The sequence below is a fragment of the Anopheles gambiae genome, chromosome 2 (genome assembly GCF_943734735.2).
Source record: "Anopheles gambiae chromosome 2, idAnoGambNW_F1_1, whole genome shotgun sequence".
NCBI classification, from domain to species: Eukaryota; Metazoa; Arthropoda; class Insecta; order Diptera; family Culicidae; genus Anopheles; species Anopheles gambiae.
Window position 1 is genome coordinate 50,702,981 of NC_064601.1, and position 64,644 is coordinate 50,767,624.

A 64,644-nucleotide genomic window follows, 5' to 3' on the forward strand; every position below is an offset into this window, starting at 1 on the left:
TGGCAAAAAATTGTTTTGCTCCCGCTCATGCAGCTCGCGGGAAAATGAGTGAGTGTGAGCAGCGACAGCGGCATGAGCGCCGGCACAGTTCCATCTCACTATACCGTAGCTCGCCCCGCTTAAGATGCGTTGGTGAGTGTCTGGGTGAGTGGTTTTTTTTTCTACACCCTCCGGAGGGGAAGCGAACTCATCGCTGATTGCGGAAACAAGCTTCCGTGTGTTTCGGATTCGGTCTCGGTGAAACGAGTTTTCCCATTGCGTTTTCATCTCAGTTATCGTTTGCTCTCGTTGGTAGACGAAAGTCACAGCCCATTCGCAGCAGACAGGCGACATGCGTGCGTGACCTGCGTTGCTGTCGGAAAAAAGGGAGAGGAAGCAAAAAAGCGTGCAGGTGGTAATAAGAAGGGGTGCTCAGTAGCAGGGTGACACACGCTTCTAGGTGGAGACGTTCTTCAACGTAAGTGCAACACGCGTAAATAGGCGCCTGGTGATTTCAAATCAACAACCACATCCACACATACATATACACTCACAAACACACACACACACACACACACACACACACACACACACGCGTATTTATATGCATCTTAATCATACCCGAGGCCAACGCAAAGGTGTGAGAATGCGAGTGTGTGGAGCAATTTAGTAGAAAGTGCAAACCCATCAAAGGATGCCATATGTGAACAGATCGAGCAGCCGAGAGAGCGTGATATGAGTGAATGATGAATGGATTTTCTGTGTGTGCATGTGTGTGTGTGTGTACATGTTTGTGTGTAAAAATGGGCGATAGGCCAAGGTAGTGAGTAAAGCATAGTGTGAAATTGTGTACAGCATACAGGACGAGATGGCAAAGAATTCAACCAAACGATAGATAAGATTAAAGGGCGGCTGGAAACGCGTAAAGATTTTTTTCCCCCAGTTTCTCTTTTCTGTTGCTCATCTCGTTACGTCCGGAAGCAAAAAAAAAAAAAAAAAATGAAAGAAATATGCGTACAGGGGATGCTTTGAGTGAAAGAATTTAAGAAAACCTCAGCACCATCTCACCGCAGCAGCATTTAGTGGTATGGTGGTGATTTCCTTAAACACTTTTCCTTCCGCTCTACCGGAATGTGTTTTTTGCTGGTTCTTTCTTTACAATTCTGTGTGAAAAGTGAAATTGTGGAAAGTGTATAAAGCTACGAGGAAATAGAATGGAGTGTATTGATTGAAAAAAAGGGAAGTGAAGCCAGGATTCCAGACCAAGGGGTCGAACAGGCCGTGCTGTAGTTGGTTTGAGATTTTTTAAATTGTTTCGTACGTGAAATCTCGCCCTGGAGGAACGTTCCATTCGTTCGCTTATGCCTGGCGTGGTTTGTGGCTCACTGGCTGTGTATTGATTTGTGTATTGAATTGATTTTTACTTTTGTTTCTTTCTGCTCAAAGGCTTTAGCAACTGCAACTGTTGTGCAAAATGTGTATGAATTCATAAGTGTATCTTTGTTGAATCAATGTAGAAATTGGCATGGTGAAATCTGCCTAGTGACTTTTTGCGTGGAAATTGTGTAAAACCTTTGCGGGGCTTCAGTGAAAATGGCTTTGAAAAAACAGTGTGGAAGTGTGTCACGTTTAATGAAGCACATCGATCGAGGGATGATTATGGAATCCAGTTTTTAAAAGTTATCATTATAAAGGAACTCCTAAAGGAATCCACAATACAAAAGCCAGGTAAGTGTGAAAGCGAAAGATTGTCTTAAAAGGGGGTTACAGTATGAGGTGCCGTATTTTCGGCATGTGAAATCAAGGGGTTTGTAAATGTCAGAACGACCTTTCTGGCTACCGTTCTGTTTTAACGTACGGGATCGCTAACCCTACGGCATTCACTAATGATACTGTTATGGATTGGTGTAGTAGCTCGTGATTTTACTCCACTGTAGTATGTAGTGTTTTCCGGGTTTTCCGAACCAGCAGCTGCTCGCCAGTCAGTTGGTTCAGCTGCCAGCGTTCCCAAACTTCGTACTGGTAGCGAGATAATAGTTTGTGTCACGATCATGCCGCTTATAAATTGCATCCATTTTGGAACCATGTTCCGTACGACCGCGTACTACCGATACGTGCAGACATTATTCAGCATGTTTGTATGGTGGATGCAAGCCGCTGATTTGACCGTAGACGAAGGCCATGCGGAGGGAGGGAAAATAACTAGGACAAAAAATAATACATCATTCTAAATGACACTGCACGCTACCTCGTGGAAGAGAAGAAGGCCAGAGGGAGGACGGAGGGTTACAAATAATGCAAGGCGTTATGGTGCCAGACGTGTGTAGTGTTCAGTGGTTATTTATGCCGCTTGGAACAGTTAAAACATGCTGCGAGATCTTGCAAGCGTACGTGAGGTAAAACTCATAATTCATCTAAATTACTCCAGATTGTTTACATTGCTTTATTGCACTATATGATTGGTATATAGTTTATGTGTGGGAAATGTTGATTACGTTGAAAGTAGGAATAAAAATCAATCGTTTGAAACTGCCGTGAGGTCAACCATTCTGAAGAACCCATTAGCTTATATAGCTTTGGATGTATTTAAGGGTTAATTTTTTTAATTAGTTCATGCGTATTGCTTCGCACGCATACTGTTAAAAAAATTTAAATGTCAAATGAACAATCATCCCTCGCCAATCATCATCTTTGCACAGTTCCTTCCGGTAGATGATTCTTGAAGCATGTCATGCGAGGCAAAACTTGGAAATGTTCTCTGGTAGAAGTTTTAGCCAGTTTTACACAACAACTAACTGGTTGGTGCATCACGAACCGTCAAGCTGTCAGCTCACTACAGTATAAACGCAGTGCCATTGAAAAAGTTGCACCGAGTGCCGAACGTTGATTGCTGAGTTGTCTGACTGGCTCTTGAGCGTTCACAGGAACTTAAGGGGCAGAAAAGTTTTCAATGCTTTTAGTGCCAGTTTATTTCATTTAGTGAGAGAAAAAGCTAATGGGATTTTAGTTTTTCCTTTCCCGAGCGCATTCTACACGGGGCTAGAAGGGCTAAAAACTTTAATGCTCTTTGTTTGAACAGTTTTTGTACGTTTTGAAGGTTTAATAAATACTGTAAGATTTCATTCGACTACTGAAATAATTAATCAAAAACTGTACTTTGGGCCAACTGTGCACCCTGTGTAATCATGGGCAGGCTTTTAACCAACGCGTTCAGGAAGGAAATATCATGATTACATGGTAATATTTAAGCTGCGACAATTTTATCCTCTCTCACCATGCCACCAAACGCTAATTAGATGCGGGCCGGCATTTGAGAACAAAGGGAGCAAAGCACAAGCATGGCACGAGCGTGTGTTATCCTTTCATTTTGAATTGTAGTGACAACAGCATATATAACAGCGCACACCGGCCGGTCACACTTCCGCCGGGAAATGATTTTCGTGCTCAGCCCAGCACCGGAAGCATTCCCGGATTTGGGACACCAGGCAGCATACCTGAAACCGGGCGTTTCGGGCAATCGATTTCTCAACAAGTGCGCATGTGTTCTGCCAGTGTCTGTCGTTCTGTTGGTTGGTGGTAGTTTTGAGATCATCCCGGGGACCAGGCCAGTTGAATAGTTGATAAATAAATGATCGAATTTCATTATAATTAATATTCACCGGAGCACATATTACTGGTACTAGGTCAGCGACCGGCGCGGGAAGCATCGTTGATTAAGTGTGGCGTTGAGTCGGGATGCAAGTGCCGCATTTCGGCTGCGACATACTTTCCCAAGTGAGTTGACCAGCCTGCAATGCAAATGATCGATTTTCCAACGCAAATGCACCATTCCGGTGAGAGGGTGACGAAATGGAAATTGTTTGATCATATTGAGCTGGTGATGATTGTTCAGGCGAGTCTGTAATTATGTTGTCGCTCCGCCAGTTGCAGCCGAACCGGGGCGGCACTTTGCTGATGAATGTCACGGTGTTGTTTAATAATGAAGTTGTTAATATGTGTGTTTGTGTACGTTCGGTATGAAGAGAACGGTGCAAGAGGATGGTATGTGGTACCATTTTCGATTCGGGAACTGTATGCCTGCATAATCGGAGGTAAATATGCAGTGAGCTGTGATTTTACAATGATAAATTATTAAATGCTCAGTGTTTGAGGCCCTGCTTGAGGTCAATCTCAAAGGTTCTGTAAGCTAGATACATGAATGAATGATTGATGGCTAGGACAAAAAGTCATACAGCACTAAAGTATATCTCTTTATATTTAATTGTGTTGTTTGGGTTGTACCTTTGTGGAGAGAAAGATAGAGAGAGAGAGAGTAATTCTTTTGAGGTTAATGAACAAGGAATAAAGTATGAGTTTTAAAAACGAATTTTATTGTTATGAATTTTAGAACAAATGTTTCTAAATAAATACCAGCTTTAAGCATTTTTTGTTATTGCAGTTGATCAACGTGACTCCCAATATGGTTCAATACGTGTTGCTTCCAACTAAAAATGGTTTTACTCGACTATTCGGATCAATTGAAAAATAATTTCGTGACACTCAATTTTACGTCAGGATTAAAACAACAAAAATCCTAATGTCACCAGTTCATGCTCTCCGGACCTAGGCAGGAGTAGAGACATATAGCCAAGGGCACCGACAAACGATAGGAACGAGCGTGGTAAAGGATGAGTTTTCAGCACATAGATAATGATGATGAAAGCATGGATTATGATAAGCGAAGCATGGCAAGGCATGAGAAGAAATGAGGCAGAGGGGTGTTGGTAATGGTGATTGCGCTAACCTCCACCGCCGGCACTGTCGTGGTGCTGTCATGATGTGGGTTTTTGGCAGCCTCAGCGGTTCATCATCAGCCATCAGAATATTCGGACAGGACGCCATCGTTGACAGCTTTCGGGGTTGGTTTGATCGTGGTACCGGCGTGAATAATCACTTGGCCGCCCCAAAACGGAAGGATCATATTTTTCTACCCATCTCCCTTTCCTGCCTCGCATTACACACACACACACACCACCACCATTCCGGGGGCTGATGAATGTTGAAGTTTCCCGAAAGGCTCAGCCCAACACGGTAGGGGCCATTGGGGTAAATGCAAAATGGAGCAACACTTTACAAAGCTCGACCCACTCGGAGCTCATTTTATCACCGGACGTGATTTGTCACGTCTGGGAGCGCGGGGGAATGAGTGCGGAAGAGTTAGGATTGGTCAAAAGATTGGCCGTAGTTGATAAATGGCAAAAAGGGGCTGGCCGTTTTGGCCGGCTGTAGGCCGGCTTTCTTTGTGGTAGTTTTCTGAACGGGGTGTATGGCAAAGTGTTCATTCAAAGCATTCGTGGGAAAAAGGCTTTCGCTAATGGGAGTAATTATCGTCGCGTTACTGTCCATTAACTGGTTGGCCCCGTGATGGTTGGGCATTCTAATGCTAGCAAGGCTATCTTGCAGTGAACTTGAAATTGCGTCACACAGAAAACCGGGTGCCAAATGCAGTGCTAATGGTTTGCAGGATTTGCTGTTGAGGGGGGGGGGGGGGGGGGGGTGCATGAGTCATGGGTAAGTGTTTCTGTAAAGGGCTGAAAAAATAATGATATGAATAAGTAAAATAAATGTGCCTTTTGATTCTGGTGAGCAGGACTAATTTGCTTTTGATGGTATCTAATGGTATCTTTTGCCGTTGCGTTAGGCTTTCATAGTGGATTTCTTAACGTTACTCAAGTCGCAAATTGTTCCAAATGGTTGCCATTATATATCGCATTACCTTGTGGTTTTCTTTGTAATCTGTCATGCACAATGGTGTTGCGGTTCGGCAATAAATGATGATTTTGTGGTTTTGCGGATCGGTTTGCGGTACGGTATACTTACAATGAGATGTATCAGAGATAGTTATTTCTACGAAAAATATGATAGCTTCTGTGGCTTGGTTAAAAGCCACATACGATACTCAGAAGATGAAAGTTAAAAGTTGATTATTACCTAACGAAGATTTCGTGAAGGAAATGTCATTCACATGGTTTGTTTTTCACCAACGCAAGTATTTTTATGAACGCTTTGCTGCAAGTTCAAGTACGCTACGGATTGTTCATTTTTTACGCCATCCTGTACACCGGGCTCAGGGTTCGGTACCATTCGCCAGTCTATATTTAGATATGGCTTCATTATTATTTAATATTCCAGTTTCCAGGGGTTTCATGGGCTGAGCCGTTCCGCATCGGTCGTCGGTGATAATCGATTTAACCTCATCAACATTCAGCACTTTCTCGTTTTTCGGTGGAATGGATGTGATTTAAATAATTAATCTTGCTCTTGATGGAATTATCAAAATTTCCATCGCAGATGTAGCTGCTGTGTTTCTGGTTGGCTGTATTATTTGTATTTTCTTTAGAAAATGAAGCGCCATGCTATTGCGACGGATTCGGTAAACGGCATGATTGTGTCACAACGGATATCGGTGTTGGTGGCAGCAAGCTGAATTGGAGTATTGAAAACTGCCAGAAAATAAAAACGAATAAAAAATATTAACAACAATTTCAAATACACTACTAAGCCAGCTTTGCAATATGATATTTCTAATATTTGTATTAATCCGAATTAAATGAATAGAATTCTAATTCACAGATTCAAAATGACCGGACCCAGTTCAATAAAGATGTTCTTTATCAAATTTTGATGAATGCTACCTTAGCAAGTAAAAAAAAGGTGTCAATTTCAAACCTTGTAAATGACAGTTAGTTTTCGATAGACATTAAATCCGAACCGTCTAGGTTGAGACAAGATTATTATAAGTACATTGCGTTAATTCTTATATATCGCGTTAAAAATGAGTACCTTCTCACCCCAATGGCTAAAAAGCTTTCGCGAGAAGTAAGAAACAATCAAACTAGCGGCCAAACAACCAATCTACTCGGCAGCCAAAAATCGGTCTGACGCAGCCGCAGATCCTTAAATTGAATTAACGATGAATTGAATGTTTCCACGAATCGATGAAATTGGAATTGGGTAGGCGAGACCGATTTCATATCGCTCCGTTATGCACAGCTTGAGTGGCAAGGTTACCTTTGTCGTGTCGTTTTATTTCTTTTTTTTTGTCCCTCGAAATACCCACCCACCTGACATTCGCTTACGCGCCAGCTTATGTCTTTGACGGTTCGCCCCTACACACCCACACACATCCTCCTGTCACAACCTGCCTTATGATTTCGCGTTCACGACCACTTAACGAGGGCTTAGCGATTGCTGGCCGGGGTAGGGGGTGATGGGAATAATTTGCCTTTTGTCAGGCAGGTGTCACTTTCACTGGTGAGGACTTAGCGGCACTGACGCTTTCCATTGCGGGTTGGTGGCCACATCCTTAGCAGGGAGCCTTCGGTTGATTGGAAATTGATTTGCGGTTCCTCTCGCCTTCTCCCTCCCTTCCCTCCACCTGATACGGGGAGAAGTTGGTGAAGTGGTGCGTGAGGTGAGCTTTACGTGCGACACTTTATTGATTAGCGGAAATGGGGATCTACATTTACTGTACTGGAGATAAATTATTTTGTTGCGAATGAGATGGAAGTTTAACATGGACTTATCTGGAATTGAAGCGCTTGAAGAGAAATTAATTTTTATTTATGACTTTTTCTGTATATGGCATATCATCCATATGCCGAACCGAAAACGGATGAGAAAATATCATTAACGATATGCGTCACTGGAACTATTTCATGCGGAGGTAGACGAATGATAATGGATAAAATGATTGAAAGCTTTATTCATAATGCATCAGCCGCTCGCTGTCGTCATGATATGTTCTCTTGTTTTATATGCTGATACAGCATAAAATCGTTTTATACGCGCTACTATTCGCTACTCATTCGCTGTTGATGGGAAAACACAATGTGTTTCGCGAAAATTCAAATTGCATCGAGATACGCAGCTCTGAATGTTATATTGATCTTTTTCTGGTTAATCTGAAAATATGGGTTGATATCAAAGGTAGCAAATATTTTTTGCACTTCACCTAATGGAATATGTTATATTTACACTGCAAGTATGGTGTTGCACTGGTACTCATTTAATTGATGCACCATACGTGTCATTTTGATCGGAAATTTCATTGCATCCATTGGAATCGTACACACATGAAACCACTGATAGAAGGTTGCAAAATGTTGTCACGATGCCTGCGGGATGAGTGGATTATTTTTTTGTTTATGTTGGCCAGTAACCTGTTTTTCGATTCTTTCATTTATGTTCCACTGTGTAGGGTTTCAATTGAAGTATTGTTTGTGTCATTTGTCATCATAAATTTGAAGTTTATTGAAATGTTAATTTTTATTTGTTTAAAGCGATGAAAAAGAGCAATAATGAAAATACCATCTATGATGATATTATTTATAAAATACGAAGAAAAAGTAAATGTGCATGTACAAGTAATAGTCGTGTTTTGTTAGCCATGACAAAAAAAACTATTTATTTGTGACTTGCAAAAGTAGCATTTTTATTTATACATGTTTTGATTGAATATACATATAAATAATGAACAATGCTTAAAAAAAATTTATGTAAGAAAAAAAGCAAAAGCTGTGTTGAACTTTGAACTGTGTTGGTACAATGTTTATAACCTAAGCTCATACGTAAAAAAAATAATGAGATTATTATAGTATTTCGTGCGTTCCTTCGTATGGACCGTCCCCTCGTAATAATTTCATAATTGTTATATATAAATGTTATGTGTTTTGAAAAATGTAATAAAAGTTCATCCAAAATAATTCGAATGATTGTCTTACTCTCCGGATTAAATGTCTGACAAATATGCAAGAGTTTTGATCAAACTATGCACGTATTTGTTGGTGGCATATGTTTGTTATGGTTGGAATGCTCATTTTCGAATAATGCATATATTTATTCTTCCTGGTATCTTTACAAACGTTCTGGTTGGCTTGCTGGAATTTAGAATATAAATTTCAGAGCCAAGTAGAAAGCACAATGCACATGTGACGGGTGGTTTGCGTATGCAAAATTCAATCCCTAACCTTAATCGGACAGATAATAATTGCATTGAATTGTGGAGCGTTTGGCGCTACCTCCAAATGATGCAGCTTATGGAGAAGTAAAAATAGAGAAAAAAAGAAGAATGGAATGGCACTTCAAGAGCATCAACCGGAATGCGGCTGTTCGTTTGCAAGGTGAAATGGTGTTTTCATGGTCACTGGAACTGTGGGAGATTTGTACGTTTCATACGATTAGAGGGAGCACACCCAGAACCAACAGAATAGCGACCGCACCGTCTGTCTTTCAGCAGTACCCAATTGCATTCGCGTTGAGTGGTGGGGATAGGCGGGGATGATTTTGCTTTGGCAAACAACTGCATTCGAATGGATTGCTCTTATTCCATAGAATTAATGTACTATTGTGTGTGAGTGTCAAGGTTTTCAACTAGGAATGGAACTAGGTTGGAGAGAAGAGAGGTGTGGATGGAAGTGGTTCAATCACAGTAGTGACACGGTTCGCTGATCAGTAAAATGGAGCATTTTCCTATCTTCTTTTCGGGTCGGGTGATCTGTATAGGAATGGTTTAGCTTGGATGTGTTTCTTAATGCGTAAATTCCATCCACCTTCTAACTCTGTCTTGGTGCCGGATATTATCACCATATTATCATCAGACCATTTGGAGTATTCGATATTGGTACTGGTGCAGTTGGTCTATAATAATTTGTGCGCGAATAAGTATTTCGCGAATAAGTATAATAATTTGTGCGCGAATAAGTAGTCAAGTATTTTATAAGTTAGAAGCAAACTTCTTCTTGTAATGTATTTTCTTAAAAATGAATGCTTGAAAGTGTGTTAAATTCGTGCAGCCATTGAGAAGCTATGCGCTTCAGTCCTATACTGAGTGGTAGTCAACATATAACAACAGATAATTGAGAAATAATAGCCAACAAGGGATGTACACCACGTCGTACATCAGCACAGCAATAAAGTTGAACTGTTTCGCTCAAACCGGGCTGTATGATTAACCGATTACGATCTAAACCTCCCGAAGTCAACAATTATCCGATCATGCATTTTAATATACCACACTGCGCAGCATGGAACGTATCGATCACGTGAACGAAAGCGATGAAATTGCAGGAAAGCGGTCGTTGCATTGCAGCAGATCAAAAGCAATCAACGTTAGCGATTTGCTGTAACCGGAATCACTCTACTGATGCGTTTTTGATAAGAACACAGGTAAAAGAGCAAGGCTTGTTCCATTCTTTAAACTAGCTATTTGCGTATCTGTAGGGGAGCCGATCCGCTGAGTAAACATATTCGTATGGTGAAAACATTGCGGTACAGGGAGGGCCATGTAATTGCATAGTAATTGATGGTCATGACACCTGCACGCCAATCATTGCTGTAGCGTGTTCGTGGGGTAAGATGGTACATGATTTCAATGTGTAGTAACCAGTAACTGTTTAAAGTTTGTTGTATACTTTTCACACTCAAAGTATTCGAAGCAGTTTTCAAAATGAACTCGCAATGGTTTATTACAAATCGGATAAATCTTTATTTACCCAAGTCACGTGATTACGATTGAGGTTTAGTCTGCTGAATACGGCTAAGTCAAACAAAAAACAAAGAAAATGTTGAAAAAGGTGGATTTTATGGAACAAGTAAGCACGATGGAATACATAAAATAAAGCCAACACACAGCGTTTTTAACGTTTTTAATTTAATATAAGCGTAAATATAGCCGGTCTCGTAGTATAGTCGTCAACTCGTACGACTTAACAACATGCCCGTCATGGGTTCAATCCCCAAATAGACCGTGCCGCCATACGTAGGACTGACTATCCTGCTATGGGGGGGAATCAATTAGCCACTGAAAGCCAAAGCCCACAAGTGGGTACAGGCAGGCCTTGACCGACATCGGTTGTTGAGCCAAAGAAAAAAAAAGCGTAAATATACTACCGTAAGCTTATATTAAAAATTAAATAAAAAAATTGTCATCCCATGCTGTAACTCACAATGAGGAACGTAAAATGCCCTTAAGTGTGAAGGTTTTACATTGCTACCGCATGTATTTTACCTTCGATTTCAATCGTCATTCTTTACGTTTACTATGCTCCCGTTTTCAGTAAATTCGGTTCATACCTGCATACTGCAGTCAATTGAGGATTGTGTACTGGTGGCTTAATGCCAGTTGGGTTAATTTCTGCAAACCAGCGAACTACGCCTCCGCTACGTGTTATTGAATTTTCGCACGCAAAAAATGGATGTGTAATTTTCGTCTGGAACTCGTACTGGTCGATGTTTCTCCATTGCAACATGGGGCACTATAGCCGCATGAATGGTATTGTTTGGTTGATGCCAATGGTGTACCGTGCGGCTGTCAAACCATAATTGTTAGCTTTCTATCGTCTATCGCACTGCCGGCGATGATAAAACGTTACTTCATGCTCTTTTCTATCGTTGCTTGAACACCTAACTGTTTCGTGTATGTGTCAAGTGGCAGCTCACCTACGTTGGGTATGGTTCGTTGTTTTCTAACAGCCGTTCTGGAAGCCGTTCCATCAGACGGGAGCACATTTCCGTACAATCTTCCGTAGGTACATCCTTTCCGGTGTAAAGATCGGAAATCATACTTGCATCTCTGTCGAAAGTTCAACGACCAACTGGACCGGTGTGCAGTGTTTGGTGTACGGTTGAAAAACTAACAGCAACTCCACATATTCGGTAATTTCCAGAAACCGCAAACTTCCCACCGAATTGGGTCACCGTTTCTGCTGCTGGTAGAGGATGGGTACTTGTAGTGTACGGTGTGGAGTGTACATACGGATATTGACATCGTACTTGCTCTGCAATAGGTGTGCTTGGAAGAGTGCATTTTAGTGCACGCGGTGCAATTAAGGATACATTAAAGTGCTCCCGCATGCACTCGAAACAGGGGAAAGTTTTATCTTTCCGTTAGATTCAGCCTCATCGTTACCTGGAAAACTGAGCGGGAAAACGTTTGCACCCTGTTGGTAGAGCCCCATTGTTGTAACGTACATGAGGTGAAGCATGCACAATAATGGATTTGCTAGGCATAGTTATGGTAGTGCTTAGAATAGAAAACTAACAGACGTAGCTGTACTGAAGGTAAGGACGTATCTGATTATGATCGAGTGTTTAGAATGTGGCAATTAGTAGCTGGAAAGTAGTTACCAACGGGAAGGCAGATTTGCTAGTAAGAAAAAGTTTTCAATAACGTGCTGTTGTGTTTTCGTCCAATTGATTTAAGGAGGAATGAAGTTAATGATAAATAGCAGAAGTTTTTGAAGCACTTTAAGATCCAACATGTTGTGTCATAACGCATGTTGTTGTTGAGTATCTGATTAACATGTTGACATGTTGTTGAGTATCTGATTAAACCTAGAAAAGTAAAATGCGGGTATTGTGCGCTATAATTGTAGCTAAAATGTTAAAAGGACCTGTTAAGGATTTTGGTCTATTTTGGTTATTGGTTAAAACACTTTACATTGTTACTTTAACGGCAATCGATACTAAAATACGCATTTACGCATTGATAACAAATATATACGTTTAAAATGAATTTCAAAAATCAACGTCAAAAGTCATGAAAATGTATTTTGGGGTGTAAAATGGCCTTGTTATGGGGCAAAGTGGTCTTATACGAAATGTCAAAACACATCAAAACAAAGGGGCAAAATGGACCACAACATTGAACTTTAGGCTAAGGTTTAAGCTCTTGCATCTTGATAGAATTGTGAGAGTAAAGATTTAAGCTTAGCATTAAAGTGTTTTGTAGAATGATTTAGTAAAATTCTGCAATATTTCAATATTTCATGTGTTGTCAGTAATTGGTCTTGTCGACAGAGTCTACATACAGCACAGTTTTTTTCTGTAGAGCTATTGTTGATTATTGATATTGTTGCGACCATTTTGCCCCAAGTGAAGCATTTCATATGTTTCTTCTTCTTCTTCTTCTTTGGCACAACAACTGTTGTCTGTCAAGGCCTGCCTGTACCCACTAGTGAAGTGAGCTTGGCTTTCAGTGACTTATTGTTACCATAGAAGGATAGTCAGTCCTACGTATGGGGGCACGGTCTATTCGGGACTTGAACCCATGGCGGGCATGTTGTTACGTCGTACGACTTGATGACTGTACCATCAGACCGGCCCATGTGAAATTCTTACAAAAGCTTAATTTCATGACGGTGAAAATTACATCGTTTTGAGCAAACATTTTATTTGCTAATTTATTTACTTATTTTGAAATCTGAGGTTATGAAACATTCAAGGTGGGCTTTAAACATTGAATTTGATAAGTTTAAATCATTTCAAGTCATAATAAACGTGTTAATTTGCCAATAATGCAGATGTCCATTCCGCCCCACCTAACCATTTTGCCCCAGGTTCCCCTATAACTTTTACCATTAACGTCTACGATAGTTAGTTACTGAGCTAGATATGCGCTCCTTTGTACTGCATTTGGAGATTAATCACGATACACCAGAGGTTTCTTTCCACGTATAGCTTTTAATGGTGTCGTATCGAACATAGCAAACATTCGAAAATATGTTCCGGTAATGTCTGTAGTGTGTGCTTCTTATAAGCAATTAGCTATGAGTGGAAACTTTAGTGGAAACTTTTAAAAAGAAATACAAAATATTCAAGTAGAACGGATAAATGAATTTTCGCGCCTAACATGGGCAGTCGCCTCGTAGCAAGGACTGACTATCCGGCTGCGTGGTACTGAATAAAGTCTCGAAAGCCTGTACAGGGCGGCTTGTCCGTGTAGAACATTTACGCCAAATATACGAAGAGATTAGCTTTCGTTTGTTTTTTGTTGCATCAACCCATCCAAAAAGGTGCAAAAGTATGATAAAGGGTACATTGCCCTTACTTATCACAAATGTCACTTTGTTTATGCTCCGTCTTCCAAGTGAAGCTTAAAATAACGAAAAAAAGTTTAATCCAAGGTGATATATGATATCATTGGTAAAAAAGCTAGTTTGAAATACTTCCTAAAAAACCTCTTGTGAATTGAATTAGACAGGATAGGTGGAGGGTGGGCTATGAGTGGCACGAATTTCTGCGAGTAAAACTCGAAAGTCCGTTTCGAAGGTTTTTTTTTACGCTTGTCATTTGCTGTAAGGATGGTGGGAATGTAACGAAAGAAAGAGTGAAGAAAGACACCGCCCCCAAGCGTTGGCAAAAGTGTTCATTTTTCCAACTTTCTATCTCCCCGAACGCATCGAGAGATTCGTTGACAGGAATCGAAGGTATTTGCGCATTTGTTAGAGAAAATATTAAAAGTGGATGTCCTACCGACACCACCATCGAGTTGCGCATCTATTCTCGAAAGTTGGAACTCTTTCGGTTCCGGCAAACGATAGCCAATTGAAGCCGTTTGCCTATTGCCGGCCAAAAAGCGAAAAGGAAAAGATCGATACGAATGAAAAAGGTACTTTTGCTTTCTTTCGGTTGGGCTTTACTGTTTTGTTCGTCCTCCTAGAAAGGTAGGTAGGTAAAATGGCACAACGGTTGGACGCAGCAAGAGGTAGAGGATTGCTGTGAAATTTCCGTACAGCTTATGGGTGAGTATTTGCAAATGATTGCTTCGAAGGCGGTATGCTTCGGTGTCCGTAATGACTGTTGGAAGGATCAGTGATGGAATGAATTTCGAACAAGTAGTTTTTTTTTTATTTTTCGAATCAGAAAAAGAACCCAAGGAAGACAGCTCTTTGTGAGGATGTGCTTTCCTTTTTTAGTTGTTGGGTTGAGATAAGAAATTGGAACACAATTTGTCAATAGGAGCAGAAAATGCCATTCAATAAACCTGTCGTTGGTTGCAAGAATCCCATTGGAGATTATTTTTGTACGCTATCACGTAACCGTTCGGGAGACCCAGCACCATAAAAGGACAGTAAAAATCAGTCTGCTAGGTTTTTTTTTAAACCCAAATCGATGGCTAGCACAGGACTAATGCAAGTCGTTTGGATATCGGTTCTAGTTAAAGAATGTACGGTGTAAAAAAGGGCTTTAAATAGACATTGACGCAATGGAATTTCTTGTTCCAGGAAGGGCTTTGGAAATCGTTTGTCAGCAAAACATTTAAAATTTTCAGCGTTCGTAAGTTGTTAATGTTTTTTGTTGTACACTCTGACACAATATGATTAAATGGAACATAAAATTATGGCGCGCCTCCAAGAATATATCATTGCCAGTAATTAATTATGAACGTGTCGCTTTTATTCACTTCATTTTTACTCCCAAATGTTGGTGCTTTATCATTCCTTCCACCTGTTTTATGAATTGTTCTAAAGAAATTAAACCCTGGCCAGAACCGCACGAAGGACAGTGCAATAGAGCTTTTTGCTCTGTTTGCTTGTCTTTATACACAATACGAAAGACATTCAGAAAACAAACGGAGCAAAAAGGGGAAATTAATAGCTTTTACGATTAATTCGAGTAAAGTCCGTCCCAGTGCCCACTGAACGGTTCGGTGACTGTTTTCGTACTCTGTACGCATTCAGCGTAATACGCGTGGCTGTCATTAATTTTCGGGTTATGGAAAAATCCAGTATTCTTTCATTTGGTTTGGGATTGGTATTCTCATTCAAAATAAATGGTTCGCCATTTCGAACCATGAAACAAAGACTCAATTGCTATGTGAATAAAATTACTTTTTTCTTCTTTATTTTTTACAATTTTTTTGTTTTGCTTTAAAAAGGGTACTTCACATATTTCTTGACAGTTGTCGATTGCATGTTTCGTGTTGTTTTTTTATTATTATTATTTAATTCGTTCAAATAAGATCAAATCATTTATTTGGAGAAGAAGGAAACATGACGAAGTATTGGAATTATCGATTATTTTCTCACACGACGTTGCCAATTTATGATGTCTTCTCTTCCGGCGCTTTTCAGTTTCAGCTTATTCTCTCGGACTTAAAAAAGGGCCAGCTCTGCCCAATGCAATGGAACGACGGAAAAATTGAATGGTGAATACAGCTGGCACCGTTTCCTTGCCATAGTAATTTGCACATTTTTATAGCGTGGTAGAAGTCGCTCGGCCAGACTATACGATTTGTATTGTCAGTGACAATGGAAGTGCTTTATTGCCAAGTGGGGAGAGAGTAAAATTTAATATCATTATTTATATCGTGCTGTTTTGCTTCAAAGTTGATTGTTGATTTGAATGAGCGATGATTATTAATTTTACTAATGACATGCGCAATCAGCAATACATAAAATATAACAATAACAATGCATTTATAGTGAAGCTGAAGCCCAGTAGTTTTAGAGAAAGATTAATAAACCTATATCGTTGAATGCATGAATATCAAAAGAAAGCTTACACAATTTTTTAAAAGCATTTACATGCCTTAGATGGAAACTAAAGATTTCCTTAACGATGCTCTGGTTACATTACTGCTTTTAAATAAACGTGACCCATATCGATTCTAGGTTATTATTATAATTAAGTCAAACATATCTGGTGTATATGCAGACTTTTCTATTATTATTTTAATATATTCTACTATAGTGTGAGGTACGAGAGAAACGCAGTAAAGACACAATACAGATATGAGAATTTACTTGTTTTGTCTTCAATTTACATTTCATTTACAGTTGATGAACTTTGAATATCACTCATCTATTTTCAAAATAAATTTGTGTCTGTGCCTTTGTAAGACTTTGTACAAAAGAACACACATAACAAACTCTTGATGCATTGTTTTTGTGTGGTGACACACTAAGTGCAAAAACTTGTGGCATTTGGCGTGTGTAGCATTTTTAAAATGCTGTATAAATTTTACTACGCGCTTAAGGATTATTAATCTTTCTTGACGGTTTTTAGTCTACTCTGTAACTCTTTGAAATAATCCTTAATTATAGGAGAAAATCATCGCTTTCCACGGCATATACCACATTTAGAAAACCAAAACAGCTCAAAAAGGAAAATTATATAAAGAACGCAAAAATAGAAAATAGTATAGCTCATACTTAACCCTCCACCATACTCTGCAGACGATATTCATAAATATTCATCGTCTACATCGCGTATTTATGAAGACGCTCGTTCAACTGTCAATCCCTTTATGCGAAGGGCCCAGCGAATGGCATGCGATATACCCCTTTTTTACAAGACGTGAAAGAATAAGAAGACCAACAGAAGTGGACACTCTCTGCTGTGAACAAGGATGCTGTGTTTGTGTGCAAAATCCTTCCGGTATGTTCGTTTTGGCCTTGGCTTTGGGCAGGTGTACACGGCCATTCCAGCGTACAGGCCGCGTAGGCACAATGCAATGGTGCTGGTCGATGTCAGCAAGAGAGAAAAAGAAAGCGATTAGCTTTCGCTGCACGTACTTGCTCTTACCGCAGGAAGTTGGTCCGTTGGGGGACAAAGTTTTTCAATTTATTACCGGAAGGCATTCCTTGAGTTGCCTTTTGTCTCTGTGTAAGCTTCGTCCGTCTTTTACCAGTGCCACCATCCAAGGTACACGAGCTTTTTTTCTTGATATTCTGCTCTGCTCATCCCGCATCATCGTTAACTCGTGTCTATTTCATATTTTTACGACGCTCCCCTTCTTATGTCACTGGATCGAGTTCCTAACGAAGCTTTCTGGCTTACATTTTTTGCTCGTTTGGTTTGGGTACGTTTGCGAGTTTACTCCGATTATTAATTTTTATAATCGTGCTCAACATCAACACCGGTTGCTGGTGGTATAGTCATCGGGAAGGGAAAAGATTTTTTTACCTTGTTTTATATTTTTACCATAGCCGGAAGGTGCTGTATCGTGTGTCATTCCTTTTTGGTAGCTATTTGCAGTATGCTTCAGGATTGGGATGAAATTGCTCAAGTAGCGTGCGGATGCCGATGAGATGGTGATGAATTCACTGTTGACACATCCTAGTCATAATGCAGTTCGGCTCGGTGGAATGCAAAGAAGAACTAGGTTGGTGGTAATACCTAGCATAACTTTGTGCGCGAAGCAATAGGCCACTTTTTGTGGATATTTAAAATAGAACTTTTTTTAATAAAGCTGTAACTTTGCGCTATTAACTCACGACGGTATTAAGAATCGCTGACCATACCAGAGACTCGTGATTGATGTTATAATGCCATGCCTTGGTAAAGATAGGATGCATATTTGTTTTTTACTCCCTATTACGTTGGTTATTAATCCGGCTTGAACGGATTGGGTTTGATTTAATTTTAATGAGACCGATTGAAAGCGAACGATGCTGTAAATTTGTTGTGGAAAGTTGTTTTTTTGCCGTATGTCTTGCCGTGGTGGGTTGGTTTGCGGGTGGACGAGATATTATGGATCATAAAAAACCGGACAATGTTGCCGTAAAGTTTAAAGCGCTTATGGTGACCGCCGTAACGAGGTGCTAAACCGAAGTGCGAACTAAACTTGATGAAAATGTGGGGTGGGATTTCCTACTAACTATCACTCGTTTATGAGCTATGAATGAAATGGTAAAAGCGGTTATGCTATTTATTGTTATTAATGAGTAGAAAACGATCATTTATGAACGATTTTTAAATATGAGATAGACCGAAATATTTGATTCTTTGTTATACTTTTATTTATTCATATTAAGCATATGTAGAAATGGGTGCAAACTTTAAATAGAGATTTGCAGCTTTGAACAAACAGATTGAAAATTTAAAACAATTTGAAAAATATACTTAGTATGATCTGTGTTTCTACTATTTAAATTGAGAGACAAACAATAAGTTGATGTAATTGATTAAAAATGAAATCAAAATCGATTTGGTTTATCAGTCGAGATAATCAGCAATCAACTGAGCTGTGTGATTAGTGCAATTTTTTCGCCAAACTTTATAAATTGCAGCATTGATAATTTGTACAGATTTTATGATGCTATAATATATGCTGTATATATATATATATATATATATAATTATAACATTATAACTGTATGACTAATCTTAAGTCTTGAAATCCTGTATAGGCGTACATGCCACAAAATAGAAGTACTTATCTTATTTTTATTTTAATATTCATTTCAGTGTGTAACATACAACTCATTCTTGTCAAGTAAGTTTTTAGGAAAAAATTCTTAAAAATGTATTACTAGGCAATATTTATTGGCAAATATAGTATTAACGTAGTTTTTACTTGTTTACAAATTGTTGGGTTGTTTGGTTGTATTTGAGTGTTTCATAGTTTATTATTTTATAAAGTAAGGTGAACCAGAAATGCTAAGAAATTTCCATAGCAAAACGTGCGTGTGTCCCAGAATACGTGGAAATTCAACCAATATGGGGAGTACGGTGTTATTTAAAAATACAGCTCGATCCATAGTTGAGCCCTATAAATCCCTGTACCGTTTCAGTATACATCAGCAAAAACACCAATGAAAGGGTTCGTGTGAGCGCTTTACAACCCGTCTTCATCCCAGTTTCGATCGCAGTCGCACTGGAGTCGTGTGTAGAATATCACGCCACCTGGGACAGAAAGTGATCGGCACGGCATTGGCGGCACTTTGGCTCATGTTCATATTTTCCGTACGTCTCACTGTGGAGTAAAATGAAGGTGGGAAATGAAGCGTCAGGGTTCGTATTGCCATTGGCACCGAGCTAATGTATTCAAACTCTGATTTGCATGACATTACAAGGTGGTAAAATTCTCATAAACCAACAAATTGCCTATTCATCGACTCGCCGTATATCTGGTACACGCATCGCTACCGTATCGTGTGTTCTCCGAAGACGCCTGAGACAGTGGTGTGCGAAATGGGTGCGTAGTTTATGAGACATGCTGGTTGGGATGCCATGGGTAAATGTGCTTAATTGTAGGGATTTTTATAATTTTACGCAACAGTGTATAAAAATATCTTTCGAAAGTCTACGGTCATTTGGTAGCAATACACAGTACAATAGTTGCTAAGAGCATGTTGTATCACAGCTCGATCAGCACTGTAGCCAGCTTTGGGTGGCTTAGGCTATGTATCGTGTCGTTTGCTTTCTGCAGCCCGGCTATAAATGGATGATGTACATTTGCATAAAGCGTTTATGGGGCCACCATCGCTTTGCTTCAGCGAACAAACATCCATACGCCGTATATTGAAGTGAAGCGAGAAAAGGGAGAGCGGAAGAAAAAATATTCGGAAAACATCATGAAAACAAGTTCATAATTGAATTTTCCTTTTGTGGCTCGCAAACAAAGAGGCATACCTTTCATGCTGTCGTGATTTGATTCGGGTGCGATTTGGGTTTTATTTCTCATGTATTCTTCTTCTTGTCGCTCATTTCTCTCCTTCGCTTCTCTCACCTTCCCAAACGGGAAAGAATTGCACTGGCAAAGGATTCGTCTGTGAAAAAAATGAACAAACTTTCCTTTCTGAAAAGGATGTAACGATCGCGAAACGATTGAATTGTAGGCGAGTTTCTTTGCCGGCTCATCATTGATTGGTGATTGATCGATGATGGATCATGCTGTTGGTGGCCGTGGGTTAAAAAGCATCGCAGAGTCGGCGTCCGGGACCAAGCCGGGAGCAATGTGACAAATCGGTTCAATAGCAAGTTAGACCATACTTATCGATTGAAAACATCGTTCACCGTACCGGCAGCAGCCATCCTCTGCTTTTCTGTATTGTACAGTTTTATCAGTGTAAGCACATGCTGTAGGCTGTAGACTGTAGCTCTGGTTGCGAGCCAGTAATTGAATTCGCATAAATTATGTCCCAAACATGTCCCAGGATCGATTTTTCGTTCCACGGGTTTGCGCTGGAAAAATATAACAACCGGATTGTGGCACCGTTGTAGGAGAGGAGAGAGACGAAAACAAACTGCACAGTACGCGATAATCCACCAGAAGCCGGAAAGGCCCACATGAACGATGAACAGGCGGGTGAGTGTATTTTGTTTTCATCGTCAAACGCGAAACAGACATTTTGGGTGATAAATTCAATTAGTATCGCTTGCCACGTGATCGAACGTGATCATTATTGAAGGGGTGTGAGGTGCGCATTGGCAAAGCTGGCAGCGAAGATGGAACGCACATTCTCGTAAACGGTAAGGCAATGGGAAAATAATTGAGATAAACGGCTTATGATGTTTATGAACGGCTGATCGGGCGTGTCGATGATGGATTGATGAATTGTGTTGATCTAAAATCTGTCAGTAACAATAGAAAGTTGAATGAAGTTTATATATTGAAACCGTTTTTGTGTGTGTTTCAATTAATGTACTATTTAATCGATACTGTAATTTTTTCTTCATAACTATCAGTTTGTTAATTAAAAGATAATATATTTTCACAATAGCATCAGAATTACCAAATAGATTCTATCATTCAGAGAGGTGGTAAATATGAAACCCATCAACAGTTTTGTTTTTTTTTTTGTTACAGAGGCTTTGGACCTTTTTTTTGGTTGAAATTCTCCTCTATCGTATCATCAATCAAATAATTCCAGTGCTGGTGATTGAGGACACATTTACATACTAGCATTCGTATTATCTTATTTTTGATGTGTCTCACATTCCTTTAAAATTTCTTGGCAAACATTGTTTAGGAAAGTACAGTGTCAGCACAATGTCGATATAAATTAAGAATAAAAGCATCTGTGCTAAAAAATGTCTAAATAATGCTTTCTCAGCGTAACGATCGACGCAAGGTTGATAGTTAGGCGGTCCATTCTGAATAAAAGAATAACAGTACTTAAAATGCAAATGTATAGCAATTTGTTTATAAAACTGCTACTAAATACTGAAACATATTTAAGATGTAAATTTAATTGACAACTGTGTCTTCAGGTTTTTTTTTAAAGTATGTTTAGGTTTGAAATACATTTTATAAGTTATTATCATCCATTTTATTCTTGCAGCTTCCAGTAACTTTTTTGACCGACTTTTATCAGCTAGATTTTAATTGCTTTTTGCCCTACCTAAAACACACCTTTCAAAGCCATAGAAAAAAGTCAATATACTGTGAGTTAGGATCGTTAATGGGCAGTAGACAAAATAAATCAAACCAGAATAACTCAACAGTATCGCTGTTACCAACCATTCCTTATGTTTCGTTTTTCCAACGTACCATACTTCATTGTTACCCGACAGCGATGCTTCATATTCGAGCACATTCATTTCAGTATAAACAAACACCGGTAATGTAAACTTGTGCACGGGGTGCGGCTGTCCAATCGCCAAACCCACCGTGTCACATAGGAACGACGGGGTGGGTAGGTTTTGCAAAGCTACAAAATCATTGCACGAGCCGAGATTGCAATTGCATTGTGTATTTTTTAATCGTCTTATTTCGTATTTCATTCACTCTCACGCCAGAATCTACGCCAATAATCGTTGGCCAATGAAAACATTAGTCAATCCGACCGGGCTCAATAGCGCCTGGTTCAGGATTTTCGCATGCGAGCTGTCATCTAGTGGCAGCACGAAGCATTGGAATTGGAAACGGTGCAGCAGTGTGCAGAGGGTGCAATAAAATCGATAAATAAACAAGTACCAAGTTCATCCAGGATTCACCACCACCAACTGACCGAGCACCGACGACGGTAAGGTGTGATTTCGTGTGTCAGATTATTTATTTAATTCCGTTTCCGATGCTTGGTTTCGTTTGGTGGCACTCGGTTGGATCGGCAGCGCGGTTGATTCTGTGGGCCACATTCCGGAGCGCGCAGGCATCGCGAACGGCAAGTGGCTGTGAAAACTGTGGACATGGGATAAAAACTGGAATAGAATTGTGTGGAAATGGCTCGCCGCACCGCAAGTGCAGTGGGTGATGAAAGTTTGATAAAACATGCCAATCCGTGCTGCCAGGAGGGTGGTTTGTAGAGGCGGTGATGGAGAACTAGGTCAACGGATGGCAAGAAATAAAAGGAATACGTTCCAGCCGAACCAAAGGCAGGGTTCACTGCTGTTTCTAGATTTCGAGTAGAGTGTTGTCTTCTAATTTTAGAAACTCGCTGGTGAGCGGTAGATTAGATAGTGGAAAGAAATAATTGAAATAGAGATATTTTATGCACGTGAGGACTTTGAAGAAATTCGTATGAAGCTGGGATGTTACGAAACTGCTTTAAAACAGCCTCCTTTTTCTCTGTATGATGTTTGATATTGGTTAGTTAGCTCTAGATTGGATTAGCATTAGATCACGTAGAAGTACAGGTATATTGTAAGCTCGTTTGCATTGACAACTGTATGCTTCACATTTTTAAATCAGATATTTACCCCTTGATGCATTCTATCGTATGTGTAGATTCCGGAGAGCAAGCTGCAATGCTAACAATCTAAGCTATTCCACCGATTTCCTACAATTCCACTGATACTCGTTTGCGATGCCGTGCCGTTGTCGTTTAATTCTCGTTCGAAACGGGGACAATGTTTCCTTAAAGGAATGCAAAACATGGCATGCACGGAAGGGCTTTCTTCGCTTCCGTCCTTTCAGCTGTATGTCGTGTGATTGGAGCAAAACAGTACAAGAACGTGCAGCACTATCACACGCAAAGATCAACCGCTCGACAATCGGCTAGAATTACTAAGCGAAAAGACAATGGCTGTTTTCTTGACACGCGGCGCGTAGACTTCCGTTTTAGGTCTGTCTTCCAACCGTACACGTTCGTTAACAGCACTTCGCTATCGATTAAACAGAGCAGTGCAGTCGGAATCTTTTTAAAGCCTAACGTTCATAACTTTACTGCACCGTGGCTTTAAATGCGGGTCTGCCAATACCGGAGAATGGTACCGGGATACCGATCGAAGGGAGGGGGTTTGGGGAGGAAATGGCAAAAAAAGAAAACTAATTATTCGCCGATAAATTGCCCCGGGGCAAATTAAGATGCAGTGCAGCAGTAGTTACCCGACGGGTTAATGAAATCAGTTCTCCGGAACGAGCCGGTGAAATGACTCAACTTCAGTTCGCGTTCTCCTCTCACCCTGATGTGTTCTACAAACCGGTGCAACCCGTGAGCGACGGCAACCTTCGCGTGTTGGCGTTCGCTTTCGTTGCGGCTAGAATAGATTCCCTACTTCCTCTTTCCGCCAACGTCTTCATCTCTTCGCATCTGGTTTCTGCTTACGGTTTCCCCCCGATACGGTCGTATGCAAATAGTGCCCCGGTCGGTGTGTGCATGCTAGCAATTTACAATTGCATTTACCGCATCACCTCGGGACTAAATAGGAATCGTTGGTGCAAGCCGAAGCACTTCGAACGGGGTGAGCACTGGGGAATTAGATTAGAATGTTGTTGTAACTTTCCATCTTCCGGACCAAATCGGGTCAAACACGGCCGGCCGGTCAAACACTCGGCTTGATTCGGTCGAATCGCGTGCCGTGGTTCTAGCTTAAGCAGGGGGGTTAATTTCGCCTAATACGCTAGCCAGGATTACGTAATGGTTGTGACACTGGGATGAGGGAAACAGAACTGGGAATTAGTTGCGAACATACTGGGCTGTTTAATTGTGGCTACATTATTTTGGAGTGTCATTTTGGGTCGAAGAGAGGCTGGAGTAAAGTAGCGTTTAATTTGTGGCAAGACTCATTAACAGTCATCGTTCTGGTTTGTTGCTGCGTAGCGGATAGTTTGTGTTTGAATTCATTGCAGTATCTGTGATGAAAACAAACAATCGGTGGAATCAAATAGGACGGTTCGTATTTCCGGAACAATTTCGACCTTGCGCCCACTAAAAACAAGCACGAAAACACATACCATTTACCCTTTAACACGAGGTTGAAATTGGGCGTTGAAATTGTTATAGAAAACCTCCGCCCATATTACTTGGCTCGGGGAGTAATTAATGCTAATAGCTACGACGGGTTTGATTTTTTCTTACCTTACCCACGTGCTAACCCACGCCACAACCACACCACCAACTGGGGTTCGCACTGACCACCGTCGGAAAGAAGAAAGGTCAGCTGTTCGGTTCAATTCAACCTAAAAGCCATAGCACGCTAAACGACTCGGTTAAGGGTACTTTAGCAGCGAAACAACGAAGGTCAGCACGCCATTCCGGTGGATTGGATGGCCATCGTGTGCCGTTTGAAAGTGCGAAGTAATTAACGAAAGAATTCCCGGCACGGTTGGGTTTATGCCGTGCAGCAAGAATCGTGGACACAACATCGCGTTTACAGCTATCACATAATAGCCGTTCCATCGTACAGCTTAGCAGCTTGATACTGATGTGGGAAAACAGTCTGTTGAAAGTGGTGTTTAGGTTGTGATTTTTTACCATGTTTTTGCGTAACATTTCTTTAGATACGGCACAAAGTGAAAATCCAGCAATCTGCTTCCGAAGTGCATGTGCAGATGCAGTAACGCATAAAAGTATTTTTAAATTAATTGCTTTCTTTAAAAGCTCGCGAACTAGCTGTATTAACTTTTTGGGTTTCACTTTATTACTCGGAAGCCTTTTTATTTGGTTCTTCTTCCGTTTTAGAACCATTCGGTCCTAGCTTATTGGTTGGTGTTGTAAAAGTTCTGCACATTTTTAAATTACTGCCTACTACCAAGGAACCACGATAATTTCTTGGGACAGGGAAGTAAGATTTTTTTGTTGGGATAGATAACATTATACTATCTTTATAGTATTTCCAATATTTTAATACCATCTGGTACTCTATGCAATTAGCCTATATCAGGTGGTTCAGTTATTTGCTTAGTTTTCCCTGTCCACAAGCAGTTAACAGAGCGATTCAAGAGGAGTAACAAGAAGCACCGTCGAATCAAAGAACAGTTGAGTATGATGAAGTCGTTGCTGAGATTCTCTAGTTTCGCTTGCGTACCTTCCTAGGCTAAAATAGCTCGGATGGCTTTCTCGGCGCTGGCCCGATTTCTGCACCGTTTAACACTCTTAATTAATTTCGTAAGAAAATTCATTACAAGTTATTAACGACTGTCCGAGAGAGGTAGACGAAACAGCTATCTTGTGGCGAACGGTTAGAAAGATTATCATAGAATCTGCCGGTGTTGAGACGCAATTGCTGGAACTTGATTGTGTCCTCACTCGGTTCCTTGCTGGATGGGTTTTAATAGTAGTGTAGACTCGCTTCCAAGAATTTTCAGGAAACTTACGAGAGAGACAAATTACGAAGTGAACACAGAAAATTCTCTTAATCCGCTGTTGATTATTTCATTAGCGTGCGGAGAATGGGAAAGGCGCTATCAGTTCGGGTTGCGTTCCCGGAGTAATTTTGTTTGTAGAATTTCATTCAATCGTTAACATTTGCTAGAAAGATTAGTCATCAGAAATTGTTTTTGCCTTTAATAAAAACAAGTTTATTATGTTATCTCCTAGTTTTAACTACAATGTAAAGTTTCGCTGTAAAATTTACTAAACTTCCTCGATTACACAGTACTGTCGTCCCACAGATTAGAGAGAGAGAGAGAAAGTTGACTGTAGAATCACTGTTTGAAATGTATAGGAAACAAATCAGTAAAAACAAATGGCAAAGTAGTTTCTAACTGCTATCAAATACTTCAAGAAAGAAAGCTGTATGCATGCATTAGTTTTGCCCATCCAGCTGAAAGATCAACTTTTATTAGCAACCAAACGAAGAATTGATAACGATAACGATGATTGTATCACTTGTTCCTTCTTTTTTAACGCTACCTGTTTGAATACACATTTAAAACAAGGATGGCGTATGCCGAGTTTTAGAAGGTGGATCATTGACTGTAAATGAGACTACCATTGTTAGGTCCTCATGATTCATACGAATATAATCGTTTTCTTACATTTGTTTGATTAAGTGCCATGATAGCACATGTACATTCCTCATTGATTAAACTTATAAATCTTACATCCTGTGACATCAAGCCTTAGTCCAGTTGCTGGAGGAAAAGTAAACAATACGTCATCATTAACAAATCGATTCCAAAGAAATATAGGAAACAATTCCAAAGAATATCGTCTACAAATAAAAGGGCATATGCAACTGATATTGTTATTTATGTACTAGGGCGAGGCATTGTTTACGTTATTAGCAGTATATGTGAGATGTAAAAAGGTCGCAGGCCGAGAAAACATTCTGGTTGCTCGTGGGATAAATATTTTGAGGGTGATGTTCAGTTGTGTTATGAGCAAATGAAAACATATTTATTTCCAGATAATGAAACTAGTCATGAAAGAAGCTTACCAAAAAACACAAAAATAATACAATAAAACAAAATTCACAAATATCAATAACAACTCATTGGACGGATCATGATAGTGCAAAATATGCAATTTACCCATAAAATGCCATATTGAAGTGAAGTTTTAAAGAAAAAGTGGGTTTGGAAAAATCAGTGGAAATTAATGCATACTTCGAAAAACGTGCAAGAAGTGAACTAGTCGCTAGCTATATGTATATAAACTTTTATATAATTGTTGTTCTTTTTTTACTACTAACAATTTTTTAACAATTTTTTATACGATGTTCATGTTTTGTTTTTGTCTACAATAACCCAATCTAGGTGCCAATTCTTCGAAAAACTGCAGAACAATGATACGGTGTAAAGAATCGAATATTATTGCCGGCAATAAATCTTTCACTTGCATCATACAACGAAATATCCTCAGCTGTCAGCAAAACATAACTGATGGAATAATACAATCGATTGCGAAGTGTTCTTTTTCGTACTCAGCTCTATCTGTTTGAGCTCTGTTCGTTCGCAGACGGGCATACTGTATGGTCGGTCTGTCTGTTCTCATCTTCTATCAACATTGTGCTGCATTTATGTTGTTGTCATGTTGTTAGCTTTTTACAGCTTTTCTTCAACAAACGCGCACATTCCCACGAAGAAATGTCATGCGGGAAACACGGCGCACAACCGACAAGCACGTTCGTTAGTCGGAACGGTAGTTGATTTTCTTTTTTTATTATTTTCGAGCGAAACTGACCAAAACTGTGCTCGAGGGTTGTAAATTTAATTTCACAAAAACAACGATGTTGGGAAAATGTGTCCTGCCCTAAGGCAAGCTCAGCTACGCCAAAGTGTGCAGGTTTTCCGTAGTGGGAGCTGTGGTGGATGGTTTGATAACGGGAAAATCTCCCGATTGTGTCGTAGCGGCCCAACGGCCTACACGAGTTCGGCAGTGTGTGTTTTGTTGGGAGTAAGTGCAATGATATAACCGCAATTCTGAACAATCCCACGTAGTCAAGAAGGGCTGGCCTCAGGTGGCCAGTTCCGAGTGCTAGGACAGGGGATTTAATGAAATGAAAATTGAAAATGATTGATTTTTCTTTCGTACCTCCTCGAAGGTCTCGTTTGCTTGCCATGTTTCCGTTGAACCGTTCCATTTTCCGGCAATTGCGGTTCAGTACAGTACTGTACAAATTGGACTGTGGGACGTTCATCGATCGTTTACTATGCAGGTTGAAAAGTATGTGGTAGTTTTCCGTTGTTAAGAACGATGTTTGTGTACATTATGACGGCAAACTAGCAGTGGAACTATATAAAATTGCATTTGAATTAAATTGAAATATGAGGGCATGATTGGGCTGGGTAGTAAGAAGAACGACGATGATAAAGAGTAAGGAAATATTAACTTAAATATGAGGTACGAACACAAATCATTATCTTGTACCGTCATTTTTACTTTTAGGGGGGGGATAGAGTTTATAATTTGTAAACAATTTGTCAACTCCAATTTCTAGCATACACAATGTTGGTTTATGTAATATAATTTCTTTATATTATGCATATCACAAAGGATGGGACGTATACACATTGGGTAATGACTTTATTTACTCTTTGTTTGTAAACCTGTGGGCAGCTGAAGCTCATCCAATGGTCTAGCTCTTCATACAATTCCTTTATCCTTGCTGGGTGGTTTTATATTATTTCACACCGTTCAAACCATATCATCTAACCCAAGACATCATTAATCAATGTTTTTTTTATGTTGCTGCGATAAAGCAAATCGTACAAAAGACTGTTCTATCGATCTGGCTCGTAAATTACAATTTCGCTCTAAATCGTTTTCTTAAGCGATAAATTACATTTTCACCAAACAGGCCGCTCGTTCTGCGCTTCATTACCCGAAAACCATTTTGTTTGGCGTGCGGCCGGATGTTTGGGTGGGAAGCACCTTTTTGCGGCGCGATACCTTGGCAGTACGCAAACGCATTCCCGGATCCATTTCCGGCGAAAATACGGTTTGATGACTTTCAAAACACGAAATAAAACTATACCTGAAGCGTGTTTGTAAATCCGTGACGAAAAGTTTCCTTGCAAGGAAGAAGTACCGAACCGCCGTCTGGTTGTTTGTGTGTGCTCGTTTTGTTATTGCCAATTTTGTTCATTACTTAACTTTTCCTAAATTACCTACCGCAAGGCCGGCAAGAGGGCAAACGATGGATAGCTTTTTGATAATGACTTTACACTGAGAATGGGAAGTGGCACAAATCGAAAAAGAAAACCATTAATGCCATCGGAATGGAATGGTATAAGGTTTAAAAAAAAAATATTTCGGATATTTTGAATACAGTTATTGTATCGACTATCTTTCATAAATATAGCTATTATCGTTTCATTTATTTAGTAAACCAACATGTCTTTATGAGCGATTTGTGTCTTGCTTTCTAGATTCGATATAAATAAGATGCTCGCAGTAACAGAACTATGGTCCCGGTGTATCCATAACATTACAAATGCCAACAAGCTTGCAGCTTCCCACGTGCATCCGGCGAGCAAATTTTATGGTAACGATTAATAAGTTTACGGCCCATTTCCAGTCCATTAAAAGTATGCCCTTCGAATTTCTTCGGCTCTTCTCAAGCATAGTTTGGCTGCATCTGAGCTAACCAATTTGTGACTAATTAAATTTGCACACCTGAATGCATCGCACGACTTGACGAATGATGCACCGGGCAGGGGTGATTTGCCTCAGTAGCGAGGTGTAAGGCACCTATTCGCCTTTGAATAGATTTATTTGCACCGCCAACGATGCTCAGTTGAGTGCCTCCAAGTGGTTAGAGAGTCGGTACATTCATCGAATAAATGGTACGACAAAGGTCATTGCACTGTAACTGGTGTAATGCAACTGCGACTGGTATGCACCATTTTCCACTTCAATCCTGCCGCAGGTACACAAACCTAGTGTTGAAACGAGCTTGTAACAATTTAGTCGGTCAAATGCCAGGTGTGTATAGCTTAAATAGCTCACAAATGCGCGGCAAGGAGCAGGAGGTTTCAGCATTCGCAAAATCATACATGAAAACATGTGAAAGGGTGCACTGGCAGTGCAGTTTTTGTGAATAAAAATAGAATGGTGATGCAGCAAATGCATTTCAGTGGCATTTGCATTTATACATGTTGTATTTTTTTTGCACAGTATTCGGTGTGCGCAAAGGAAGGATGCGTATGGGAACATTACCATTACCGCCCTTGCTTGCTTACTTGCGCTCATTAAACAGGAAAGGCTATTTAAAGACAAGTGGTCAACTCGACGACTAAATGAGGAACAGTGTGCCGTTTTGATGACTTTTGGAATGTTGCATTGCACTGGGGCAGAGGGTTGATGATACAATTTAATTAAAATGTAACGAACAGTTGGCAATTTCCTTACCCGGCAGCTGCTTCTCATAAGATTAACTCGTGCCGGGCGGTGGTTGATTTCACGAGGATCCTGTTTATTTGTGGATGAAGCGAAACATACTATTTCCTGTTTGCCTTTTGAATTTCCGACGAATGTATCGTTTGTGAAGTAAATAGTTATTTCTAATCAAATATGTTAAGCAATATGCATGATGTGTGAATTATACTGTTGAAAGTGCGGATCAATCACCGTGATGAAAGGATTTAAAATAATCGATCGAACGTGAAGCGTAGAACACCACGGTGTTTCGTTTTTCTAACATAAAATAATATCATCCATACGAAAATATAAGGCATTTTTGCCTCACATCTATCTTTTCGCTCAAGTATACAGATTCGAGGTTATCTGAGTTATCAATCTTCTGTTGCGGCTTGACGGCTGTTGCAACACGTTGCAGACTCGCATCGTATGTAAGCTTGTGTCTGCTATCGCTGTCCCGGCTAGCGACGTTGAGTATTTTTAGAAGTGCATTAATATATCAATGGGATACGATACCGTCGTTGGTGCGTTGAGTGTCGTGTCAACCTTCTACCGAGCCCGGGGGACCATTATTGAGTCTCAAAAGCATCAATATTCTGCCTCGATCTAGCTGCCCGATGCTGTCAAATGATTCCTCGAAGCAAGGAAGAGTTTCCTTTTTTTGGCTGCTTCCGAAAGCTAGAGTGAATGATATACTACTGGTGATGTCGGTGTGTGGCGTGCATTTTTGTTTATTATTTATGAGCGTTTCGAAATATGATCGATAGCTTGCTTACGCTGAACAAGTGCAAAATAGTGCAGAGTGGGCGGATGAACAGCATCCATGCGATATTATTTGCATAACTAGATGTTCATGCAAACTGTAAAGCTGCTCTTTTTTTGGTTGTAAAATGATTTTGTTTTTCGTTTCTCCACGTGTATAACGTGGGACGTCCCTTTGCCATTGATGCGTGAAAATAAGGAGACAGAACGATCGCGGGGGTTTCAAGTTCGAAATTAAGGGGCGGAAAAATGGCAAACTGAGTGGATTATAGGGATACTAGTTCAATGAAAGGTTTAATGAGCGCAGGCAGTAATTCAGTAGCTTGCCTTCACGGGGGATACAAGGTTAACATAATTTTTCTCAAGAAAATATACTATAAACATAAAATAAAATAAAATATCAAATCAAACAATATTACAAATGGTAATACATTCAAAAGTTATTTTCATAACATTATGAAATAGTCCAAAAATCCACTAACCTAATAAACTTTTAGTTAAAGTTGTGTGCATGCTCTGTGTGAACTGCCGCATCAGCTGCTGATTAATGTCACCGTAAATCTGATGACGCTTACTTGGCAAACGAATACGCGAATGCGCAAGTGTGCCATTTCAAAGACGGGAAAATAAACAAATCTTTCACTGAAATCATACAAGTCGGTATGGCGTGCATTTTTCGCCCGCCAGTAATGAGCATTTGCATTAATCAGACACGTCCTTAGACAGCCGTCACTGAGTGAGACGTGTGTGTGTGTGTGTGTATGTGTGTGTGTGTGTGTGTGTGTGTGTGTGTGTGTGTGTGTGTGTGTGTGTGTGTGTACGTGGTTTTCACTAGCGATTGAAGATTGACACGCAAACCCAACCGCCCTTTCAAGACGCTACGCATTCTTCGCAGAGTTAAACGGGAAGAGGGTATGGTTGTGCTGGTCCGAGCTCGACGACGGTTCGGATGCCTTGCCGACGGATGGAATTTATTTTAATTTATTCATAATCTCTTTTAATTAAATTATGTCAGTTTAATTGGTCGAACCAAAATGAATTTCCTGTTGCGTGGTGCCCGTTGGACCGGGAGCAAGCAATGGAGGTGCAAGCTGACGATATATTTGTAAACTATTCATGTCTTCGTTCATGTTGCTGTCGCTGTGGATGGTTGTGTATGTGAGTGTGTGGGAGCGCATAAGAGTGATGGCCCCGTCTAGGCGAGGCAACTGCACACGATTCGTTGCAGTTTTTGGCGCATTATCCGTAGCGTCTTGAAGTAAAACTATCGCTCCATTCCCATCACGGATTGCAGCAGGCGGCAACAGGCATGTTTACAAGTTAAGACATATTTCACGGTACGCCGAGCTTCGAGAGCAAAAGAAAGAGTACATTTTTCGGACGTGTCGTATCCGAGCGGCAGTACTTGGTTGGTTTGGACCGCGCGAACGGGTTGCTGTCGTTTGGTTTGGAGTGAAAATCGAAAAATTAATGACCCATCGTTTTGGTAGGTCGTTGCGCGTAATTAATCAGCGCCAGACGGACAGGCAGTCTGGGCTCCAGGTTATGCCTGTAGAGTGGTTTGCTAATCGCAGCACTGACGACCCGTCGATGACGGTAGTGGCGATGGTAATGATGATGTCATCGAGGGGAGAGTGTCCAAATTATTGATGAGTATGCTATTTAAATATGGTATCATCGGCATTAAAAGCTGTTAGAGGATTAGTTTGCTTGTTGATTTTAAATTAGTTCTTTTTTAAGCTACATGCTGCTGGTCGTGGAGGCTGGTAATCCTGAAAAAAGACGATGTCATTGATAGATAAAAAACATGCCATTAGTATGTTAAGATTACAACCCATACAGATTACAACCGACATAAGCTAAACAGTAAAGCGTTTATCAAAATTGGGCACATTTAAGGTCGTATTAAGACGTGTTAACAAAGAACGGCTCAGATGAGCTTGTCTCACCTCGCAGATGTGTTTTCCGATTTTCGCTTTCTACAGTACAATGGACATTCTTGAGAGTTAATTTGAAGCAGGGATTTTTTTTAAATAAAAGAACATGTCGTTTCGGGACTACTGCTCACGTACGTTACATGGTCTGTGAAGTTGGAAGCTTTACTCGACGTCAAAAGAAAAAAACGCCTGTGTGCGTGTGTGCCTGTGTGCTGTAGAAGTCCTAATTTTTACTCCGCAGGATGTAAGAGGCGGCATAAATGGACTCAAGTATCCCTTCAAAATAAGAAGTTGGAAGGATGGTCACGTTGCTCGTGGGAAAAGTGCCTTTACGAAGCCGGAAATGTTCTCGGGATAGCTTCAGACTGTTTTCAAGGATGCACGATGGAAACGTACAGATGCCATGGTGACTTATCGTTGCTGAAGCTAACGTCGGTGCGTATGTGATTGCAAAGTGTTTAAAGAATAAGCGAACGGTTTCTGCTGCTTGAGACGATCATACTTCACAATGGACGAATTTCACACATCAGCTAGCCTCGTAATGAACTTACCGGGAAAGAACCTTTTGCCGGTTGAATGGACGACCAAAATGCGTCTCTTCTCGTATCTCGTTTCCCGGTCGGCAATGTTCATGATCGTGCTGTTGCACTGCGGGACAAGCTATCTGGACCATGCTATCAATCGTTCGAACAACACTGAACTATACGGGATGTATCCAATGCCGTTAGAAGCGACCATAATGTTTGTTGCCTTATCGTTGCTTTATAGAAACCGGAATGGCTAATATGCATTGTTGATACATTGAATTGAGGGATGATAAATAGAATTTGATTTTTTGAGCCGGTTTCGTAGTACAGTCGTCAACTCGTACGATTTAACAAAATGCCCGTCATGGGTTCAATACCCAAATAGGCCGCGCCGCCATACGTAGGACTGACTATCCTGCTATGGGGGGAATCAATTAGTCACTGAAAGCCAAGCCCACAAGTGGGTAGAGGCAGGCCTTGACCGACATCGGTTGTTGAGCCAAAGAAGAAGAAGAAGAAGAAGAAATAGAATAATCGTATCGTTATCTTATTGATCGTTTGTGACAGATGTGTGTGTATAAAGATTATTTAATTTGAAAATCTGTCATTTAAGATTGTACCGGCTCATGTTTTAGTGTTTGAGCTAAACAGGTAGTTTAAATATGTTTGACTATAGAATATTGAACATTCTGACGTTTGAAAACAAATTTGGTACAATAATTCTACTCATTTGTTTGACATGTTCTTTAGACCTTTTTAGGAACGCAGACCACTTCGCTTTGAACATACCTTTGCCGCGGCCCACATCCATTGAGGGCATACATTTTGTACACTTAATTCAAAGTTTTTGATGATAAATATGTTTAAATATTATTCTAGACATGCCCTTAGAAAATTTGATCTGATTTGTGAGAAAAAAATGCACGATATGCACTTTTCTTAAAAACTAATTATTTTCGCGAACCACTTTTGTTAACGCCACGGATTGCAGGTTGGATACCACTGTTTTAGACCACCCTTTGAGGAAATTGAACATCTTAGAATACTGCTCAACTTATTTTCATTCAAGTAAAGCATTAAAATGTCATGTTTTTCTTGCATTAAACGTTGTGCATTTCTATCAACAAAATGCAACCGACAAATGGTACCCATAAGTATAATCCCCAGTTATGATTTGTGTTATATGTCACCTGTTTAGCTTTTCAACAGTCAATCCTAATATTTCACAAACATATGAATTGAAGAAGAACAGAAGAACTTTTGGGTGGATGTCCAATTTGAACATCAAGTATGGGAGAACTAAAAAAAGCTGGTAAAACAAAAAGAAAAGCCAAACAAATTGTTTTCTTGTGAAAGGCTCGTAGATGGTTGGGGAGCAATTTTATTTGACCGATATCAAATCATTCCGGTTCAACACGAACACTAGTGGAAACGTCAAGCGTTTTTATATCCCTACCTCATGCAATAAAACTTATACCGACCGTGCGCTCGGTGTAAGTGGATAATGCGCATTTTGACTTTCATTTCCCGGTTCTCGGTTCTCGTTTTCCGTGGCAGTCAATGTTTTTTTCAGTCGGACACGAGGTAGACGGAAAGGGACTATGATGGCCATGAAAAAGCTAAGGCCATCGAAAGCAACGAACTACGAGCGTGGTGTTAGCAAGGCCAGAGATTGGGAGTAAAAATAGAAAATCAATTGATTTTCGATAGCGTTGTGCCGGCAGTCCATCGTACGTTAGGGAAGATAATTGTATTTTCTTTCGCTTCGCTCACGATCCATCTGCTTCCATCAGTCCATCGCAGCCAATGAGGAGCTACTTTCCTGGCAAGGAGGATAAATGGGCACCACGTGCGTGGGCTAGGACAAGGCAGCTAGAAACGGAAGCTCTAGCGTTACGGAGTTCGAATTTCGGCCGGTTGTCAAGCGGAAAAGTCGTCTTAGCCAACATGTCAATTTTGGTTTCTTCGATTACCTGTTTGGCCACGGGGATGAAAGCGCTTCCTTTCGGCATATTGGATGGGTGAAGCGTATCGATGGCGAAACGGACCAGAACAATCTGATCCGGTTGCAACAGACTGTTTCAATATTTTTACGTCAGCAAAGCAAAAAAAAAGATCTTTGGTATTTTTTCTTCAAATTTTAAGAAAACGTGTGATATTCCTTCTGCTCTTATCCGAAAGTCTTCCTTATGCAACTAGTAGCGAAAAAGCATGCTGTCCATGCCAGGTACGAACGATTGCACTTCAAAGGAGAGTAAATTTACATTTCCCAAGAAAAGAGATCGACTTTGATGTTCTGCTATATGGAGAAATGCATTTCTCAATGCCCTGGTGCTTCGTCTTATTAGGGGACACTGAAACATCAACTCTTTCTGCCCATTATGCGTGCTACGAGTTGTAGTAAGTTCTGTTGACTGCACATTCACAGGTTCTCTTTATCCTTGTGTTAACGGTACGTTCCGAACATAAAGAAAAGTGACCGAATGAAGAAAAGTGTCTTCTATTCCAATGCATTTGACTCACTCCCATGTTTGTGTGTGTAAGTGTGTGAGTGCGATGTGGGTTATGTTCGATTCCTTTGAGCTTTTATTGTCATAACCGGTAGCAATATCAAAGTGTCTGGCTGTGTTGTGTGCTTACACAGAGTGGCAGTATCTTTTGCTTGAACTTTCCATTATTCGATTTTGCTTTTCCGTCTGCACTAACAAATCACTCTCCAGGATGTGTTGCAAAAAAAGAAGCAAAACGCCGGAATAGAATTGACAAAGCGGGCGAAAAGATTGGTTCCGGGCGGGCCCGATTATCCGGAAGAAATGATCGGAAATGTCTGCCAAGCGGAAAACCGTTTCTTCCCCAGTTTGCTCTGTCTCATTTTTCAAGACAGATAACCCCACACGTCCAAATGTAGGAAAGTATAGAAAGTCCCATAAACTAAGCGAAAGTCAAGTTTTACCGAAAGCTGGTCAGACATTGGAAAATGCCATTACGATACAAACAAATACTGCCGATCACTCGGATATGCTTAAAATTGGTCGGTGAGGAAATTATTCCCGTTTCAGTGAGCTTTGCCTAACTGACAGGTTTATTTGGCCGGCGAACCGAATCGTAAGATTGTCGCATAATAGAAGCACTAAATTATGGAAAGAGTCCTGTAAAGAATAATGAGTAGCAGAGGGACATTATTTTGTTCATGATGGATTCCGCACGAATAGAAGCAGAAGAACACATAGGGTGCTTTTTCAAAGCGCACAGAGATTGGTTGTATAATTTTGAGCTGTGAAATAGACTCATACTATAAACGTTGCGGGAAATGGGTTCTTGACGCTAGTAAATTTAACAATTTCGTCACAGTACGCTATCGTAGTGGATTGTTTTCCTTTCCTTTTTGCTTGTCTACCATCCAATATCAGCGAATGGTGTAGATCACGTCGTAAAAACTTCCACTGTACCATTTCGTTGACCTTGTGGGAAAGAATGCCACATTCGACTGCCGATATTTTAGCAAAAATAGTCGTAAAACTTTTCAAGGCCTTCGAACCTTGGCATTTCAGAACGGGAAATGAATTGACTACATCCCGAACCCCGTCCCGAAAAGAAGAAAGCGCACTGAAGCTCTTGACCCAGATTTTTTGCACTCCAGCATCGATCGTTACCGTAGTGCGGTACTTGTTTTTGGTTTTAAGTGTGTTTGTGTGTGTGTGTGTGAGTAACCGTTGCCGGGAATCTGTGCCAAAAACTTTACGGTTGGTAGTGTTTTTTATATTTTTTTCCTTTTTTTTTCTTTTAGCTTGTTCCTTCACCGAATGTCCGAGCCAGTATCAAGAATAGAAAAAAATAACTCAAGTGTCGACGTCGTGTCGACAGGCGGGCAGCATGCGATGTGTTTTATTTGCAGCGATTGATTGTAGAGAATAATACAAAACTCTGAAGAGTGAATAAACACTGCAAAATAAAGAGCCGTGGGGTGAGAGAAGGTAAAGATGGTACAGAAAATTGGGTTAGACGATGATTGGCTGTACGACAGGCACTCGTTGTATGAAATGATCAAGCGATCGAAATGATCGATTTGTTCCAAATGGAATGTTTGTAAAAATATGATAATAACACATATGTTGTTTCGTGCCACAAGTTGTTGAAGCAAGGTGACAGCTTTTATTATAATATTTGAACAGGGTTGGTTTAAACGATGTGTACTATACGACAATTGAAATGAAATAGCTGGTTGCTTTTTATTTTTTTATTTTAGCACCTTTGGCTGATGAGCTTCATTTGTACCTTTAAAGTAACATCTGTATTTTTAAAAAATAGCCTTTTTAGTCTAAGAAATTCGTAATAATTCATAGACTAGTTTAAACAAAAAACCACCTGATATTGTGCAACGATCAAGCATGATCGCATCACATGAGCATTGACGGCTGCAACTAAGTAAGCATTTCTCGAATGGAACATGTTGCAACTAAGTAGTGTCTGACACGAAATGCAAATTGAAAATAAAAGTTTAATTTACATAAATACTTTAGGCAACCGTAGTAACGGTCGCAATCTCAGGAATAACAAAAATACACAATTTGCAGATGAAGTATCGATCCTTGAAACATAGCGACATTTTTGTAAAGTAGTAACATATTCAAACACTAAGACGTATAGCATGAACAATAATACGATTACAAATATAAGGATATTTTAATGAATATCGCAAAAAATAAACCACTTGAAATTCATCATTCACTTCAAACGGTAACGCTGTAACTCGTGTAGGATTGCTTCCTTCTTCGCTATCAAAGTACCTGTTAGCCTGTGCGAAGGCATTTATTTTGAAATTTATTTCGAAGTCCAGAAGGGCTTCTTTAGTGTACCTGACAATAACACTAAACTCAGTAAACTAGCAAATGATACCTACTTATTTGCTTTCTACAGAGCATCTTAAATCATCAAGCATTGATTGATTCCCCAACGAAACAACCTTCCTCAGTGTCAGCTCATATTTCGCCCTATGTGACTGATAGTAAAAGAGATTGCTTTGAGAAGATTATCTAGATTCAAAGAATGATTATCAGCTCATTATGTGTAGTGGTAGACGCTAGACGCCTACCAGCGGCACTTTTGTGTCCTTTTCTGGCTTTGCGCTCAACCAACCACCCATCCACTTATCCTGTCGTACCGAAGTAAGGAAAATAAGGTCTATTATCTGCCGGGTCGCATTGGACGCCCATCCGCGGATAATCACATTACTACTGCGGGCGATATTACGCCCACAGAGCTTAATTTCTCGGTTCCATCCTACCGTACGAACTGTGCGTTAGAGGCACACGGCGATAAGGGCCACCGTATACAGGATGAGGTGTATCCGAGCCACAGGTAATTCGTTTTTAATTGCACGGTGCGTTTACGGTGCGTAATGAAGGGCGTTCGTTCGTGCGTGCGTACTAGTGGGGTTGTACGACGAGCACGAACGCAAAAAAGTGCCCAACAACGTCCCAAGGCACAGCGGAAAGGGTCGGGACAACGAGTGTTGATACGGTCTGGTGATATAATTTGGATTCCATCGATAATCCGCTCATCATCGGCGCAACTTTAACATCATTAATTACACATCCACCATGATGTGTCTAGATGGTCTCACACCAAACAAATTCTCAAACCTAGGTGCTTGTTCGTTTCGTACGTGTTAATTTTACTGGTTGCTGTTGTTGGATGTTTGGGTGAGAAACATTTGTGTATCCGAAAGTGTGTTGTTTTCACATGCGTTGGGAACCATTCATTGACCCTGATACAGGGTGCGGTGCACGTGTTCGATCATCATCGAAATCATCGGCAATCGCATTTTAATGGCAACATCGATGATGGACTTCGATCACCCCCCCGCAAATACTGCACGCGAAAGTGCAATTTTCCATTGAAGTCCGCTGTGGGAGGTCAGCTTATCGATTGTCGTGACCTGTTCGTACACTACAGCGAAACAATCAATCCACCCAACTTGACTGGCGTTGAAATGCGCTTCTAAAGATTCGCGCAGTGCATTGTTTGCGATGTGGTGTCTTATTTGCTCGTTCATCGTAGCGTTGCCTTAGTCTCTAATGTACTGGAAAAAAAGAGGCAAAGCAATTTGTATCTAGATAGAGATTCGTACCAATGGAGCGAGGAATTGCTCAACAAGAACGTGCATCGGCTTCCATCAATACCTTTGGCTAAAGTACAGGGTTTGTGGTTTCCCGAGGCAATCAAGAAAGAGTGAATCTTTTGTTTAAACCGCGGTTGGCTCTCGGGGGTAGAAATGCGTTGAACTTTGTGCTTCGGCCAGAGAGTAGAAGCACAAAGAATGGTAAGAGAATGCAATCAGTGGGTTTATCGCTCTTTCAGTGCTGAAGAAATTCCTTCATTGCCCTCCGATAGCCATTAGCATGCTAACGGGGTGAGAACTATTTAAAGGAATTTAAAGCGACATTAATGTTGCTGCAATAAAGCTGCTAAATCTTTTTTTAACATAATTAAAATGTAGTAGATTTTCTTCCGCAAGAAAAGTGTTTAATTACTTTGCAGAAATATGTACTTCATCATGTTAAAGTTTAATACTCGTCTGAATTGCTGCTTCAGCAGAATTGCGACAACCGGCACGCTGAGTTTGCTGCAATATAGTAGGCTAGGCTCTTGAAATGTCAGTCATTCGTTACGGTTTGAAGTGCCCTCGCGTATAGAACCGAAAAGGCCAAAGAGGGTGAGCAAATTTGAACGAAAATGTCCGCTCCGGAGTTAGCGTGGCAAGTGGTCCGGGACATTGGTGTGCACCAGCTCCGGCACGGCAATGTGGGCGGTGCTATCGACAGCTTCACCGAAGCATCGCCGAGAGTGTCTGAAGACGATGAGTCGATGGTGGTGTTGAAGACCCAGGCACAGTTGAAGTATTGCGAGGCTCTCCCGGCACTGGAAACCATTCGTAATGCTCGAAAATATCCGGGAAATTTGTTGCACTGCCGGGCGCTGTACGAAACGGGCGATCTGGAGGGGCATCTGCTTGCGTCGGCAAACGGACGACGCCACCAGCTTCCGGCCGGTGGTCATCGTCAGCAGGACTTTACCGATGAGGTAGACCTCGCTCTATCCACCTTCGATTGTACGCTGGGCGACCGGGCCGGTGCCTCGCTGCTCGAGTATCAGCATCAGTTTCCAGCGATAGTGGCAGAGCAGCGGGAGCTCCGCCAGCGGTCGGCTGATCGTCCCCGTTGGAAGATTCTTGCCGAGGCGGGTGAGTGTGATGTGATCAGTTTGCTGGAAACGGTGCGCAAGGAGCCACCGTTGCGGGAGCAAGTGCGACGGCAGAAAAACAAGCAAATTCTTGGCCAAATTCATCTTGGCCGTGGATGGGAGGATTTGATGTTTATTGAAGAGTTGCTGCCATCGGGCCGACACGGGCCAGTTGTCCAGTTACCACAAACGCGACAAAGCTCCCGTGCGATGGCTCAGCTGGTGGACGAATGCTACACGAAAGTATCGGGCCGGGTTCGGCTTTCCCAGGCCTGTTTTCCAATGTACAGCCAGCGGCACGGTCGCTTTGGACCGCAAACGAACCATCGGCGGGAGGTCCATGAAATCGATGAGCTGCTCAAGTTCCGGTACCGTGCGTACCGTGCAGTGTACAACCAATTCGATCGCATGTACGAGCTACGCGAGCAAGGCAAGACAAAGGAGCTACTGCGGTACGGCGGAGATGTGTTGGACGGTTTCTTCAAGACCACAACGGTGCGGGTACTCCCCGAAAAGGGCAAACTGGTGCGAGAGGTGTGCAATCTGATCGGTTTGACCATTCTGGACGGGTTGCGTATCCCTCCCAGGTTGATGGATGCCCCACCGGACCGTCGCTTGATGCTGTTGTTTGCCGTTCCGCCGGCAAAAGAAACGCTGGTGGTCGCCCCCGTATTTGGCGACATTTCTACTTACCGAGACCCAACTGAGCCTGATCATGACTACTTAAGCTACAAGTAGGTGGGGACGGCTTGTTTTTGCTTTTTAAAGCACGGGAAACGAGCCTTAAAAATCCATATGGTGATATGTATTCTTGGGTTTGTTTTTATTTTAAATTCTATGTTTCTTCGCAGGAGTAAGGTTGCCGAGCTGGAACGGCGCTATCAGCGCGTTCAGTATCCCATCGAGCACTGCCTCATCGACTACCAGATGGCAAGGCAGCATCTGCTCAACGGATGGCTGGACGATGTGAAAGTGATGGGTAATCGGATGATCGACGAAGCGATCGCTTGCGGGAGCCACTTGTGGCAGCTTATTGGACTGCTCACCATCGCCCAAGCCTTCTGTGCTCAGAATAATCTCGAGCAGCTGGCCGTGCAGTTGCGGGCGGCGGCCAAGCTCGTGCAAAGTCGTCTGCCCGACGAGCGGATTGCTTTTTTCGTCGAAGTATCGCAGAAGCTAAACCGGGATTTGCTAATGAAAAAGCTGGCCCATTCCCTCGAACTGGAAAGTACGCTGTTGGCATAGTGTACGGAGGTGCTATGGTTGGAACCAACATTGCCGTGTTACTCCTATCCACCATGGGTGCTGCGCGGCTTTAGAGTTCCTTTCATGGGTCTTTATGTTCCAACAACAGCGATACGATCCTTTAAAATACTGAAAAACAAATCCACAAAAAAAAAACAAAGCAAAAACAGCCACCCAACCATTACACGGCAGATGAACTGTTTTCGGAAGGTACGTTTGGTGTGGCCATTTATCATAGTTTAATGCAACGTTACGATTCTGCTTTTGAGTTTCTTTCGGTTGACTGAAAAAATTGGTGTATCGGTGAATAAATTTCATTATTTGTGACTGTCAGGGATTCTGGTGTTTTTCTTTTCATTGTGATGGCACCTTGTTCCCTATTCAATGGGGAAAGTTTGAGGACAATACGGTGATGTGGGGGTTCCGTGTCGAAACATTTCTACAGTTGTTTGTCGCTATACCGTTTTGTGTCGCTGCTGGTGTAACCATTACTGCACCATGGTGAAAGTTTTGTTTCCCACATCCGAATTACAAACAGTTGAACGAACGGAGGGAGCTAGTGGGCCCTTATCGAAAAAAAATGGTGAGAAATATTTACCACCAGGGACTCTCCAACTCGATGATTAGCAGTACCTGAGCGGCAAAACTGGGTACGGGGAAAGCAGCAAAGCCGAAAAAAAAGTAATTTTAAATTTTAACGAAACCAACATGCAGCAGGAAATGGGAGAAAAAATAACGCGGCGAGCGAGTTTATGATCCCTACCCGTGGAGTAAGAGTAAATTTTACTGCACTGGTTTCCGGACCGGAAAAGCGCACACGAAACGTTTCAAAACGTAGGGAGGTGAGACTTTAGGTTTCAAAATTGAAACGTGCATAGTGCCACAGGAAGTGGCAGAGAGACGAAACAATGGAGGAAATTACAAAAAAAAGGTGGAACATAAAACCACCATAACGCTGCTTTGTGCTGCGCTTTACGCCAAATCCAGTTATGCAGCGGTTTTGCACAGTGTTCCTACACCTATTCTTTAGATTGTGGTAAAGGAACGTACATGTTGGCTTCCAGAATAGGTTAAACAACCAGTATGAATGTTATTTTTGTGCGTTCAATCTATCAAAGTGTTAAATGTGTAAAATAAATCAGCTCTACTTGAAATTTTAACAATATCGTAAAAGGGCAATTGAACCAGTTTTGATTTATGACGTTATAGTCAGCAACATAATGGCACATTTTAAATGAAACTGGAGAACGCTAACGAGCACAGGATCCCTCATCATTGTGTGTGATGGAAGGATTTTGGGGGAGGATGTAATGAGCAACATTTGCATGCATTTCGATTTAAGCGAATGATTTATGTGGCGCGGGTTTTGTGTGGTGTACCCTTTTCAACTGATTTATCGCCATCGGTATCAAGCAACTGGAAACGCATCGATAAACTTGTTGGCAATGAGCATTAGCCATAAAAAACAACAGTTTCACTGTTTAAAATTGTTAAAAAAAAAACAGGTTTTATGATTGCAGTTTGTGTGTTAGGTTTAGGTAGTTTTCGCTACTTATGTATGTCTGATTTTAATTGGGTAAACCTGAAAGGAGTTTCGATGCCCTCTAGCATTCTCTCACTCAATCATCAATAATTATCAATCAATAAGCTTGATTGCATTTCTATACCACTTACTTCACACATTATGAAGTGAGTTTCAATTACTTCGCCTTGATGCCTGCAACCAACAGCTTGCAACCCGACCATGTTCGATATGCAGTGCATCTCAGTCATTAGTAAATGAAACTGGCAAAACTTTAAAATATGCTGAAACATAGCTGAATCACTTAATTGAATCTTCATTATGATTGGAGAAAAGGGCTACCTTACACGCAACTTTGGTCTTCGGTAGTTTACTGAAAACTGTATAGTTGAGTAGCGCCGGGTGCAGGAATAAATCGGGAATCGGATTATACGTATCAAATGGGGAAAGTTTTCTGTTTACCCTTACACCAGATCGATGATGCTTAAGTGTGTAGCATTCCCCTGCATCAGCTTGTTTGTCCAGTTAACAACTCACATGAAGCGAAAGTTTAGGGAAAACTTTCCCCCCGAGTGTGGTTGATCGTTGCCTGAAGGGTACTTAGAGTTACTTGTAGGTAAAGCCTTCTACCCACTCCGGAACTATTGATTGATAATTTACACCATGTTGTTCATTCGGTTGATTTAGGCTAGGAAGAAACGGGTTTGTTAAATGCTTTGAGTTTGTTTACTCCATACATCCATGCGTAGACGAGTGGGAAGCATTTACCGGAACCCCTGTGTGGAAATCGTGTTTTATCTTATTGCTTGTTTTTCCATTTCATTTCAGATGGCACCGATCAATCTAACGCAACAGCTCAGGACGCGCATCGGACGGACGACATGGACGCAGCGACCCATTTCAATCTGAAGTTGTCAGGTCACGCATAGTCAGCGCCCGTCCCGTCCCGTACGACATCCCGACACCTACATTCGAACAGGGCAATCAATCATTTTAAACCTGTGACCCAACACGCCGAAACCATTCGGATCCGGGGATGGACCGAGTCCGGGAGCGTGTGTAGCGCGGCGGATTAAATCATTTCTCGGTGTGGCGTCCCTTCAGTAATCAAGTTCTACAAACAGGGGTCGTAAAAATTCCACATACTCTCACACACACGCACACGCACACGCTGGATCTGGACTAAAGGGGGTTCGGGTTGACTTGTACAAGCTCGAAGCTGAAACCGATTGACGGCAATAAATGTCCAGCCATGCCTGTCGGTGACAGAACCTGCGTCAAAGTTGTGGCTTCGCTCGTGACCCTGGTCGATGGATGTCATCGGTGGAGTGGTTTTTCCGTATCGTCCGGTACGTTCAGCGGTTTGTGGCTGGGACAGTAATTAGCTTAGAAAACTGTCTGCGTTAGAGTGCTCGAAAGAAAGGGGACGAGAAAGAGTGCACGTGTGGTTGTGTGTGAATGTGCGTCTGTGAATATGTTTAAGAGAAAATGACTTATGAAGGGTTAGCTCGCAGCGTGGAAATAGAGTGGCATTGAAGGAAGTAAAAGAAGGTCTCCATACATATCAGCAGTAGAAACAGAAAGAGAGAAGAAAGAAAGTGAGTGTGTGTAAGGTTAATGAAACCGTGGGTAGAAGGAGTAGTTACGTACATTGTTGCGTATCCTAACGATTTTCTACGGGAAAAAGCCGTTGGAAAGATGAAACGATTGAGCGATGAACTGAGCTGGAAGTGTAACTATTTGTTTGCATTGTGTAATGCGTGTGACGGTGTGAAACATAAAGCAGCACTCCTTACTACACATGTGTGTATATGGATACGCTAATTGGTTCCCTGCTGGTAGATGACATTGGTGTGGCCCGACAGCGACAGCAGGTGCGTATAGCTGAACAATCACACACAGTGTGGTCAGCCGGGATCGTTACCGAGCGTAGCGGGTTTGATCAACAAATACCGAGCACGACATCGTCAACGATTTTGGCCACGGTGGTAGGTGGCAGTGCAACGGTGGGCCTTGAGCCGGGGAGCAGCATTCCGACACCGTTCGCAGTGTTGCTGGCGCACAATCAGACAACCGGTGACCATGGCTTCGGCCACGGATTCACCGGGGATGGTGGGGACGCAGGGGGCAGTGGCAGCGGCGAGGCCATCGTCGGTCCGGCGGCTTCGATCGGCATCGGTGGGTCGCTCGGTGTGCCACTCGCCGGCGGTACTACGGTAGCGACGATCGTGTCCTCGACGCTAGCGAACGCGACCCTGTCCGAGCACGAGCTGGACCTGGACACGATCCGCAAGGTGATCATCTGCATCGTACTGTTAGCTGTGATATTTGGCACGATCGTCGGCAACATACTGGTGTGTGTGGCCGTGTGTCTGGTGCGGAAACTGAGACGTCCCTGCAACTATCTGCTCGTGTCCCTGGCCGTGTCGGACCTGTGCGTCGCTTGCCTAGTGATGCCACCGGCGTTAATGTACGAAGTGCTGGGCGAGTGGAACTTTGGGCGCGTGTTCTGTGATATCTGGGTGTCGTTTGATGTGCTGTCCTGTACCGCTTCCATCCTTAACCTGTGCGCCATCTCCGTCGATCGGTACTGGGCCATCACGAAACCGCTCGAGTACGGTGTGAAGCGTACGCCCCGGCGAATGATGCTTTGCGTGGCGCTGGTGTGGTTGGCCGCGGCCTGCATATCCCTGCCGCCGCTGCTCATCCTCGGCAACAAGCACACGATCGGTGAAGGTCCCGACCAGCGGCCTTTCTGTGCCGTGTGTGAGGATGTCGGGTATCAGATTTACGCCACACTCGGATCTTTCTACATTCCGCTCGCCGTGATGCTGTTTGTTTACTATCAAATATTTCGTGCCGCTCGGCGAATAGTGAAGGACGAGAAGCGAGCACAGACACGGCTCGAGAACAGTTTGGCGGTCGATAAAACGAGCACTACCACCGCTACGACAACGACGACGACCACGTCCATGAGCTTGAAGCCACCGGACTCGATCGTTCCGGCGATGAGTGTTGGCGGCGGTTCCCCTCACCAGAAGAAGCTCCGGTTTCAGCTGGCCAAGGAGCGGAAGGCATCGACCACGCTCGGTATTATCATGTCGGCGTTCACGATCTGCTGGCTACCCTTCTTCATACTGGCGCTGGTGCGGCCGCTCATGGACGATGACTACCCGACACTGTCGTCGTTCTTTCTGTGGCTCGGGTATGCCAACTCGCTGCTCAATCCCATCATCTACGCCACGCTGAACCGCGACTTCCGGAAGCCGTTCCAGGAGATCCTGTACTTCCGCTGCTCCAACCTGAACATCCTGATGCGGGAGGACTTCTATCACAGCCAGTACGGTGAGCCAGGGTCGCAGCGGTTCGTGCTCGAGAACGAAGGGCAGCACACGGCGCGGGAAAGCTTTCTCTAACTCCGGTTTGGTTTTGTTTATTTAACCGCGCGGGTCGATTGTTCCTCGTAACAGTGCTATCATTCATACCAGGATGATGCTTTTGGCCTATCACTAATATTGTATTCTGGTACGAAGGAAGAAGTCTGATGCAGCCGGTTCTATGCAATTCGTACAGCCATAGTAGTATTAAATGTTTCACTAGCACCGATTGTCATATGTTTGAAGACGAATTAAAACAATTATCGCCTTCAGCAGTTCCCCGAGATAATCGAGTACTTACTAGGTTTCCGTGAGACAATTGGTTGGTTGCATTTGTTGGGAAATTATTAAATTAATAATTACTCACCGCCACATGCACAGATCCGATGAAAAATAGAGAGAGAGAAAGTAAAAAGAAAGCACACGTTAAATATGCTACAAACATAATAAAAAAAAGCACAAACCACACAAGCCGATACAATCACGCAGTCTACATAGATGGTATGGTAATCATAACAATCCAAAACATTCGTATTAGCCGTTCAACGCAAGCATTAGGCTTTGTCGTTGAGGTATAAACACAATGCATCTTTGTACTTTCAAGGGACTGCAGAAAGCTCACGTTAAGGGTGGAATTCGGAAAATAGGCGCCAAGTCAAAAATAAGTTACTAGAGGGCATGTAAAAGTAGCAAAAAACTGTTAGATTAGTTTTGTTAGTAGCAGATTCTCGAATGTACGGCTAATGTACTAGAAAGGCGATGTCGGGTGATTCTGTCATAAATCCAAGTATAATTATGCTAGATCTCAAAAGTACGAGCTTTAGTGTTTATAAAAACGAAACGTAATTAGTTGAATGGCGTGAGAAATACGGCTTAAAAAAATCCCCGTTGAGTTTAGAAAATCTGGTTTTGGTTAATGTTTTTAGAGCCAGTTCGTTTATTAATTTGTCTCTATGAGTCGGTTTTACAGTAGGAACGGAAATGAGCAGAACATAAGACTTTAATGCGAACAATTACTATATCGTAAGAATTCTGACCGTATCTTAAGGGTTTAGAGAAGGATATTTGAAGAATTTACTCGTCAAACGAAATGAACTCTTTTAGCATGTAAACTATAGTGTCTAGGTGTGATCGTTTGTCGATGAGGAGGATATGCAAGGTCAAGGTGATACACCAAGGCATAATTTCCGTAGGTTCTAATTGAACGGTGTGCATCATACTGACCGTCAAGGCGTACACCAACCGCTCATATGTCGCACATCCCTGCGATAGTCGTCGACACATCGGATAAATGTGTTTATTTTCGTTATTGATTTGTATGTGTATTACTGTATGGGAAGGACATAGGACTGCATAACTGCAGACTCACACCGTCAAAAACGCAGACACACAAATACATTAGTAAACCTACAGGAACAAAAATGCAGGTGTATCAAAACGAATCTTTCAATACACACAGAAATAAAAAAATACCAATTCACCTTAGACAGAGCGTAATGCTTCACTATTTGAACGGTAGGTGTAAAGATAACTCGATCGTGCGTGCGATGCGTATTACAACTATTTACAATTCAGCTCTCTAAACTACCAGCTAAGCATAGCAGCGGGCATGTGTCTATGCGTGCACAGAATCGATTATTTACAAGCAGAGCTTGAGTTGTTGCGTTGGTTTTGGACTATTTTATTGTTTTATTTTTCTATCGATGATTGAATCTCTACTACAGGTCGTATTTATAGCAAAGCAAAACAAAAATGGACACCGACTTTACTCTAAGATGAAGCGTGACTTGAACCGGAACGCTACTCGTATACCTTAACTGAGCTTTTTGGGGAATCTGTTATCGAAACACTAGATTATACGAGAAAGATCGTGAAGCTCAAATGGAATCATTTCTCAAAATCAATTCTTGATAAATGTGCTTCAGTAGGGAAATGATGTTATGATATTAAAGGGGAGATGAAAAAAAAGAAAACCGAATACAATACTTCAATATGGTAAAACGGTGAAAGTATTCCAACCGACCCACTAACGGGTGGGTTGTCTATAGTAGCAAATGTATTTGAAACAAAAGTCTGGTTGATTTTATACTGAACTCTATAAACGCTCCTATTGCTACGACGATGTAATGAATGAAAAAGGTAAATAAATATCAACTAGAAGTCTAACTAAATGGATGAACGAAGAAAAGGAGCAAGCTGAAATGTGGAATCTTAAACAAAAAAAAAAAAAACTGCTAAAAATACTCCTGCCAAAAATGGGCACGAAAGGAGGGCACATAAAATAAAACTAAAACAAAATGATTTGTAGCTGACAAATGTGTTAGGAGTGGTGCATTTGATTTAAATATATTTTAAATAAATTGAAAGAATTAGCCGACTATACAGGTAAGATATTTTTGATGATAAAGTTATACGAGATGATTGAGCTCCATGTCAATCCTGTAACTATCTGTGTGCAGTTTGGCAGTGTGTGCAAGCTGTAACTTAAATTCATTTTGCATAAAGTTGAGTGAATGTTTCATACCACGTGATGATACCGTGATGCCGCACGGAACACTCTGGTCCGGGCTTGACTCTTAAGGATGGTATGAAATTGGATGCTTAAATGGAAATTAATATATCATAATAAAATGGGCCGAGCAGCCATTTTAGGCTCTTGAGTAGCAGCCAGCCAACATAGGCTATGCGAAAGTTGTTTAAAAACGCTGTCTACTGCTGCTGGCAGCGGGTGGACAAGTGCGTGAGAAAACAGTCAATTTGTGGTCCGTGGTGACCGAACCATCAGATGCTGATCGTTATCGATGAGCGTTCGTCACACTGAAGTGGAAGGAGATATTTTACTGCACAGTCTCTGAAAGACGTTATTGCTTGTTCGGCACCAACGTGCTTGTTTGAATCTAAGACCGGCATCAGGTGGATATTTCGAGACGTTTCTAGTGCTCCATGTAGGAAGGACATTGTAGGTGAACGTGGTCCGACTAATCAATCATCGCAGACTGAATGGAAGGAACAAGGCAAACGGTGGCAAGACTGGATCGATGGCACGATCCGCACAGTTACGAAAGGGGCTGGTACAAGAGAGGCAGGTATGGTAAGGCAGCTGAGTCACCATAAATCATAACCATGATTATCAACTTTGCATCATACCTAATGAGCGGTGGACAAACACGGTCATGGACCGATGTTCTTCGTATTACTGCTTTTTTCTTTCTTTTAAGCTTATGACTTTAAAAGAATTGAAAATCATGTATAGGAAGGTAAGGCAGTGGAAAAATGTATATAAAACTTTAGATTGTGGTATTTAAAAACGATTCCACTCGAATGTTATATCTGGCTACTCGTATGATAGTTAATGCTCGTCAGGCTAATGGAGACGCATGGTAGTTTTTAGCTGAATGGGGTCGCCTGGTTTTTAAAGATGGTTAGCCATCTCCTCTATCTCCTTTTTGCTTCGTTCGTAGCTAGTTTGAATGAAAAGAATGAAATAATAGTGATAAAATTAAAGTAAGTAAAAGAACAAGATCAGAGAGCGGTGAGAACTTTCCTTTTGCTTTCAATCGTTCACATTATTGATGTCCTCTGAGTCAATATTAATTCTGCGATATATTTTCCCTGTCTTTTTTCACGTTGATAGCAGTTCTACAGAGAGTTGCTGAAACAAAGTATAGAAAAGAAGAATTGTTTGATGTTTTGATGCTAGTTTGGTATTAATTTAATATTTAAAAAATAATAATTTTTGCGACTGTAAATTATATATTGTTTCATGTTGTGTGCATGTTCTAGCATGACATGATTCCTAAAGTTTTATCTATAGCCATTCAGTGAAACAAATAGTAAAAACCGAAACAACAAGTGATGTTGGAGTAGATAAAACATGTCTTTTACTGCAAGCAGATGCTTTTAATCTGGTACAATTGCTAGTGGTTGTTACCTACCCCAAAAACAGACGGATATGATGAATGAAGATCCATTTGAAGCAGAGACACTCGTCAACCGTAGGTTAGAAATTCGACTCACCGGCCAGTATGTACGGCAACACCGAAAAAGGGCGCACCAATTACGTTCACGCTCAAGGGTCATCTTGGGCTGAGCTCATCAGGTGAATGCTGTGTTAGGCTCGAGTGATGATGGATTTGAGAGCATTCCCCGAAATCCTAACGTGCACCGTTGACGAAGAATTGATGGTCTTGTGGGTGTCGTTGGGACGATGTGTACAACATGATTTCCATCTTCCGAAGCTATGTTATCGTAGCGGATCACATTAATGCACGCCTGGTATGATACCAATTCGTGGAAAGATTAGTACCTACCTGCGAAAGGCGGAGGGTCTACTTCGTTAGCTGGGGGTGAACAATTTCTCTAGACTGTCGTTAGAGTGGTGGCATACTGCGGTGTGCTAAAATGTGGGGAAATTGATGTTTGCCTGTTTCGTTTGGTACACAAAAACCAACGTAAGCTGTGTACGAACTGCGCGCATTTATCATCATCAGGAATACCACTTATATTGAATTAAAAAATAGAAAAATAGTTAAAATTCCTGTGAAAATTCCTTTCTACATGATATTAATGTTGCTCTTTTAACATACGAATACAGAAAGTTTGAACTTTTCTAAATTAGTGCCTCACAATTGAATAATTTTCTACACACATTCCTGAAAATCATCATTCCAAATGAGCATAAAAATAATGCAAACCTTTTTTTGTGGCCAGGAAAGTTCCGAAAACCAAAAATGAACGGCATCAATTTCACCCATCAGCTTATGGTTTCTGACGGTTGTTTTGTTTTGGCATTAAGAGACATTTTGCTTTTATTTCTAAGAGAAGCCCAAGTTGAAACAATAGCGAATGATATTACCGCCCCTCTAGTAACAAGGCTGATCACAGGAAGAGGCCACAAAGAGGCAAAATAGCAGAAAGCGTTAAAAAAGCAAAGGACTCATTTCCTAGAACGACATCGTGCAAGACAGACAGACTTTAAACTGAAAAAGGTTCAGTTTTAATGATGTTTCGGGTGATTTTTTTGTGTGTTTTTATTTGTTTGGTATCTACTACTTCCGTCGCTTGTGGTAGGGATTTAAGGGATGAGGTTTCGCTTTGTCGTCTGCTTGATTTTTACTCACACACAGGCTTGTTTACTGGGATGTTTGTGAGCATGATTAGACGAGTCAGTATATTTTATCCATACATTCAGCATTATCAACAACAATGAAGGCGATAGCACGGTCCGGGGGTTAGTATAATGACAGCACAAATAGCTAGTCTAAAAAAAACCCTTGCAACACAATACTGCATTAGCTTGGCCAACCCTACCGTGGTAGACGGTTCTACTTTGTTCAGAAATTTGGAGACCTTTTTTCCGCAATGAACAAAAGACCCAATGAATAGATGGATTGTTTTTCCTTCGTCAAAATTTGTGTCGTTTGTTGGCTATAATTTCACTTTCACTGAGGATGTGAAACGGTTGGTAGCTACATAGCAACAAATCGGTGTTGAAAATCCGAAACAAGGCAGCCATCTTGCCTCAACCATCGTACGCTAAAGACAATGTAAAAATGGATAGGACCAAAAGCAGGCATCGATTGGACCCGTCGTACAACAACGAATCGATCGTTAAAAGTGCTATGTTTGTGAGGGAGTGTACGTGTTTGTAGAGGGTTTGCTGGCTGGTGTAACGAAACAGATTAAATGAGTTTTAGAGTCGCCACTTTTCCGTGAAGGAAAATGACATTTGGTGCAAAGCAGTCAATGGTGTGGATGAAGGGGCCGGGCAGTTTTCTCACCTACCAGCATTGTTCAATAGAAGAATATTGAAGCGAACAGAATCCTTTCCCTTTGTTATCAGAGTTACCTTATCCGCAGACCTTCGGCTGTGGGTTATGCCATCAGACTACCTGTGTCTGGGGCGGTATCCAAGCGGAGGTGGGATAGAATGCTTGGTGATAATTTTCTTTGTGCTTGTAATTGGATTACCGGGGCTCGTTACGTCAAGAAGCACTGGGCGAGAAAGAAGGGATAAAAAGGGACGTTACGTGGTACTTTCTACAGCACTGGTTATTGGGTACCAAATAGTGTGTGATATATATGTTATTGTTTTTGTTCTTCTGAAGCATAAAGAATGCTTTATTTAAAGGTCGGGCCATAAAGAATAAACCATTATATTACATCAATGGAATATAGAATCTAGGCTAAGTCAAACCATTTTTATCATGGATATTTATTTTTCGCATTATCTGAAGTCAACGATGGCCCACCTTCGACACTTAAGATATTAACACTCATTGGTGTGTCATTGGTTTATCCGTAGTCTATTATGTCCAAAGAATACCCAAAACTGCAAATGGGTAAAGAAGGTTAACTCTTTATAAAATTCAAACATTTCATTACAGTTATTCATTTGAACGGCTGGCAACTTTGTCACGGGACCCACCACAACAGTGTGTAAAACTAAAAATAATTAAATTCGGTTTAAAGATAGAAGTAGATAAATGCGGATAGCAGGATAGTCAGTCCAACGCCTCAGTCCATTCGGGACATGGCCCCATGACGGGCATATTGTAACGGGTATGAATTGACGACTGTTCAGGCACAGCCCTGTCACTTCATATCGTGCTTAACGAAACACGAACATTCTTCGTTCAATTTCGAGTGTTCGGCTCGATCGAGTAGTTTATAAATAACAGTGTATGTCGCGAATAAACTCTCTCTTCCAATTTTGCTGCACAAGGAATAACTGCTGGTAAATATTAAAGGTTTGAAAGTTACACCGAAACGCGGAAAATAAATTATCCGAAATAGTGAGATTAAACAACGACTATACCACGAGACCGGCCTGACCTACACTAAATGTAATTTTTATTTTTAAGAAACCAACAAATAATCTAGAATGTAGGAAGCACATTCTTTTGCACCTTTACCACACTGTGTGTGAACTGAGGCAACATTAGTTTTTACCTGTCCCGTAATGGGTCAGAGTCGTACTCGTAAAACCACTGGATTCCGCATACCTCTGCCAAACATTACAGCTAACAGCGTAGTTTGGAGTGGTTAAGCTATGGATGTAAATTTGCATTGTTTAAATATGCCCTTGTGGTTAGCAATGCATCGCAGGTTTTTAGTCCATACTAGGTTGTGTTTAAAAGTGTTCTGTGTGCGTAATAACCAGTTTGTGTTTAACACTAGGTTTACGGGCATCTCTTATATACCTATCTCGACGGACACCTGTCAATTTGACGGGTGAATAAAAATACGTTTTTAGATTGGTTGTCTATCATGAAAATCCTATTTTGTTAAAATTATGAATCATGTAACATGGTTTAGTTTCAATAAAAAATATTTGCACAATATATTGTAATAGTCGTTATTGTTTCGCGGAACACATGAACCGATATCTTATTGGTGATGTAAGTTATACTGATAAGTTGATCAGCAATTTCGTTGGAGGCCACTTTATTTAAATATTTTATCAAGATGTTTTTTAAATTAAAATAAGTGGTTTATAGTTCGCTTTCACTCCTTCATTTAATTTTGTTGAAAAATGTTAAAACCTAACTAAACAAACTCAATTTAATCAACCCACCCATCAATTTGACGGGTTCCGTAGAGATAGGTATACCACATATGTATCTGAAAATCTATGAAATTTATGAAAATTAAACTTATACTACAAACTCATAGTATGTTATCATTAATATACGAAAAATAAAAATCAAGATAATACAAACGGTATTTTTAATATTTCACTTCATTGTTAAATTTCCGTCAAATTGACGGGTTCCGTAAACTTAGAGTTAAAAACATATAAATGTTCATATAACAGAAAGAAAAACAGTTTACTAATGTTATATTGAATTATGATAACGGACTTGGGGAGTGCAAATAAGTGAGACAGATGTTGTTTTCAATTAGTGAGGTTAAACAATTGATTTTGGTTGAACCAGTCAGCTGTAACTAATACTTAAACATTGTGTAATGAGGGGTCCTGAACTCATGGATTTTTCTATTCAATTGACCCATTTGTTTTAGTTGCTGAGTACTTAACAACTAAAATTTTAAAAAAAGTAAATAACAATTTAAGACACATCGTGAAAGTGGCTGTTGTGTATCAAGTTTTTAAATTAAACCTTAAGGAAAGTAGTATTAAAAATATCATCATTTGAACGTATATTTCCAGATAGAGCATTAGTTCACCAACAAATGTAACAACTTGTTTCGTGAGCAACGTGGACAATAATGTGTAATGCTGGGATGTCGTTCATATGCCTTCATGTTGTTCTTTAATTTGGTATTTTGTCTAGGATCGCATTTTAACTTGGGGCATGGTAGGCTGCTTTGATTGATGTTTCTGTCTTCTTCTAATTTAATAAAACTTATTAAAATAGCTAAGCAAGCTAAGTGCAAACAAAAAATCTGAGCCAGTAAATGGTACGTGTAGGTACAACTGTATGTAAACATCTCACCTCGCATTTACAAGCTTGATTTTAATCGGCCTAATCCGATTGTGTTGTAAGCTGCGATGCCTGGTGTGGAAATTAGTGGAAAGCACTTATTTATTTCCCAAACATTTTCCGCCCATCTGTGCCAATGCATGGTTCCAGGTGGTTCCGGAGCGACCAAAATTAAACCAACTCGTTGTTCGTGGCACTTGACAAGCATTGCCTTTCTGCATCCTGGGCGGCAAAAGTGTGTTGAGCGCGCTGTGACTTATGCATAAACCATCACCTATGGTAACACATTCACGATGCTAAGCCGCGTCAGAGAAGCCCATTTCATTCGCCACGGCTCTGGTGCCGTTCGGATGTTTAGCAAATATCTCGTTCGTTCGATTTGTCGTTTGTTGGTCGAACACTTCTGCCTGCTGTGACTGGCAAATAGTGGTAGACAAACATGTTCCCACCTATCTACAGCCCCGGTGAAACGATAATGCATCCCAGTGTGGCCGTGGAACCAATGCCACACAAAGGGGCGAGCGACTAGAAGCTAATGCTTGTAAATGAATTTTAATGGAAATGGCAAACCATCGTGGTCGCTGCTCTTTCAAGCCTAGGCGCGCTGGCTAGGTACTGTGCTGGTGTGGGATTACTTCGATGATCGATCGATTGATTCCTGGTACTTCCGGCATGCGATAAGTTCGAACTTGAAGCAAACTAGGTCCTATTTGGCTTGCACAACTGTTGGAAAAGCGGTAAGAGTATCGGGAAAGGGGCCAATGGCGGCAAGAAATTAGTGAAGTGGTACATTTGAATATTCAGCTTTCATAAAATTATGCATCAACCTCTTCCCTCCCGACATTTTACCTGTTTCTTCATAATGCTTAATGGACACATCACCGGAGACCTTCAACGAATCGATGGCTCGATTGATCGAATGAACGAAGCACTAATGATGTGTGGCCATTATCGATCTCGGCAGCTAACTGATTCCGTAAACCGGAACAGGCTTGATTTTCCCCCGTGGTGTAACGTCTCCCGGGCCAGCGAGCAAACAAAATGAAGGCGTCCTCAACCCAGGCAGGCGCGCGAAAGCTGATATTGATTATAATGATTATCAGATATAATGGCTAATTACTGGACGTATCCGTTTGCTGGAAGGCTGGACTGTCGGGCGCAACGATTGTATTGTGTATTTGTGTAAGGACCCGTCGACCCGAGGGACGTGGATGCAGTCCAATTTATGTAAATTGAATATGACCAAGGTTGAGCGCGAGAGTAATCAGTTCGCTAGCCCGGGATGGTTAAATTGGACCAGCTGGCAGGCTTCTAATTCATTTGCTAATTGTTATGAATTCAGCAAACGCGGTCGGCTCTAAGGGATTGAATGGCCTTTGTTTGGGGTTTAGCGATGAGGTGGTAAATGTGAAGACAAACGAGCATTGATTACTTTGGTGTTCCGAAGAGGGCAGTCGCTTTATAAAAAATTTGAACATTTAGCAACTGTCAATAATTGGATTAATTGTATAGAACTTTTTGCTAATAATTGCTTCATTTGTTAACGAAGCAAATAAGTTCGTTGTAAAGAACAAGTCACAAACTCGGAGTTTTCTATTTGAAGTCTTAAGTCTTTATGATCATTCATGATGAAGATATTTATGCTCTAAGTTTTATATGTGAAGCTTTCATTGAAAAGAGTAAACAGTTGATGTTGGTTGGGCTGAGACTGGTTAGGATGAATTTTTTTTCGTCTTTTTGTAGCTCAACCAAACACGAACATACCAAAAAAAAAAAAAAACATACCAAAGCTAGGGATCAGAATATGAACACACAGAATTCCGGCAACTGCATAATATATTATTCAGTGTTTGAAGGCTTACAGGTTATGATGGAATGGATGTTAAGATGCTCGTTCAATAAGATATTTATTGATTTGGCACGAAGCAGCTCAAAAGTTGATACAGATTCGATTTGGCAGTAAATATGAATTTATGAGTTAGAGAGAAGCATTCCGAAAACGGTTCTGTTGAAAGAAACGTATTGAAGAAACGTGTGTACATTGGAAGCATAAAATGTAAACGATATCATATCCACTTTAAAATCAATCGTATAGAAACATATAACCAATGCTTTTTCAGGACCGAATCGGCTGTGCGTTAGTTAGATTAAAACCTAGAAATGGTTGAGAAACTAGCTTTTAAACTACTAGCATCTTATTATTAAAAATATGTAAAATTTTTAGAAGTTGTTAAATAAATTTAACTTTAACTTTAAGTCATCAATATTTGACTCTTGGAGGAATCATGATAATTTTACAAGGTTTTTGTAAAAAAAAAATAATTAAATTTTATAAATTCTAAATTGGTTTTGGTAACACCTCAAAATACATGCCAATTTTTTTCATTCCTTTGAAACTATGGTTTGAAACTTATATCAATGAAATTATGGTGATTTGTGATAGTTCCAGGGAAGTTATGCTTTTCATAGAAATAAAGAGCCAGTTCTAGCACAGAGCAACGGAAGCAGCTAAACGATAGCTATTCAACGACACTTCTACGACCGAATACTAGTATGGACATTTTGAACAAGAACCACGTAGGTGCTCCTTACTTGCCTGAGGTTAATCTTGAGGCATTAAAAACCTCAAACTCCACTCAATAGACCCATTTGCTAGAAACAGTAGTTCCAACCGAGCAAAGCGGAGCATGGCTTAAGGAGAATTTTACGTTCTATCAACACTTGTCAAATTTACCTTGCCACTTCACCAGCGCCCATTCCATCTTACCCATATTTTTTTTTTCGGACTAACTTTCCCTTCTTTTCATCATCCTGGCAAAAGGTCAGCAATCGGTGGCTTTGGATGGTGTTAGTGTTGGCTTGAATTTGAACGTAGATAATCGTGCCCGGTCGGGTTGACGCAGGATGGACAACCTAATTGCAGTGTTTCTGATAATGTTTACCAGCACTTGCGCACGTAGCGATCCGGTTACGAGAGTGAGGTGTAAACAGAGTCAGTACGCTTGTGTGCTCCATGTCGTGTGTTGCCTACAGCAGGCCGTTGAGTATGTTTAACGCACAACACAAATAACTATCTCGTCACCGTGGGGATAGAGCTTTACGGTGTTGACTGTTTTGGTAGGACGGTCTCCAAAGCGTCAGGCTGAGTTTGTAGGTGTGTGCGTGTCACCAGGATGAACAAGCCAATAAAGAGCACCGCTGGAATGGTAGGGGTTAGGCGATAGTTTAAGTCTCTTCACTGAAGCAGTTTTCCCTCAACACGATTTTATCGTATCCGAAGTTAGTACAACCAGCTCACTGTCCAGATGCGCAGAATGGATGTGAAGTAAAAAGGACGGTAACGCTTGTGACGGCTCTTAGAGGGGTAAAGCCCTAGAGGTCACTTTGTTGCAAGGAAGCGTTCTCTATCGTTTTAATGGAATGGTTCAATAAAGTGCATAATTTGCCGCTGAATGGTAGTATCAGCTGCATTGCATTCAATGTTTTATCTTAGAACTTCTTGAAGTACGGAAGATTGAAATAGTATTATTTAGATCTCTAACATACACAATTGTTGGGAATTAGTTGATAACATTGTTATTGGCAGCAGTGAGAATTCCAAATAAATCTATCAAAATCAATGTACTAACAGATGTTTTATCTACGATGTGGATCATCGTAAACCTGCAACTCTAAACGATTTGCTGTGGACAACATTAGACGTTTCTGGTCCGTTAGTGAGCAATCCTTTTACTACAACGTATCATTATCATAATTGCCCCCATGGTTTTATTTCATCTTCGTTTTGCTGTATCAAAACTTCCATTCGAGCAGCTGCCGACTGTGGTGCAGGTTGCAGGGGGGTAAATATTACACCATCATCCAACCGGAAGGTTGATCGTGCGTGACGTGTAGGTTTTGGCTTTTCTCGCCAGAGCACAAATTGATAACGCTATCAAGAGCCATTTTACTGCGATGCGAAACCCACGTTCATTCCTGGTCTTGATTTCGGTGCTAAGCGTCCGATGCTACTAAACGATGCTACTGACCGGAAGGGCGAAAATGATAGGTTTCATATCGTTTTCCCGGCCCATTACACTATCGAGGTTTTGCACTGAATAACAATAGCGGCGCTAATCTACCTCCGCCCGATAGCCATTACCTCGTAGGTGAAGGAGAATGAAGGAGGTGTGGGAAATTTTGGACGCGGGAAATATTGGTTCTGGTGTTTTCACCGTGCAGCTTTGAGGATGGTTTGACAAATAGTGATTCCCCGCACGTACAAATAATTTATTTGCCCTTCTCGGCTGAAGCTACCTCGTCGTGCATCTAGGGATAGGAGCTTTGTCGGTCGGAAGTGTTACCATTTTGTATCCGTTTCCTGGCCGATGGCCACATTGTGGCGGTGAGAAGTAGTACGATGTATAAGTGTGTCTTGTTGGGAAGATGGGCACTAATCCTTGCAAGCGAAGGGTGCAAAGATAACGGCGCGAAGGACCACCTCTCGGCGTCACTATCAAGTGATCGAGTCACGGTTCGGCAGCTTGGTGTTTGTACAGCCAAGGCACCGAACTACGCTGCATCGCAATATAATGATTTTACATGCTAACATGGCAAAAACGATGAACGTGGGAAGGCTGAAAGACGCCGAATGCGGAAGGATATGATTCTTGGCCGGTGGCAGGAAATGGTTCATGCGATGTACACCAGTTATGTGAGTGGTTAAGTGATAATTAACAGTTTCCTAGCAAGGTTGATTAGTAATCAGGGTTCAGGATGTATTCGTCAACAGGATGTTCGGAGGTTATCGTTACAAAACTCGAAACCGGGTGCCTTTTTAATGAATTTCAAAGAAAATGGTAATATGATTTACGTTGGGGCATGAGTTTACTCATGCAAACATTTACTCTTATTTTGCTCTTATGAAAAATACAATCTAAATATGAAAAGATACATTTTGTAATTAAGTACTAGTCACTCGTTTTATAATTCATTGTATAACATTGAAGACGGCATTTTGATTGTTTAATAAAAATACCACAGGAAACAGCAGCTCACGCTAGGCAATAAAAAGGTTTTTATTTATAGAGGATTGCCAAAACCGTTACGTAGAAAGGTTAATACAAATCAAACATTCAATCTTCCAAACACATTACATTTTGACTTGCGTACTTTTCGAATGAAACCATCATGTGTTTTTCGACCTATAAAACCTACCTACCCTACCTTAAGATGGATTGAACCTTCTTCGAGGTCCCAAATCCACTCGAAGCTAGCGAAGGTACCCATCCCAAGTGTCTTTCGATTGTTGTTAAGCTCGTTAAAACATAAAATAGCACGAAACCCGAAGACAGTTTTCCACCATCGTCAAGCGGCGTGTGTGGAGTGTACATCGGACGAAGAACAATAACAACACATCTGCCTGCTCTCCATCCGGACATGGCGATTGTTTGTTTTACGACTTTTTGGTAAACATTATCCTTGTAACATTGGCAAAATAGGAGAAGTTAAAAAAAGGAAGACGCGTTGTTTCTATTCTGCTGGGACAACATGTGTGGTAATTTTTGCCACTTGCCTGTGACCAAGTAAACATCGATATTAGTGGGTTCGGGTGCAACATGTTCTAGGTTGGGCTGGGAGTCGGTTTGCAGGAATCCCACATGGCAACCACTAAGGACGTTCTGTTGTGTTTTGTTCCGACAGGATTTGAAGGACTTTGAAGTGTTTAGATGAAAACGGTAGTCGGCAAAGGGTAACCACGATTATAAGCAAATGCAAACAGCACAAGTTTGTTTTCTTGAGGATTGTTTTTGGCTGTGGTTATGCTGATGTTTTGAAGTAGTTTCAAGATACTGCCCTGTAGCTGATTTGCGACTGTTAAATGTTAACAAACTAAACTGAACAATGTGGACCTATACCGCTTTTTAACAATCATATGTTTAGCCCAATGTGCGTGGTTCACGACGGAACTTTAAGGCTTCCTTAGAACATCTATACTTGTACACGGCTGAGCTTTATTTCAAATAAAACTGTTACAAAGTGACTCTTCTCAAAGTTGAATGTCAAATAGCGTTGCCAACATCTATTGTGTAACTTGAACACAGCCAAAAAACGTTTTACAAGCTTTTGATTATTTTCTTGAAGAGTAAATTGTGAGTATAACAAGAGTGATTGTGGAAAAGTTGCATTTAATTGCATACGATGAGATATGATATTGTGATGGGTTTCTATTAACTTTGTTATGTACATTGCATGAAATAAAATTATTATGACATACTTAGAATAAAAGGTTCTTTTGAAAGTAAACATCATTGTAAACAATATAACAGACTTTTTCTTTCACCGACATTCAATTAGTCGTAAACTTGTGTTTAAACTGTTTTTATGGTACATTTTACTTCGAGACGCTTTAGTTTGGTTGGTGTTTAGTTGGTTGGTTGATCGGTTGTTTCCGTGTTTAGCGAAAGAATGAAACAAGGTTATAACTCCACCCATAACTTCATAATATTCGGAAACTTCGACCAATTTTGGGTTCATCGCTGCGAATGCATCTCGTCTATGGTTCCATTTGTTGATAGCTATACTCAAAACAAATCCAAATCTAAATATTCTGAATGCGAACACGTTTATCGGTCATTGATGTCAAGCATTTTGGCTAGTATAATTTATTTTTAATAAAATGTCTTCGTGAATTGAAATTAATTCAATGTTATCACCTATCTGAAGTATATCAAGAATCAATCTTAATTCAGAGCGACTTCCACAGATGTACCAATTATCATAAGGTGAACGTGATGAGGGTAACCGGATATATAAATATGGGTACAAGTAAGGTTTATATATTTAAGGTATATTTAGGTAAGGGATATTTGATTATGTAGTTCGAATAGGTCTACTGGACATGATCAGCAAAAGTTTATAATACCCCTGAACAATTATTTTTTTTTACATCTGATTTACATGTATGCTCATACGAGTGCCAAATTCATTTTGTGAGAAAACATCAGTGTCGCAACATCTTCACACCTTCAGTCAAAAATTTTGTTTGGATAGCATCGCTCCTACACTTGTCGAAACCATACCATCTGCCAGAATTTAGAATTTAGCAGTTTTGCTCCAAATATTTCATTTTTGTATCTTAATAGCAATCGATTCATGCACAGATTGATATTGAAATTTGTTTCCGCGAGCCAAGTAGAAAAATCTATGTTTCCTAAAGCTGTGTCGGGCAGCAGGCCTCAGGTTGCTCATGCCCATTTTACATATTTTATATGGAAAACGGATAAGGTGAAAAATAAAACCTTAAATTACGAATATAAATATAAGATCAAAACAACTTGTTTTCGATGTGTGAATGGATACGAATATGTGTCCATTTTCTACTGCCACACAGTATCGTTCAAATATAATAACAACCTACATTTGTGTACGGCGAACGCTGATTTCCACAGTTCGTAAACTCTTTTGTCATTTATCGCCATCATTTTGCTTGATGTATTGAGCGTTTACGACACATTTACCACAGTGTAGGAAAAAAAAACAACATCGTACCGCCCCATTGGGCTTAGGTGAATCCGAGAGTGGCGTAAATTCATCGTTGGTTTGCTTCAGATTTTCAAACACCCGACATTGATTGCCACCGAAGGCTGCTACCATTTCCGTACGACTCTTTCCGGTTCGCTGATCATTAATCACAACACGTCGTTTTTAGAGTTGCGTTTCGGAATCTCGGTAGTCTCGGAGGTCCTTTTTGCTTTCGAAAACTCGATTCGCTATTGCCAGCCTTTTTCTGTGGGAGTCGTTCCCGCTCATGCTTCCCATGTTGTAACACGCGCCTCGTTACACGTTCCACCGGGCGTCGGGGAAAGATTAATGTCAAAAGTTTGAAGCAGCCGGAAAGCTTTAAGAAGTCCTATTCAATTCGCTCCCTCTTGGTGTGGTACCAGGTTCCCTGCAAGGCGCAAGACGAAGCGTGATGTTTCCGAGGAAAAGGGGTCATTTGGAGCAGAATTTGGCACCTTTCCAATCACCTCGGCGCGTGTGTAATGGGCGAACGTGCCGATATGAGTGGCATTCCGCGTATGGGTGATGTAAGAAAATTGAAATCCATAAATCATACCACATAAGAAGGCATCGTTCAAAGTTTGACGATAGGAAGAACATAGCATGTTGAAAAGACGGGTGCTGGAGGCAGCAACATACTAATGGCAGAAAACAGAATAACATAAGAAAAGAGCTATCCTTAAAGCATGTTGAATATCGATTATTTTACCATTATCTTGTGATATTACAAGTTATGTTGCGTCTGTCTCCATAGTCCTAAACAAAAGATAGAAACGGAGTAAAACAGTATAGCCATAATCGGCATGTATATCATGTACAAAATGTAGATAAAATCGCTCTACATCACAATGAGTTTTTTTTCACGTGCCAATATATCCAAATCTTTCAACATCAGAGAAGAAACGATGCCCGAGACCGTTTAAATATATCAAATTTTACATTGACAAAAGAAGCATTCTGAAACAGAAGCATAGTTTAAAGGTAACGAGCTCTTCAGTCGTTTGTTCTTTCAATCGAATTTTTATGTTCAGAAAAAATCTGCACACACCAAATCTTTGGTAAAACGATTACGATTGATAAACAGCATCTCTTATGACAATGAAAAAGTTCAATGGGATGTGAAATTGCGGGAATGTTCCCACCGCCTTTATTTGGAATAGAGACGGTTATAATAGAGTAAATGGATGTCATCGCTTTAAAAATTGTAACTGTAAAAACTTCTTCTTCTTCTACATTGGCACAACATCCATTGTCGTTCAATGCCTGCCTGTACCACTAGTGAGCTTGGCTTTCAGGCACTTTTACTTAACTGTAAAAACTACCATGAATGAAATTAAAAATTAAGTTATTTCAATTAAAAAATTTAAATTTGTCTTTATCAAACGATCCGAATTGAAATCGATGCGCATCTGGCCTTGTAGGCGGGTTTATACTTCATCCCTTGTCCATTTTGAATTCTAAATCTTCAAACTAAAGGCGTTCCCGAGATACGACTGTATTTGGGACCGAAAAAATGTCCTTAAGCAAGGTGTTAGTCGAAAAAGTCGTACAT

At 40.9% G+C, this 64,644-nt stretch overlaps 2 protein-coding genes and 1 long non-coding RNA gene across 7 annotated transcripts; 2 read left to right on the forward strand and 1 right to left on the reverse strand.

Moving 5' to 3' along the window:
- The first annotated feature begins 257 nt into the window (after positions 1 to 257).
- Positions 258 to 49,407, forward strand: LOC1274062 (5-hydroxytryptamine receptor 1). 4 transcript variants are annotated; one of them, XM_061644936.1, is made up of 4 exons: positions 258 to 457; positions 1,426 to 1,707; positions 18,991 to 19,018; positions 44,558 to 49,407. In XM_061644936.1, the coding sequence occupies exon 4, from the start codon at positions 45,541 to 45,543 to the stop codon at positions 47,143 to 47,145; it is 1,605 nt and encodes a 534-aa protein (XP_061500920.1). In that variant the 5' UTR covers positions 258 to 457; positions 1,426 to 1,707; positions 18,991 to 19,018; positions 44,558 to 45,540; the 3' UTR covers positions 47,146 to 49,407. The 4 variants fall into 4 exon arrangements, with proteins under 4 accessions (XP_061500920.1, XP_061500921.1, XP_061500918.1 ...); XM_061644937.1 differs by lacking the exon at positions 18,991 to 19,018 and having other exon boundaries at positions 1,433 to 1,707; XM_061644934.1 differs by lacking the exon at positions 18,991 to 19,018 and having other exon boundaries at positions 259 to 457.
- On the reverse strand, positions 15,613 to 23,794 carry LOC4576835 (uncharacterized). 2 transcript variants are annotated; one of them, XR_009764846.1, is made up of 3 exons: positions 23,167 to 23,729; positions 22,445 to 22,648; positions 15,613 to 16,058 (listed from the first exon to the last, which is right to left on the reverse strand). It is a non-coding gene; the product is annotated as an uncharacterized LOC4576835 (long non-coding RNA). The 2 variants fall into 2 exon arrangements; XR_009764845.1 differs by lacking the exon at positions 15,613 to 16,058 and having other exon boundaries at positions 21,774 to 22,648; positions 23,167 to 23,794.
- Positions 40,269 to 42,623, forward strand: LOC1274061 (uncharacterized). The gene is made up of 2 exons (XM_313126.6): positions 40,269 to 41,696; positions 41,814 to 42,623. Exons 1-2 carry the CDS (start codon positions 40,456 to 40,458, stop codon positions 42,205 to 42,207), a joined length of 1,635 nt encoding a protein of 544 aa, XP_313126.5. The 5' UTR covers positions 40,269 to 40,455; the 3' UTR covers positions 42,208 to 42,623.
- Positions 49,408 to 64,644: the final 15,237 nt, after the last annotated feature.

Bases quoted from the DNA above. Each gene is read 5' to 3' on its own strand.
- LOC1274061 (XM_313126.6), top strand. From the start codon at position 40,456: ATGTCCGCTCCGGAGTTAGCGTGGCAAGTGGTCCGGGACATTGGTGTG. The intron at 41,697-41,813 runs GTAGGTGGGGAC...GTTTCTTCGCAG, and splicing joins CATGACTACTTAAGCTACAA to GAGTAAGGTTGCCGAGCTGG.
- LOC1274062 (XM_061644936.1), top strand. From the start codon at position 45,541: ATGGATACGCTAATTGGTTCCCTGCTGGTAGATGACATTGGTGTGGCC.